The sequence below is a fragment of the Gastrolobium bilobum genome, unplaced genomic scaffold (genome assembly GCF_033153095.1).
Source record: "Gastrolobium bilobum isolate Gb01-03AN ecotype WA unplaced genomic scaffold, APGP_CSIRO_Gbil_v1 utg6679, whole genome shotgun sequence".
NCBI lineage: Eukaryota > Viridiplantae > Streptophyta > Magnoliopsida > Fabales > Fabaceae > Gastrolobium > Gastrolobium bilobum.
In genome coordinates this window covers 311,358-371,424 of record NW_026897753.1, presented here as the reverse complement: position 1 = coordinate 371,424, position 60,067 = coordinate 311,358, and the positions used below count along the sequence as shown (strand labels likewise).

At 31.6% G+C, this 60,067-nt stretch overlaps 7 protein-coding genes across 7 annotated transcripts in view; 5 read left to right on the top strand and 2 right to left on the bottom strand.

Annotated features, from left to right (window-relative positions):
- Positions 1 to 9,719: 9,719 nt before the first annotated feature.
- LOC133309913 (expansin-A4-like) lies at positions 9,720 to 11,418 on the top strand. The gene is made up of 3 exons (XM_061510778.1): positions 9,720 to 9,939; positions 10,506 to 10,818; positions 11,076 to 11,418. Exons 1-3 carry the CDS (start codon positions 9,720 to 9,722, stop codon positions 11,386 to 11,388), a joined length of 846 nt encoding a protein of 281 aa, XP_061366762.1. The 3' UTR covers positions 11,389 to 11,418.
- A 3,154-nt stretch (positions 11,419 to 14,572) lies between these two features.
- LOC133309912 (uncharacterized) lies at positions 14,573 to 16,979 on the bottom strand. Its single transcript, XM_061510777.1, has 4 exons — positions 16,809 to 16,979; positions 16,139 to 16,261; positions 15,309 to 15,359; positions 14,573 to 15,234 (listed from the first exon to the last, which is right to left on the bottom strand). Exons 1-4 carry the CDS (start codon positions 16,977 to 16,979, stop codon positions 15,094 to 15,096), a joined length of 486 nt encoding a protein of 161 aa, XP_061366761.1. The 3' UTR covers positions 14,573 to 15,093.
- A 7,265-nt stretch (positions 16,980 to 24,244) lies between these two features.
- On the top strand, positions 24,245 to 28,784 carry LOC133309911 (uncharacterized). The gene is made up of 8 exons (XM_061510776.1): positions 24,245 to 24,279; positions 24,425 to 24,510; positions 24,686 to 24,809; positions 25,007 to 25,201; positions 25,325 to 25,623; positions 27,107 to 27,259; positions 27,827 to 28,136; positions 28,400 to 28,784. The coding sequence occupies exons 1-8, from the start codon at positions 24,245 to 24,247 to the stop codon at positions 28,710 to 28,712; spliced, it is 1,515 nt and encodes a 504-aa protein (XP_061366760.1). The 3' UTR covers positions 28,713 to 28,784.
- A 2,861-nt stretch (positions 28,785 to 31,645) lies between these two features.
- Positions 31,646 to 34,905, bottom strand: LOC133309910 (uncharacterized). The gene is made up of 3 exons (XM_061510775.1): positions 34,893 to 34,905; positions 34,730 to 34,785; positions 31,646 to 32,335 (listed from the first exon to the last, which is right to left on the bottom strand). Exons 1-3 carry the CDS (start codon positions 34,903 to 34,905, stop codon positions 31,646 to 31,648), a joined length of 759 nt encoding a protein of 252 aa, XP_061366759.1.
- On the top strand, positions 34,904 to 36,577 carry LOC133309909 (expansin-A4-like). Its single transcript, XM_061510774.1, has 3 exons — positions 34,904 to 35,126; positions 35,692 to 36,004; positions 36,265 to 36,577. Exons 1-3 carry the CDS (start codon positions 34,904 to 34,906, stop codon positions 36,575 to 36,577), a joined length of 849 nt encoding a protein of 282 aa, XP_061366758.1.
- Positions 36,578 to 38,691: 2,114 nt separating this feature from the next.
- On the top strand, positions 38,692 to 39,820 carry LOC133309908 (expansin-A16-like). The gene is made up of 2 exons (XM_061510773.1): positions 38,692 to 38,914; positions 39,480 to 39,820. Exons 1-2 carry the CDS (start codon positions 38,692 to 38,694, stop codon positions 39,818 to 39,820), a joined length of 564 nt encoding a protein of 187 aa, XP_061366757.1.
- Positions 39,821 to 58,828: 19,008 nt separating this feature from the next.
- LOC133309920 (protein ABSCISIC ACID-INSENSITIVE 5-like) overlaps positions 58,829 to 60,067 on the top strand; it is a 2,112-nt gene continuing 873 nt past the window's right edge. The window contains exon 1 of the mRNA XM_061510787.1: positions 58,829 to 59,845. Coding sequence (XP_061366771.1) covers positions 58,829 to 59,845 — 1,017 coding nt within the window. The remainder of the gene's footprint in view (positions 59,846 to 60,067) is intronic.

Below are 60,067 nucleotides of genomic sequence, written 5' to 3'. Positions count from 1 at the left end.
AAAATTATTATTTATAAATATATATTGTTTTATTAAAAAATAAAGGTCAAGTCTAAATTCTTAAAGGTTATGATTCTGATTTTTAAAGATATATTTTAATAAGCTAAAATCTGTATAATTTTTAAAATAAATCAGATCAAGTCAGGGAAAAAGTAGGTAAGGCTCTAGGTCCTTGTCTGATGTATTTACACACTAAAAATTAATTTAATTATAAAACTTCTAAAGGCCATAACTTTTGACTCGAGTATCCAAATCATGTAATTCTTTTTTTGATTCCACATAAATTTTGAGATCTACGCAATGGCATCTCATTTGATATATTTTATTTCTCACCAACATAATTTAAATTTAGATCAGGCAATCTTTCTTCCTTAGATATTTAAAATATTTATTTAATTATTTCCTTTATTAACACATATTTTTCAAATTGCTTTTTGAGTTTAAATCACAAATCAAATCTTTATTTTGTTTTCCTTATTAATAATAATTATTAATTTTAATTTAAATCACAAGCCAAATTTTTTTATAATAAAAAAAAATAAATTATTTTGTTAATTTAAATCACACATCAAATCTTGATTTATTTTTTGTATTAAATCGCAAACGCAGAACTCAGAGGCTTCTGAGTTTAAATATGTGACACGTGTCAACATGTGTCAAATCCTAACACATCACCAATCACTTCTAAATTGAGTTTCAATCAAGAGCCAATCACGCCTACTTTAGGTAATTTTATTTTTGAAAAACATTCATAAGCCATCACAAATCAAATCTTTATTTAATCACAAATGTAGAATATCATTTATTTAATTATTTCCTTTATTTCCTTCTTCCTTAGAAATGTAGAATATTTATTTAATTATTTCCTTTATTTCTACAGATTTTTCAAATTGCTTTTTTAGTTTAAATCATAAATCAAATTTTTATTTTTTTTTCCTTATTAATAATAATTGTTACTTTTAATTTAAATCACAAACCAATTTTTTTTTATAATAAAAATAAAAAAATTTATTTTTTTAATTTAAATTACCCATCAAATCTTGATGTATTTTTTGTATTAAATCACAAACGCAGAATTCAGAGACTTACGAGTTTAAAAATGTGAAACGTGTCAACACGTGTCAAAACCCTACACATCACCAATGACGTCTAATTTGGGTTTCAATCAAGAGGCAATCACGCCTAATTTAGGTAATTTTATTTTTGAAAAAAATTCATAAGCCATCACAAATCAAATCTTTATTTAATCTCAAATGTAGAATATCCTTTATTTAATTATTTCCTTTATTTCCTTCTTCCTTAGAAATGTTGAATATTTATTTAATTATTTCCTTTATTTCTACAGATTTTAAAAAAGTGACACGTGTCAGATTCAGAAAGGATTTAACCCATTCCAATATCATAACTTTGAGGAAAACTCAATTTATAGCTTGGATCAGTACAATGTTGAACTTGCTTTAGTTCATTCTTCGGATGCACGTAGGCAAACCTTCTCAAATTGTAGTGACCAATCTACCCCTAGTATAGTAGGATTCAACTCTATTGCTGTTTTAAAGTCAGAAACAGATACAATTGGCTTTTGCACACGCCTACCAATAGGTAGCCCATACAAACCAGATTGAATTGGACCACTAAATTTATTTCCCGATTTTGAAGCAGCTAAATCCAAACAGGGTTTAATCAATCTTTTGAGGTAAACATCAAGCGCATTATTTAACAAGTTGGTTGCATCCGCTGATATCATCAATCCTTCCATTTCCAATATCTGCTCCAACCTTTTTGTTAAAGAAGGTGCATCAGGCAGTTGACCAATGCTTTTACAGGTATCAGTAACGGTATCGGATGGTAATCCTTTACATGAAAGTTTTCGTGCTCTTTTATTGTAGGTGGGAATTGCCAAAGGCGCACGAACAGGACTCCTTCTATATATATTCAGGCTTTCAGAATCTTCCCCATCTTCCAGAGATAGAGGGCGCTTGCTACCTACAGAATGTAGATCAACAGTGTTTTGCTGCTCATGAATTTTAGGGGCCGAATCCTCAAACCCAATGTTGTTGTTCTTCCCTTGAGGACCAAGAGGGATAGGACGGTCCCTGAATCTGCGGGGACGCAAGTTTGGAGTCCTACCTCTCCGAGGAGATTGAAGAAAATCCTTGCACAGAAGCTGAAGATTGTTACACCCATTGGGCGTTTTGACATTCAAAGAACCTTCCACTGTGCTATTTCTTGGCAGGGCTGTCTTGGAGAGAGACGCTTTTTTCAAGATTGACTTGATAAAATGATTATGAAGCGGAACATTGTCTCTACCAATAGTTGCTATGCAGAGCCTATCAAATTTATTATTAATTAGTTAATAATTTTAATCCAATAAATTATAACCGTTGATGGACGGAAATTAACGGTTAAGATCTAAAAGGATACAAGTTTATATCCTTTAAAAGGATAGATGTTATTCCCGTTATTATTACCCAATAATGTTACTGTCAATATTACTACAATATCTTAATCGTTGATTTTTGCCGATCAATGATTATTTTTTTCGCAATCAAATTCATTAATTAAATATTAATTCGCAATAAATGATAATCGTTGATTGGCAAAAATCAACGATTAAGATATGATAATAATATTATTAGGTTGTTACAATATACTATCCCATAATTAAATACATAAATATTAATACAATTGTTTGATTATTGTAGCAGTTTTGTTTTCATTTTAAATAAATAGCTGAAAAAAAATAAGATTTTAAATGATCTAATTGTGAAAAAAAAATTAACCGTTCATAAATGATAATGAGTTTTTGAACGAGTCTGTAAAATAATTCCTCATCTAGGCATGTGAATTATTTTATTTGTTTTTTTTATAAAGATCGTTGTAAAATAAATTATACTAATACTATTAGTGAGAGTGTTGTGTATAGAATCTTATCGCGGCAAGTATAGGCATATCAAAATAATTACCTCAAAAGAAGTAGGGGTGTCAAAACGGGCCGACACGAAACGAATTCGATACGACACAAATTTGACACGACACGAATTTTTATTCGTGTCAGAATCTTACACACTGACACGACACAATTTTTTTGCGAGTTGACATGACACGACACGAATAACACGCAAAATAAGGGTCAAAATAGTAAATGACAAAAAATATTAAAAAAATGGATCGATATTAAAAAAAATTAAAAAAAAATAATAAAAAATTAAAAATAAAATAATTTTAAAAAAATACGGGTCGACACGAACACGAATACATAAACACGAACACGACACGAATTTTTTACGTGTTATTTTTTCCAACACGAACACGACACGAATTTTTTTGCGGGTCAACTCGAACACGAATTTTCGTGTCGTATCGCGGGTCGACCCGCTTGTCAAAACCTATATTGACACCCCTATTTTAAGGATATTTAAAATTATATTAATTCAATCAAAAGCAAAAAAGGAAAAAAAAAATTAAGTGCAAAATTGAAAAATTAATTGAATTGTATTATATTTTTATTGTAAAATTATTTTAAAAATTTATGCATGAGCGCGCACATATATATTAGTCATTTGTAATTTTATATTGTAGTATTTTATTTATAAATTTATTGTTTTATTAAAAAATAAAGGTCAAGTCTAAATTCTTAAAGGTTATGATTCTGATTTTTAAAGATATATTTTAATAAGCTCAAATCTGTATAATTTTTAAAATAAATCAGATCAAGTCAGGGCAAAAGTAGGTAAGGCTCTAGGTCCTTGTCTGATGTATTTACACACTTATTTATCACAATGTAAATCAAATAAGAAGCTTAAATTTCCATCTTTTCCACCCATAGACATTGCAATGAATATTTCCTCACCTCTATCTTCACTGTGGTCGTAAATCCAGGCAAAAAAATTAAAATAATATTTTTTAATTAAATAATTATGTATTTATTGCAGTTTTGAGAAAAATTACGGATCTATTGCACACTGTAACGTCCCATTGAGGCTTCTCACCGTAAGGGGAAGACGCCCAAATGAGGCGTCTCTCATGAGGTGTTGACACCTGTCACTTTTTTTTTCCAAAAAAAAAAATTAATTTAATTATAAAACTTCTAAAGGCCATAACTTTTGACTCGAGTATCCAAATCATGTAATTCTTTTTTTGATTCCACATAAATTTTGAGATCTACGCAATGGCATCTCATTTGATATATTTTATTTCTCACCAACATAATTTAAATTTAGATCAGGCAATCTTTCTTCCTTAGATATTTAAAATATTTATTTAATTATTTCCTTTATTAACACATATTTTTCAAATTTCTTTTTGAGTTTAAATCACAAATCAAATCTTTATTTTGTTTTCCTTATTAATAATAATTATTAATTTTAATTTAAATCACAAGCCAAATTTTTTTATAATAAAAAAAAATAAATTATTTTGTTAATTTAAATCACACATCAAATCTTGATTTATTTTTTGTATTAAATCGCAAACGCAGAACTCAGAGGCTTCTGAGTTTAAATATGTGACACGTGTCAACACGTGTCAAATCCTAACACATCACCAATCACTTCTAAATTGAGTTTCAATCAAGAGCCAATCACGCCTACTTTAGGTAATTTTATTTTTGAAAAACATTCATAAGCCATCACAAATCAAATCTTTATTTAATCACAAATGTAGAATATCATTTATTTAATTATTTCCTTTATTTCCTTCTTCCTTAGAAATGTAGAATATTTATTTAATTATTTCCTTTATTTCTACAGATTTTTCAAATTGCTTTTTTAGTTTAAATCATAAATCAAATTTTTATTTTGTTTTCCTTATTAATAATAATTGTTACTTTTAATTTAAATCACAAACCAATTTTTTTTTATAATAAAAATAAAAAAATTTATTTTTTTAATTTAAATTACCCATCAAATCTTGATGTATTTTTTGTATTAAATCACAAACGCAGAACTCAGAGACTTACGAGTTTAAAAATGTGAAACGTGTCAACACGTGTCAAAACCCTACACATCACCAATGACGTCTAATTTGGGTTTCAATCAAGAGGCAATCACGCCTAATTTAGGTAATTTTATTTTTGAAAAAAATTCATAAGCCATCACAAATCAAATCTTTATTTAATCTCAAATGTAGAATATCCTTTATTTAATTATTTCCTTTATTTCCTTCTTCCTTAGAAATGTTGAATATTTATTTAATTATTTCCTTTATTTCTACAGATTTTAAAAAAGTGACACGTGTCAGATTCAGAAAGGATTTAACCCATTCCAATATCATAACTTTGAGGAAAACTCAATTTATAGCTTGGATCAGTACAATGTTACTTGCTTTAGTTCATTCTTCGGATGCACGTAGGCAAACCTTCTCAAATTGTAGTGACCAATCTACCCCTAGTATAGTAGGATTCAACTCTATTGCTGTTTTAAAGTCAGAAACAGATACAATTGGCTTTTGCACACGCCTACCAATAGGTAGCCCATACAAACCAGATTGGATTGGACCACTAAATTTATTTCCCGATTTTGAAGCAGCTAAATCCAAACAGGGTTTAATCAATCTTTTGAGGTAAACATCAAGCGCATTATTTAACAAGTTGGTTGCATCCGCTGATATCATCAATCCTTCCATTTCCAATATCTGCTCCAACCTTTTTGTTAAAGAAGGTGCATCAGGCAGTTGACCAATGCTTTTACAGGTATCAGTAACGGTATCGGATGGTAATCCTTTACATGAAAGTTTTCGTGCTCTTTTATTGTAGGTGGGAATTGCCAAAGGCGCACGAACAGGACTCCTTCTATATATATTCAGGCTTTCAGAATCCTCATCAACCTCCTCCCCATCTTCCAGAGATAGAGGGCGCTTGCTACCTACAGAATGTAGATCAACAGTGTTTTGCTGCTCATGAATTTTAGGGGCCGAATCCTCAAACCCAATGTTGTTGTTCTTCCCTTGAGGACCAAGAGGGATAGGACGGTCCCTGAATCTGCGGCGACGCAAGTTTGGAGTCCTACCTCTCCGAGGAGATTGAAGAAAATCCTTGCACAGAAGCTGAAGATTGTTACACCCATTGGGCGTTTTGACATTCAAAGAACCTTCCACTGTGCTATTTCTTGGCAGGGCTGTCTTGGAGAGAGACGCTTTTTTCAAGATTGACCTGATAAAATGATTATGAAGCGGAACATTGTCTCTACCAATAGTTGCTATGCAGAGCCTATCAAATTCAGATTTACTAATTTTGAGACTGAGAAATTTCGTGAGAAGACTAAAGTATTTGCATGATTTCACGCTACCAAGCCTCTTTTCAATCTGTAACTTTTGCTCTAACGTGTTCACAGGAGGAAAATACCGCACGCCCGGCATCCTGCTTCCCCAAGTTATCACTGTAATCAGAATCAAAACATCATTAGGTTAAAAAAAGATACGACCCCTCATATAGAAAAAAATTCATAATTTAATTAGGAAAACAAAACCCAATTGCAATGTTTGTTCAGAAACCGTTAAATTCCAGCCAAAAAAAACAAACAAACATGACAACTGATATAAAGTAAAAACGCTACTGAATTGTGAAGAACAAATCAGCCAAAACACAGATATTAATAACGGTTAAGCTACTTCAAATCGATAATTGAAGTAACAGAGGACGAAATTCAGTGCACCAAATTGATCAAAGAAACGGAAACTCACAACAGGAAATTCACGCAATGAAGCAAAAAATAAAAATAAAAACTTTTTGGAATTTGAAGTAAAAGAAGAGAATGCAAAACCTAATAATATGAATTGGGGCTTGGGGTTGTTATTATTGGATCACTGCAGTACAAGGTTTGCTTCGGAAGTTTGAACAGAAGAAAGATCAGGGCTTGTTACCAAGGTTAGAGGTGCCAATCATAACAATTAACAAATAGCTTTTAGCCACGCACAGTGATTGACCCCTAACTCGCACATATTATGATTGCTTGGTAAGGGAAATATTTATTCTATTTTTTATTGGGCCATTAATGGGCCAAATTTATTATTAATTAGTTAATCATTTTAATCCAATAAATTATAACCGTTGATGGACGGAAATTAACGGTTAAGATCTAAAAGGATACAAGTTTATATCCTTTAAAAGGATAGATGTTATTCCCGTTATTATTACCCAATAATGTTACTGTCAATATTACTACAATATCTTAATCGTTGATTTTTGCCGATCAATGATTATTATTTTCGCAATCAAATTCATTAATTAAATATTAATTCGCAATAAATGATAATCGTTGATTGGCAAAATCAACGATTAAGATATGATAATAATATTATTAGGTTGTTACAATATACTATCCCATAATTAAATACATAAATATTAATACAATTGTTTGATTATTGTAGCAGTGTTGTTTTCATTTTAAATAAATAGCTGAAAAAAAATAAGATTTTAAATGATCTAATTGTGAAAAAAAAATTAACCGTTCATAAATGATAATGAGTTTTTGAACGAGTCTGTAAAATAATTCCTCATCTAGGCATGTGAATTATTTTATTTGTTTTTTTTATAAAGATCGTAGTAAAATAAATTATACTAATACTATTAGTGAGAGTGTTGTGTATAGAATCTTATCGGGGCAAGTATAGGCATATCAAAATAATTACCTCAAAAGAAGTAGGGGTGTCAAAACGGGTCGACACGAAACGAATTCGATACGACACAAATTTGACACGACACGAATACATCAACACTAACACGACAGGAATTTTTATTCGTGTCAAAATCTTACACACTGACACGACACAAATTTTTTGCGAGTTGACACGACACGACACGAATAACACGCAAAATAAGGGTCAAAATAGTAAATGACAAAAAATATTAAAAAAATGGATCGATATTAAAAAAAATTAAAAAATAATAATAAAAAATTAAAAATAAAATAATTTTAAAAAAATACGGGTCGACACGAACACGAATACATAAACACGAACACGACACGAATTTTTTACGTGTTATTTTTTCTAACACGAACACGACACGAATTTTTTTGCGGGTCAACCCGAACACAAATTTTCGTGTCGTATCGCGGGTCGACCCGCGTGTCAAAACCTATATTGACTCCCCTACCCCTAAACACAAGGATTGCAAGAAAAACTATTTACCTTTTCTAAATTTTATTTAACCAAAAATTTCAAATAATAATTGGATTCTCCAAACCTTAAATAAATAAATAAAATAAATTCAAAAATAATGAAAAGTAATCATGCGCAGCTAAATGATATAATGTACAATCAAGAGAGAATCAAAGAAATAACAAAAATATAAAATAACAAACATTGATTAAAATTTCCTGAACTATGAAATAAGCCCAAAATGACACGCGCACGCACTGACGCACACACTGACGCACACACGAATATTTCTAAACCAATCTTAAATGCATCAAAAAGAAATTGATGTTTCATTAGATGAAAATTGGTTATTCGAGGTCCTCTAAATTTATTAAATTTTAAATTTTTTAAAAAAAATCAAGAATTAAATTGTTATGATCCACAATAAAATTTATATTTTTAAATTTGTGGTACTTCTGAAAGATAGCATCACACAAATAGTTGTCATCTAACAACATAGTAGTTATTATTTGACTAAATGAGCTTAATACATTTTCCAGAATATTAATGGAGGATTTAATGATATTAATTATTATATACTAATTTTTAAGATCTTTGTTTTCAAAAATTTGAATTCTTTGGGAGAAAAGTCAATCTGGTCATTGATAATTTAATGTGTTAATTATTATTTGATTGAACGAATTTAATGTTGATTGTAAAAATAACGTAATTGTATTATTTTTAAATTTTAGTTATTATTCATGATTTTAATTAATATTTAGAAATAAAAGTAAAAGAGAAATTAAAATTTGGAATAGATGATAAGATGAACCATAACATCCTGGAGTCTTGTTGGGAAAATTACACACTCTGGTTATATTGCCTACTCTAGAATGTTGCGACATAATATCCTAATCTTGCTAGTGGAGCCAGCAAAAATGAAGAGGGGTTGATGGATAAAAAAATTTCACGAAATAGTAATTGAATTATTTTTTTCACAAAGTGGATCACATCAAACTTTTAGTCTTTATATATTTCATTCATATTTCTTTATGCACTACTTTGTATATGTCATGTAAGGTTAACAATATACAAAACCTACTACTATCTTACATGAAAAGAAACAAATTAAATAATGGTGCTCATAAGGAAAGAAATAAATGAAAATAATGATGATTAGTTGATTACTGATTTGAAGAGGTGATTGAGGTGTTATTTTGCAAATGTCATCCAATTATACTATAAATATACATTCTTTCACTGCTATCTTAATGTGAACGAAACAAACTAAAATATCTGTGATTACAAAGACACGATTTTTGAAGGAATATATACATCTTCAATAGTAACGGAATAATATAATTACTCATTTACTAGAGAAGGAAAAAGTGGAAGTTCAGGATAAATGGAGAATAAATGCAATTAAATAGGTTTTTTTTCCGCTTCTGTAATTTGAATGAATAATTCACAGAATCGTTAGTATTAATGGAATACTGGAAATATTTTCCATTTGGAGAGGTGATTGCTGTGTCATTTCCAAAAACATTAGACAAAGTAAGAACCTTGGACCTTATATATATATTCGCCAACACCAAGCTACAACATAATCTAGAAGAATACTTCTAATCAAACCTGCAATTCCTATGGCATTTCCTTTGGGAATTCTTTTGTTCTTTCTTATTGCATTGCCAATTTCTGATGTGCATGCAGACATTATCTCCCCGTGGAGATATGAAGCATATAACAATTTTGAAGGAGGTCACAGAGTGGGCGTTACCCGCAAGCATCATCGCCCCAAGTTTAGCCCTAGCCAATGGAAGGAGGCTCATGCTACCTTCTATGAAGGAAACTCCGGAACATTTGGTATGATCAATTTTGAATGCTGATCAATGTATAGTTTTCATTTAATCCATTACATATACTACAAACTTTTTCATCATAATAAAATAGGGGTTTATACCTCTCATGTCACTTCATTCAAAAAACATCTACCGCTCTCACATCGATTCTTGTGCCCAGCTTTTTTTCTTTTTCTTTTTCAAAAAAATAAATGAGACCCCAGCAACTGTTTCTATTGCATAAGATGGTTGTTCTCCTTTGAAAGGAGAAGTTGTTTTTCCAATAAAATATGTTCGTTTCTTATTATTTTTAGGGAAAAGTGTTTATATTTGCTACATTATATAAAGTTATCTCCAGCGACCCTAACACGAGACGTCGTTTTGGGATTTGGATAAAGAGTAATTAGTGTATTTTAGAAATTGTACTTTTCTTTTATATCATGAATTTTATAAAATTATTCAATATTTAAGTCCTAAAATAGCGTTGTTTTAGGGTTGAATGATTATTTTATGTAATTCGAGAAACGTTAATTTTTTTTTATGCATACATGTGTCTTTTACTTACGAAGAAAAAGAATAACTTGATTGCAGGAGGAGCTTGTGGGTATCAAGATGTGGTTAAAGAAGGTTATGGGCTTGACACAACAGCATTGAGCACAGCTTTGTTCAACAACGGCCGGACATGTGGGGCATGTTTTCAGATCAAATGTGTAAACTCTCAATGGTGTAAAGGCCAATCCTCTATTTATGTCACAGCCACCGACCTTTGCCCTCCAAATTATAGTATACCAAGTGACAATGGAGGATGGTGCAACCCACCACGCAAGCACTTTGACTTAGCCATCCCTGCATATCTCAAATTTGCAGAATACAGGGGTGGCATTGTGCCAGTCATATATCGCAGGTTACATATACATGATCTATTTTCATAGGAGAATGATTCGTTTACAAATTTTTTTTTACAAACTATATTAAGTATGACCTGTCATACACTTTTGATTTTAATTAAAGTATGACCGGTCAGACATAATGTAGTTTGTAAAAGTTTATAAATATAACATTTTCCATTTTCATATATATATATATATATTGAAATTAATTTGCATGGTATATATTTGAAATTAATAATGTTTTTTTGTTACAATATATATGTATATGCAGGGTACCATGCAAGAGGGAGGGAGGTATTAGGTTCACCATGAATGGGAATCCTTATTTCAATCTAATAAAAGTGTGGAATGTTGGAGGAGCTGGGGAAATAGTAAGAGTGCAAGTGATGAAGGATGATGGCAAGTTCAAATGGACAGATTTGAGGCGAAATTGGGGTCAGAATTGGGATACAGATGTTAGGTTAGTGGGAGAGAGATTGAGCTTCAGGGTGACAGCAAGTGATGGAAGGTCCAGTGTCTCAAGGCGTGTCGCCCCTAAGTATTGGCAGTTTGGTCAGACCTATGAAGGCAAAAACTTCCCATAAATGCTTCTCTGCAACACCTACATTTGGTGTTTTTCGATTTGTCTCTAGGCATTATGTTGATAATAATATAAATCATCACTTGTCTCGTATGATATCCCTTCAAATAAAATTATTTTTATTTTATTTCTCTAAGTGTTATTGTTTTTTATTTTATCCCTCGGTTCATCCATTATTCGATTAGTTTGATTCAAGTAGTTTAATCCAAGTCTGTTGTAAGAGCAACATAGTTATAATTGAGATTTTACCTAAAAAGGAAAGGAAATAATAAATCGTAAAACATAAAATCATAAAGTCAAAAAAACATAAAACGTAAAAGCGTTAAAAATATTGATCAAAATGTAAAAAGAAAAGAAAAAAGATAAGGTTATATTTACAAATTATTTCGTTTATAATATCTTAACCGTTGATTTTTGTCAATCAACGGTTACTATTTTCGCAAATCAAATTCATTAATTAATTATTATTAAATCAATATTAATATTCACAATTAATTAAAAATCAATATAATAATTGTAAGAGGTTGTAAACGAAAATAGGTTGTGAATTCTTTAAAAAAAAATTGTAAAAATATAAGAATGTATTCATAATTCGAGATCACATGATTTACTATTTTCGCAAATCAAACTCATTAATTAATTACTAATTCGCAATAAATGATAATTGTTGATTGACGGAAATCAACGATTAAGATATGATTATAAGAAATTGTAAACGAAAATTGGTTGTAATTCCTCTAAAAAAATGGTAAAAACATAAAAATGTAGTGATAATTCGAGATCACATGAATAGAAAAATTTGGGGGGAAACGTTTATCCTTTTAAAGGATATAACTTTTAGATATAACTTTGAGCCATCTTAAATCCTAATCATTGATTTCCATCAATCAATAATTATAATTTATTGTGAATTACTAATTAATTAATAAGTATGACCCAATAAATTATAACCATTATTGACAGAAATCAATGATTATAATCTAAAATGACACAAGGTTATATCTTTTAAAAGTACAAATATTTTTTCTCTCGATAAATTCGAACAACCCACAATCCCTTTGTTCGTTCTTTTTTTTTTTTGGAAATTATCCCTTTATTCGTTGATCCACGAGGTGATTGTCGAGTGTTATTTTTTAATTTGAATCAATCTTCTTGTCATAATGCTGCTCGATCATTTTAATAATATCTATCAATTAATGTAATAAATGCAAATAGGAGTTTTTCCTTTTATTTTATCATAAGAACTTAATTAAAGGAAACTATTCGCTTTCTATTTCTTGCATATTAAATTATTTTTAATGTCATATATATAAGTTTCTAATTTAATGGAAAAATATTTATATATTTTGATAGCTTGTTTTACTTTTCACTATTTCAAATTTTCTGTCAATCACACTAAATAATAAATTCAGTATAATCAAACTTATGAATGCGCCCTCTCATATTAGCCTAATACATAAGATTTCTAACTTAAACACCAATTTGTTCCACTAAGAAAAAAGCTTATAATAAACATTTTTAAGTATAAATAAAATTAATTAAAAACATATTTTTATTTTATGATAAACACAATTATATTCTTAGAGAATATAATAAAGAAACAATATTTAAAATTTAAATAATTATAACTTGGGTCAACTTTTTTTTTTTTTTGCTTTAAAAAATCCTTTAAACCAAAGTCTTTGTTTAGTTTTCACCACTTTCACCAAAAAAAGTGTTAAGCTATATAAAACTATCGTTTGAAAAATAAGTTTTAGATTAAATTTTTGCATTTCAATAAATAAAATTATTTCTTGATTTAAGATTTATAAAAAAAATATTGAGATCCCATGTAAGATCAGTGAAAACCATCAATTTTAGAATTATATATCATCTTATTCCCAAAAAAGAATTATAGATCATCTACCAAAGCAGTAACTAGTATGGGTGACAGGCTTGACCAGCTGTATCAATTCTTATTTGTAAAATTTTTAAAAACATACATATTATTTTCTTTAAAAAATGATTATACTTCATAATATATTAATAAATTTAATTCTTTTAAATTAGATTTTGAATTATTATTCTCAAACAAAAATAATTTCTTTCAACATAAGTATGTTAAATTTTATTTTATTTTTGAATTCTAACAAAATATAATTAAATCAGTCCCGGATATTTTGAATTAAACTGTGGACTGAAAATTCGTTTTTGAAAATATAAAATAAATTAATTCAACCATGTTTTTACTACAGGTTTTATTTTTCTCATTTTACAGGAAAAACATTATTGATTCCTACAAAGAGAAAATTTGGGAGAAAAACAAATATAAAGAGAGAGAAAACAATGTCAATAGGCCCCACATCAAATCTTCTAGAGAGAAGGAACCAACAGTGTTTTTCCTATAAAATGGAAAAAATGAAACATTTTTACTATTAACGGTGATAAGATATGGTTGTAAGATGTTGTAAAAAAAAGATTGTAAGTATAACCTTCCTCGTATAAAATATAATAGCAAACGTATTTTTTCACCAAAAAACAATTTAAATTTATTCTTAAAATTTAAGAATTACATAAGTCTATTTATTTTGTTTATTTGTAACAATATCTAGTTATATAAATTGAGTAAAATATTTTTTTTTAAATGGTCATTTAATTTTTTGTAACAAAATAATTATTAACTCATAAAACTGATACGTAGGAGTATATTAATTATTTCTCAAAGAAATTAATCATGTGATGTTACATATAGATAATTAGGGATATATTATTCTCTATCAATCTTCAACTTAGCTCATAATTTCAATTAATATTTACCATTTCTCTCTCTTATTACAATTCTGATTTAACAGTATTAGAAATTGATAGGCATACAAAAAAGATAAATAATATAACCTATCTCGGATAATTAATAGTAATACTAATCACTTTTGAAGCTAATTTACTATACAAATATAAAATATAGATATGGCAGATACAGAAGATCCTCAGCTTTAAATTAAAGAGAAAAAAAACGAAACGAAATTGGACTGATGTCTTGGAGAATATTCATTCTCAAAAGGACAAAAACAATTATCCTGAAACATTTTTGGTAGAACAAAATCTGATAGTGGTCTCATTAGTCATTCAATGAGCACTTCCTATACACATTCTTCATTTCAGTCAGCCAAGCTAGTATATAATTTAACAAATTTCATTCATCAGGGGGAAAAAAAAAATTAGAAGATGGAAACTTGAAACATGAGCATCGGATTACATAACTAGCAAAGGGAACTAAAAGCAAAGGAAAATTTTACTCACAACAGAGGGTAACCAAATTCTGAGAAGAAAGTCGTATTAAATTTATGTAAAATTACTAATGTTTACACATATAGTGACCATATAAAGTAACGCCCTTTTCTGAGCCAACCACATCAGTAATAGTATACTGTGAAAACCTTGCTCTTCAAACGAAGATGTCAACTTTTGACACGAAGATGGGTCGCAGATTGAAACAGCAATCTTCTGGTAAAAGGAATCACATTGACAAGGTCATAATCCTTTTTCTGGCAACCCAACCTCTACTCATCATTTTTCTTATCGTTAAAACGTATATGACTACTTTGATCTGAATCTGCAATGCTTCATCGATCACATATAATTCCAGTCGAGGTCAATTTCTCCGCAGTGATTGAAATACCCAGATCATTAACATAATCCAGCGCATAACCATGTCTAAACATACACGACACTATGTTTTCTTCTTCTTCTTCCGCTTCACTTCTCCAATATCCGACCTTTCTTGTAAACGTTTTGATTGTTGAGCACGTATCTCTAGGAGTTTTGCTCTTGCATCACGAAAAAGTGCATCTGATCTTGAAGCCATCATTTGCTGAAAAGATCAATTCAAAATTGAATCAGCATTTCTATCAAGGGTAAGAGATAGGCAGATTGTTTTATACAAACCTGAATATGATCCATGGCTGCAAGATTAAAACCAAGGATATCTTTCCATCCCTGACACAAAGTTCAGACACCAAGTTGTCAATGACACACTCAAGTTCATCAGTTATTTGTACCGAAAATAGTAGAATAACAGAAATATTTAATTTAGAAATCCTTTTGAGTAGGACTTCTGCTTTACTGTGAAAAATCATTGATTGTACAGAAGTAGCAGCTAGATGATAGCGATATAATAAATTAAATCTAAAATATTATTATCCGAGGACTTACAGGTTCAAATTCATAATAAAAAAAAATTATTTATATTAGGATTGTCACCCATAATCACCAGATATCTTATTCTTACGGAACTGCGTTAACATGCCTAATTTGGAATGACAGCATGCTGTTTGAATACTCTCAAAGTTAGATGCCTACTGGCAATCAAACGTCTACATTATTAAGCATTTCATGCATCTCAAACATGAGAATCAGGGATAATTAAAAAATCATCAAAAGAGTACTTTATGTCAGAAATTTTTTTTAAGGTAAAAGTACTTTTTGTCATTTAATTTTAGCTTGTGTTCCATCTTCACACAAGGTTTATTTGTTCCAATTTTATCCTACATTTCAGTCCAGCATCCTTCACAACATAATATTCTCTGTAAGACTAATATAATTATTATAAAATATTTTGTTACCATAGATTAGTGGTTCTTTTAGGCAGGCTATTTAGGTAGCTCTATACATTAGAATGAACCCATATATAATAATTAAGGTTTAATAATCAATACCAAATATAACGAAGCTTAAATTTTATTTAGAAATACACAAAAAAACCCTAGCACAGTTACCTTCACCCGTTCATAAAAAATGTCACTGAAAACAGTTAAGATAGGTCTGGCAGCTGGAGTGGAGAGCAGCTGATTGTAATGTGTCTGCAACAGCAATGTACCAATCCTGCAAACAAGCTCAACCTGCAATTGGAAGATATCAAGAAAACAGAAATGCTCGTAAATCACTCATTAAATCTCAACTAGAAAGGGTGGGGGGATGGACACAATCTTTATACGCAGTCTTACTATTACTATTGCATATTTGCAAAAATACTGTTTCCGAATTTGAACCTGTAACCTTTTGGTCACAAAGGAACAACTTCACCACTACTCCAGGCAAAGCATAAATGCTCATAACTTGCAAAAATTAATATTTAAGGCTGAAAGTAAATTTTTATACATCTGTGATTGTTATTTTGATTATTATTATGGCTGATATAAAGAGATCTTATTTGTCTAATCCACTACATAGGAAAGGAAGAACATGCAGATACATGTGAAAAAGAAGAGAAATAATGAGGAAAAGAAGCATAAAAGAGATTAACAAATACAACTTCTTTGGTACATAAACAAATACATACATACAATTATTTTTATGAAAGAAGAAATGTTATTAGAAAGAATGAAGGATAATAAAGAGAAAGAGGATAAATTTCTTCAGACCAAGAGCAAAAAGAAGAAAAGAGACAAACAACAATATTTTGGTGCAGAGGCCCTGCCGCACGTGCCAAACTCCGATCTTCTCGAGGGCCGGAGACAGAAAGTCCTTGCCGGAGCTGTCGTATGCAATGTTCGATTCCACCGACGCTATCACTCCGAACGACGACGCCGGTTCGTATCGGAGGTAGGCCTTCACCATGGTTGCTGTGACTAAGAGGTTTAAGGGCACACGGGGTTTATGGAGCTTTTTCCTTCTTTTCTCCTTTTTCTTTTTCTTTTTCTTTTTTGATTGTCATGGAGCTTCCTAAACATTGGACCTGGTTTCGGCCCAAAAGAAGTTGGGTTTTATGGTATTCATGTAATTTTGGGTAAAACAAATGACTTCAAATAATTAATAAGGGGGAAGAGAATGAAATTCAAACATAAATAAGGAACTCATCATTGGATTGGTTAAACAAATGACTTCAAATAATTAATATGGACTAATTAGAAGTTCGGGACAAATTTAAATTTATGATTAAAGTTTTAAACCTCCAACAATAATAATATTTTGGAAAGAATCAAATATATACTCAGCTCTCGTACATCAACCCAACTACCATTTGACACTTCTCTTTTTAAAACTAGTTCTCTTTTCTTTCTTATTTCTCCCATCCTTTCATTATCTACTAAACCTTAGCTTGTGTTGGTTTTTTATTTATTTATTTAATATAAAGTTAAGTTAGTGTTATTAAACTCATATCAGCCATTCACTCGGTAAATAAATCAATGATTCAATTAGTGAATCACTTTTAATTATTATTATTTTTAAAATACACTTGATTTAAATATAATATTAAAATATATAATAAATATAATAATAAGCACCAACCATTTTTGTATGTTTTCTTTATCAGGACACGTGTTGGAATTCTTCTTCAATTTTCAATCCCGTTTTAAAAAACGATGACTTATACTTTCATTATAAAAAATCAACGGCCCTTTCCATTGAAATCATGGATCCTTATTTAATGCTTTGGGATAACATCAATATTGAAGGAGTATATTTTGACATAGTATTTGTTTTGTGTGTTCTTGTCCCTATCAGGGATTTCTCCCACGGAGAACCAACCAAACTAGCATAAATGTGAGTTGCACCACGCACGGGTAGGGGCGGGAGATGATGTCAATTCAAAGAGATTATGAGTGATGGGCATAAGACAAATGGGGAAATTAACGCCTGAATACTATTTTTAAAAATAGCTTTTTGATTTTCAGTATAAAAAAATAAACTCATTTTATAAAGGGAGGTTATACTTATTATCTTTTTTTCTTACTACCAAATCTTAACCGTTGATTTCTGTCAATCTAACGGTTATAATTTATTGGGTCACACTTATTAATTAATTATTAAATTTCAATAAATTATAAAGGTTTATTTTGTAAAAAAAAAAATTAAAAATTGTAAGTGTTATTTTGTTTTTAGAATTAAACTTGGAGAACATATTTCAGTTATTTTTATTTTGTGTTTTGTTTTTTAATTTTCAAAATAAAAAATAAAAAAATATTTATTTCTATGACTATTCTATAAAATAGTTTTTAAAAAAAAATCAGAACACAATCAAACAAACCCTTAGCCAAACATTGAACAAAATACAAACGAACAAATGAAACATCTCCAAACTTTTTTTGGGGGAAAAAAGATATGAACAAAATAGCAAGTGGGTGGGGGAAGAAAACTTAGCTACACGGTTGGGAGTTGGTCACTGGGACCTCGTAACTGAAGGGACCATCTTGATATGTAGAGGTAAGGACATTAAAATTAATGTCAGAGTGTGAAACATAATTGAATTTCTTTTAAGGTGTGGATGGCAATCTTTTCGGAATTATTTTTTTTTATTTTCGGGAATAGAAATAGATAGAAAACTCGTTTGATAAAATCAGTTTATTTTTTGTTTTATATGTGAACTGGTTTAATTTTTGTGCTGGAGAACAGAAAAAAGAATAAAAAAATTTCTATTTTTTGTTTCCGAGTACAAAATAAAAAACACTTGTCTCTCTCAATCACTCTCCACCACTACCATCGCCACCATCATTGCAGTCACTTCCGTCGCCACCACCACCACCATGCCGCCACTACCACTACCACCACCACTACTCCACCACTATCACCACCACGATGCCACCACAATTACCGCCACCATCACCACTACTGTCACCAACCACCACAGCCACCAACGATTGTCGCTGTAGCCATTGCCATCATCATCACCACCACCATTACCACCACCGCCACACCATCACCATCGCCACTACCGCCACCACACCACCATGTCACTGCCACGCCATCACCTTTGTCACCACAATCGCCACTACCACCAACACACCACCATGCCACCGCTACCACCACTACCATCACCACATCACCGTCACCACCACTACCACCACCACCGTCACTAACCACCACTACTATCACAGCAGCCACTACTGTCACCACCATAACCACTACTACAATCACCACGCCACCGCCACCAACCACAACCAGAATCATCACAGCCACTGTCGTCACCACCACCACTATGTCGTTGTCATGCCACCACCATCGCCACCACTACCACCATCAACACGCCATCGTCACCATTATTGTCGCCGCCACCACCGCCACCACCACACCTTATGAAAAGGAAAGTGATGGTCTGAAAATTTTATGCTTAATGAAAATTATTTTTTATTATATTATTTGTTGTGCTATCAAAAGCATTTCTCATTCTCAGAATAAAAATAGAAAACGTTATCAAACACATTTTTTTTTCTCAAAAAAGCTGTTTCAAGGCATAGAAATATAAAGGAATTGTTTCTTTTTAGAAATAGTGCCAGGAAACAGAATGATTGTCATGCACACCCTTAGCAAATGAATAAACTCGGCCTCTCCATCTTATGATCGGTTTGACATCGTTTATTTTAATTAAGTAATGACTATTGATTATTATCTATAATCAAACCGGAGTGGATATCTCATATGATATTTAATATAAGGGTAATATAAATATCATGTAACAGGAACCCAAAACTATTTTCCTGCACAAACAATGCAAACGTGGGGTCCACCATTTTTCTTTTCTCTTTTTTTCTATCATTTTCTCTCTCTTCACTTTTGTTTCTGTAGGAAAATTAGCTAGGGTCATGTGACATAATACTTCTATAACCCTTAATATAAGAGCTTTATTAATCTCATGCAATAGAAGAAAAATTCTCTCACGTTATAAAGATAATCATGTGTGGGACTCACCCACTTATAAAAAATAATACAAAAATTGATGTATTACTTTCTTATAACATAAGAGTATATCTTCCCTTAATAAAATCATGTAAAGTACCTCTTTGATGTTAAATCATATGTAGTTCTACCTTTTTTTCAATCAAAGCTTAAATTTTTTAACAATTATATTTATTAATTCAAAATTGTGTTTCTTAAAACTATTTTTTATTTATTTATTGTTTAAAATTTTAAATACATACAACAATTCTAAGATTTTTTTTAAGTTTGTAGTACCAAGCATATAAAATAATTGAAAAAAATTTGTTTAACCTAATCTATCATTCAACCAACTCTCTTCAAAGTTTAAGTGTACAATGCATGTGGCTATTTTTTTATTTTTTTTATTACCTTGTATTTTTTTATTAAAAGAATGAAGCAACAAAGGATCAAACTCTATAGCATTTGATTAAAAGTTCTAATATCCTATTACGTAATTAACTCTCCAAATAACTTAATCTGTTGAGAGAATGCATATGAATGATTTTATTTTATTTCTTAAAATAATATACTAGAGAAAGACAAATTTGAAAAGATCTAGTGCAATATTAAAAGAATTAACAAATATTTTATAAGCTATATAATTATGAAAAAGACCTTAGCCACATCACTCATGTATATTAAATGTAATTTTGACATTATATTAATATTTTATATTTAGATAAAATTTAAATTAAATTAAATAATAGTTAATAAAAATAATTTAAATTATAATATATATATATATATATATTAATAAGGAAAACCTAAAAAGTATTTTTAAGAAAAATATAAAAATTATTTTAATAATATTTAAAAAAAAGTAAAAAATGATTTTTTTTTTAATGTGAAATTAAATCATTTCAAATAACATGTATTTTAATTTAATGTATCGGAGTCAATAATTTTATTAAAATGAGTTTTGAAAGTGAAAAAAAAAACAAGACGTCAATAGCATTTAGAAAGAATATACGTCTAAATGCATTATTTTATATTATTTCTCAATATTCTCTTCTAATGCCTAGTTAATAATAATCTCAACTTGCTTTAGTAAACCATTACTTGTTTTGACCTTATCACAGGACACTTTCAAACTGATCATGATAATTGATCGCTAGCCTAATTTAATACCTTAATTACATTTGCCTTTGCTTCTTCTTTTTTGATATGTGTGAAAATTGAACACATAATCTAATATAAATTACCAAAACTGTCGTCACTAAACCACTCCCATGGCTTCATTTGTCTTTGCTCCTCCACTACATATTATGTGACCTTCATCATGTTTTTTCTGTCCTTAGTTATGAGATCAGTTTAATTACCCTTTAGTAGTCATTCTAGTATTAGTAATGTTCAAGTTTGGACTAACAAGTACATGTAGATTTTTTTGTAACAAAGTAGGAATTCTGACCTGTGCTTCAGGGCATTTTTCGTCACAGCAAAGTGTCAAGGATTTGTCATCCACAGAGAAAAAAAGGTAATCATCCTTACAATAACAAAATTTTGCAACTCATTTGTGTACAAAGTGAAAACATGGTCAGCATTTTTTTTCGGACACTTTTTTCCTAATCCTCCTATCAAACATGGTCATATTTTTCCTATCCTATTTTTCTGGCCAATTTTTTTTTACCCCTTTACGAAACAGCCCCTAAATGGCTGCTTTTTCTCACTCTCTGAACCTTTTATAAAAGTTTGCAGTTACTGTATAGCTATTGAGACGTCATGATCACTCTACCGATAGCTATCTAGTTGGAGTTTCAAATGCCAATAGTCCAATGCTACGAAAACTTGATGCTAATTGATCGTGATCATTGTCATCCACTTGAGAAATTCACACGACAGACTACAATTGTATAATTAACTAGATTATTATTAGATTGATCACGTAGCTTATCAAGATTAGAGCTAGAAAGGCTCTGTTTTAAAGTGTTTTGGTTTTTTTGTTTTGAAAACTATTTTATAAAATAATTTTTAAGAGTTGAATTTCAGAGCTAGAAAAGAAAAAATTCTGTTAGGTAAATTAATTTTGAAAAGAACTTTAAAAATTATAAAACAAAAAAACTTGTTTGTTATATGTATTTTAAGAATATGTTTTTAATGTAAAAAAGCAAAAAATCTATTTAATTGATATACTCAAACAAATTGCGATAAACGAATGTTGAAACCTGATATATGAGAGTGATTTATTATTTATAATTGTGCCATTAATGAAAACAACTTGTTCTCCGTCTTTTCATTATTTTAAGAATAAAAACTCAAAACAAAAACAAAAACAAAAACATCTATGAGGTGTTCTGTAATTTCAGTTCTAAAAGTTAAAAAAAAATACTATTTTGAGAATAAGTTTCAGAAAATAACATTTATCAAACACGTTACTTTTATACTTTTTTTTTTAAATTTTAAAAACTGTTTTCTAAAACAGATATCAAACAGGCCCTAAGTAAACTCTTCGCGGACATCCAATTAAAGAAGTTCCCATCGTGGCAAAGTGACTCGTAACTAGCAATAAATAATATTAGATTAACAATAGAGATAATCCTCCATATGTATTTTGGTTCGATCGAGAATAAGTGTGTAAATCCAAAGCGACCCTAGTTCAAAAAAGCCAATGGTTTGTATTATCTGGCTAGTGGTATTTACAAGAGAATCGTATACGGAACCAAGTGACAAGTACCATGGAGGCATAAATAGAGATGGCCACCATACTTTTCCTTTTCATGTCCTTTTCTTTATTTCCCAACACACCACAAACGTTTAAAATATGATTTAAAGAAAGAAAAAACATGTGTTATTTTAAATGACATAAGTTATGTTATTTCATAAACACAAAAAAGTGAGACTCACTTCTTCTTCTTTTTGTGTTTTTTTTTTTCAGTGGGACTCACTTTTTTGTATCTATGAATTGACACTATTTTTTATTTTTTTACTTTATGCTTATTTAATTCAAGTGGGGGCAGTAGGGTTCGAATTCGTGACCTTATAGTCACTAAAGCTCTGATACCATGTAAATAATCAATTCAACCCAAAACTTTAAGGTATTGAGTGATGGCCTTTTAATGATTTATATTATTATCTAATAGTGTTGGAGTTAAATATCAAAGAAGAAGAGAAGGAGAACAAGGTAAAGCCATCGTAAATGAAGCAAAGCAGGAAAGGAGCCACGTCAGATATACTAGCCATGTCAGCCCATCACTTACAGCTGATCCCACGTGAACATGCTTATGATAGTTAGAAAGTTAAAGCTGTTGAAATATCTGTTAGTTTGTTATAGCTTAGACACTTAACATTAACTTGTATATATGTATGTAATAGTAACTGAGATTAATACAGGATTCATTTTTCCCTTCTCAAGAATATGGAGTTCAGTATTCTCCCTTTCTTTCACTCCCTTGTGTGTTTGTAAGTTGGTATCAGAGATTCGTCTCTGGTATCCATTCCTCCACTACAACTCTTGCTTTTTCTTCATCTGAAAATTTCTCTTCCTTACGTCAACAATGGCGGATACTATTCCATAATATCTTACCAATCCTGGTCATCCTTTCTTTTCACATCCAAACAAGAATCCATCAATTGTTCTCGTTACACCTTCACTCAACGGAAGGAACTACCATACCTGGACTCAGGTAATGAGTATGGCGTTACTGTCCAAGAACAAGCTTGGATTTGTTGACGACACCATCCAATGTTGTTAAAACGTAGAGTCTATGTAGAAACGGTAAGGGTGAGCAAAAACGTAAAGTCGCAAAACATAAGAGTTTACCAACGTACCAAATATAAAAATATATGTCCAACATATATAAAACCAAAACATACAAACATGTTTATTTTATAAGAATGTCAATTTTAATCTTAGTTTTAATTTATAGATAATGATTTTAATGTAGTAATTATATGAGTTATTAAATTTAAGTAGATCAATGACTAAGAATATATATAAATTTTTTTATTATTACGTGTTTTATATATATATATATATATTATTTTTGAACTATGCAAAACAAAATATTATATATATTTTTATATTATTCATGGATTTATTAATTACTTAAAGCATTGATTTACTGAGATAATAATATACAAGCATCAGAGTGTGGCAGTGACGGAGAGTTTATATCACTTCACTCACAATCTTCTTCTTTGTTCCTTTTTATAAACACTATAGTTACTTTCTTTGTGAGAATATTTGGCAAATGTTGCAGAGAGGGCGGATTTGCAGTAAATTCAGGTTCTTTCTTCCTCTATTTGGTCACGTCTTCTACATCTTTCTGCTTGTCTTCAGCTCTTCTCTCTCTCTCTCTGACCCTTCTTCTCTTGCATTTTGGTTTGGGTTGGAGTAACAACCAACAATGACGAAGGTGTTGGCAATGAAGCTCTGCTTTTTCTTTATCGCCTTTGCTTCTGTCTCTCCCCTCCTCGTTAGATCTAACTCTTTCTTTTTTAGAGCTGAGTCAACTCGGTAAACTCGCTAAGTCAACCGTGTTTACCGAGTTGACACGGCTTTTCAACCGTTTCGACCCAGATCCCTTTTCTTCTTCCGTTTTGACACATTTTTTGCCAACAAAAAGTAAAAATGTCTGTTTTTATGTTTCGACACTACGTTTTTAACAACTATGACATCATCGTTCCACCAGCCATTGATGATCCTCTCTTCGCAGTATGGCAAAGCTGCAACACTATAGTTCTTGTGTGGATTCACAGAACCATCAGCAGCTCGATTGAGAAGTCCATTCTTTGGATGGATCGTGCGCGTCAGATGTTTGGATCAACCTCAAAAATCATTTCAGTCAGTTTGATATCTTCAGGCTTTTTGATATTCAAGAAGACATGAACAAGCTTCAATAGGGAGAGATGAACATCATTGATTACTTCACTGAGTTGAAAACTCTATGGGATGAATTCGAGAATCTTCGTCCCCTGCCTATATGTCGTTGCAATGTTACATGTAATTGCAGTCTTCTCGAAGTGATAAGTAGTCATCGAGATCAAGATCAAACCGTCAAGTTCTTAAAAGGGCTAAATGAGCAATATGCCCACGTTAGGTCTCAGATCATGATGTTGGACCTTTTGCATCATGTCACTAGAGCCTTCTCTTTGGTGGCTCAACAAGAAAGACAATTCCAACTTAGCTCACTGGGTGAATTATCTTTGTTATCACGTACTTTTCCTAACATGCCAAACAATGGCAAAAAGAACTTTGCAGACAAAGGAAAATAACGTTCCAATTCTGGTGGTCAAAGGCGTGGATCTAAAATATCTACCCACTATGGCAGAAACAACCACATGGTTGACACTTGCTACCAACTACATGGGTTTCCCCCTGGATACATGGCTAGTATGAAGCCACGAGGTGCTGTTAATCTTGTTCAGCAAGAAAGTGAATTTTCTGTTGATGATGAGATGAAACTTGGAGTTTCTTTGTCACAAGATCAATATCAGAAATTGCTTACTCTTCTGCAAAACACTCAATTGCAATTAGAGACTAAAGATAAGTCACTTTACTCTTCCAATCTTGCTGCTGCTTCTGCATTGAACTCTGTTTCACCAACAACAACTTTCCATGATTGTTCAGGTAATCCTCATATCCGTTGGATCTTGGACACATGAGCCATGGGTCATATATGTTCAATGAAATCTATTATTAGCTCAATGCAAAAGATTTATCCCATCTCCATCATGATACCAAATGGAACTTGAGTTACAACATCCATTTGTAGCACGGTTTCTTTACCTAATTCTCTAAAGTTACTAGATTTTTTTCATGTTCCAAAATTCAAAGTTAATCTGGTTTCTATTTCCAAATTGGTTGATACTACTCCTTGTGTACTTAATTAGAGAATATAATAAAGAAACAATATTTAAAATTTAAATATTATAACTTGGGTCAACTTTTTTTTTTTTTTTTGCTTTAAAAAATCCTTTAAACCAAAGTCTTTGTTTAGTTTTCACCACTTTCACCAAAAAAAAGTGTTAAGCTATATAAAACTATCGTTTGAAAAATAAGTTTTAGATTAAATTTTTGCATTTCAATAAATAAAATTATTTCTTGATTTAAGATTTATAAAAAAATTATTGAGATCCCATGTAAGATCAGTGAAAACCATCAATTTTAGAATTATATATCATCTTATTCCCAAAAAAGAATTATAGATCATCTACCAAAGCAGTAACTAGTATGGGTGACAGGCTTGACCAGCTGTATCAATTCTTGTTGGGAAAATTACACACTCTGGTTATATTGCCTACTCTAGAATGTTGCGACATGATATCCTAATCTTGCTAGTGGAGCCAGCAAAAATGAAGAGGGGTTGATGGATAAAAAATTTTCACGAAATAGTAATTGAATAATTTTTTCACAAAGTGGATCACATCAAACTTTTAGTCTTTATATATTTCATTCATATTTCTTTATGCACTACTTTGTATATGTCATGTAAGGTTAACAATATACAAAACCTACTACTATCTTACATGAAAAGAAACAAATTAAATAATGGTGCTTATAAGGAAAGAAATAAATGAAAATAATATGATTAGTTGATTACTGATTTGAAGAGGTGATTGAGGTGTTATTTTGCAAATGTCATCCAATTAGACTATAAATATACATTCTTGCACTGCTATCTTAATGTGAACAAAACAAACTAAAATATCTGTGATTACAAAGACACGATTTTTGAAGGAATATATATATCTTCAATAGTAACAGAATAATATAATTACTCATTTACTAGAGAAGGAAAAAGTGGAAGTTCAGGATAAATGCAATTAAATAGGTTTTTTTCCGCTTCTGTAATTTGAATGAATAATTCACAGAATCGTTAGTATTAATGGAATACTGGAAATATTTTCCATTTGGAGAGGTGATTGCTGTGTCATTTCCAAAAACATTAGACAAAGTAAGAACCTTGGACCTTATATATATATTCGCCAACACCAAGCTACAACATAATCTAGAAGAATACTTCTAATCAAACCTGCAATTCCCATGGCATTTCCTTTGGGAATTCTTTTGTTCTTTCTTATTGCATTGCCAATTTCTGATGTGCATGCAGACATTATCTCCCCGTGGAGATATGAAGCTTATAACAATTTTGAAGGAGGTCACAGAGTGGGCGTTACCCGCAAGCATCATCGCCCCAAGTTTAGCCCTAGCCAATGGAAGGAGGCTCATGCTACCTTCTATGAAGGAAACTCCGGAACATTTGGTATGATCAATTTTGAATGCTGATCAATGTATAGTTTTCATTTAATCCATTACATATACTACAAACTTTTTCATCATAATAAAATAGGGGTTTATACCTCTCATGTCACTACATTCAAAAAACATCTACCGCTCTCACATCGATTCTTGTGCCCAGCTTTTTTTTCTTTTTCTTTTTCAAAAAAATAAATGAGACCCCAGCAACTGTTTCTATTGCATAAGATGGTTGTTCTCCTTTGAAAGGAGAAGTTGTTTTTCCAATAAAATATGTTCGTTTCTTATTATTTTTAGGGAAAAGTGTTTATATTTGCTACATTATATAAAGTTATCTCCAGCGACCCTAACACGAGACGTCGTTTTGGGATTTGGATAAAGAGTAATTAGTGTATTTCAGAAATTGTACTTTTCTTTTATATCATGAATTTTATAAAATTATTCAATATTTAAGTCCTAAAATAGCGTTGTTTTATGGTTGAATGATTATTTTATGTAATTCGAGAAACGTTAATTTTTTTTTATGCATACATGTGTCTTTTACTTACGAAGAAAAAGAATAACTTGATTGCAGGAGGAGCTTGTGGGTATCAAGATGTGGTTAAAGGTTATGGGCTTGACACAACAGCATTGAGCACAGCTTTGTTCAACAACGGCCGGACATGTGGGGCATGTTTTCAGATCAAATGTGTAAACTCTCAATGGTGTAAAGGCCAATCCTCTATTTATGTCACAGCCACCGACCTTTGCCCTCCAAATTATAGTATACCAAGTGACAATGGAGGATGGTGCAACCCACCACGCAAGCACTTTGACTTAGCCATCCCTGCATATCTCAAATTTGCAGAATACAGGGGTGGCATTGTGCCAGTCATATATCGCAGGTTACATATACATGATCTATTTTCATAGGAGAATGATTCGTTTACAAATTTTTTTTTACAAACTATATTAAGTATGACCTGTCATACACTTTTGATTTTAATTAAAGTATGACCGGTCAGACATAATGTAGTTTGTAAAAGTTTGTAAATATAACATTTTCCATTTTCATATATATATATATATATATATATTGAAATTAATTTGCATGGTATATATTTGAAATTAATAATGTTTTTTTGTTACAATATATATGTATATGCAGGGTACCATGCAAGAGGGAGGGAGGTATTAGGTTCACCATGAATGGGAATCCTTATTTCAATCTAATAAAAGTGTGGAATGTTGGAGGAGCTGGGGAAATAGTAAGAGTGCAAGTGATGAAGGATGATGGCAAGTTCAAATGGACAGATTTGAGGCGAAATTGGGGTCAGAATTGGGATACAGATGTTAGGTTAGTGGGAGAGAGATTGAGCTTCAGGGTGACAGCAAGTGATGGAAGGTCCAGTGTCTCAAGGCGTGTCGCCCCTAAGTATTGGCAGTTTGGTCAGACCTATGAAGGCAAAAACTTCCCATAAATGCTTCTCTGCAACACCTACATTTGGTGTTTTTCGATTTGTCTCTAGGCATTATGTTGATAATAATATAAATCATCACTTGTCTCATATGATATCCCTTCAAATAAAATTATTTTTATTTTATTTCTCTAAGTGTTATTGTTTTTTATTTTATCCCTCGGTTCATCGATTATTCGATTAGTTTGATTCAAGTAGTTTAATCCAAGTCTGTTGTAAGAGCAACATAGTTATAATTGAGATTTTACCTAAAAAGGAAAGGAAATAATAAATCGTAAAACATAAAATCATAAAGTCAAAAAAACATAAAACGTAAAAGCGTTAAAAATATTGATCAAAATGTAAAAAGAAAAGAAAAAAGATAAGGTTATATTTACAACTTATTTCGTTTATAATATCTTACAATCGTATCTTAACCGTTGATTTTTGTCAATCAACGGTTACTATTTTCGCAAATCAAATTCATTAATTAATTATTAATTCACAATAATTACCACCCCTAAATAGGGGTGTCAAAACGGGTCGACACGAAACTAATTCGACACGACACGAATTTGACACGACACGAATACATCAACATTAACACGACACGAATTTTTATTCGTGTCAAAATCTTACTCACTGACACGACACGACACGAATAACACGCAAAATAAGGGTCAAAATAGTAAATGACAAAAAATATTAAAAAAATGGATCGATATTAAAAAAAATTAAAAAATAATAATAAAAAATTAAAAATAAAATAATTTAAAAAAATACGGGTCGACACGAACACGAATACATAAACACGAACACGACACGAATTTTTTACGTGTTATTTTTTCCAACACGAACACGACACGAATTTTTTTGCGGGTCAACCCGAACACGAATTTTCGTGTCGTATCGCGGGTCGACCCGCGTGTCAAAACCTATATTGACACCCCTAAAAAGAAGGTTTATATTTTTTAAAATAAAAGTTTACTAAATACTGTTATATTGGACGGGATATTTCAAATATAATTTTTTTTAAGGATATTTAAAATTATATTAATTCAATCAAAAGCAAAAAAGGAAAAAAAAAATTAAGTGCAAAATTGAAAAATTAATTGAATTGTATTATATTTTTATTGTAAAATTATTTTAAAAATTTATGCATGAGCGCGCACATATATATTAGTCATTTGTAATTTTATATTGTAGTATTTTATTTATAAATTTATTGTTTTATTAAAAAATAAAGGTCAAGTCTAAATTCTTAAAGGTTATGATTCTGATTTTTAAAGATATATTTTAATAAGCTCAAATCTGTATAATTTTTAAAATAAATCAGATCAAGTCAGGGCAAAAGTAGGTAAGGCTCTAGGTCCTTGTCTGATGTATTTACACACTTATTTATCACAATGTAAATCCAATAAGAAGCTTAAATTTCCATCTTTTCCACCCATAGACATTGCAATGAATATTTCCTCACCTCTATCTTCACTGTGGTCGTAAATCCAGGCAAAAAAATTAAAATAATATTTTTTAATTAAATAATTATGTATTTATTGCAGTTTTGAGAAAAATTACGGATCTATTGCACACTGTAACGTCCCATTGAGGCTTCTCACCGTAAGGGGAAGACGCCCAAATGAGGCGTCTCTCATGAGGTGTTGACACCTGTCACTTTTTTTTTCCAAAAAAAAAAATTAATTTAATTATAAAACTTCTAAAGGCCATAACTTTTGACTCGAGTATCCAAATCATGTAATTCTTTTTTTGATTCCACATAAATTTTGAGATCTACGCAATGGCATCTCATTTGATATATTTTATTTCTCACCAACATAATTTAAATTTAGATCAGGCAATCTTTCTTCCTTAGATATTTAAAATATTTATTTAATTATTTCCTTTATTAACACATATTTTTCAAATTTCTTTTTGAGTTTAAATCACAAATCAAATCTTTATTTTGTTTTCCTTATTAATAATAATTATTAATTTTAATTTAAATCACAAGCCAAATTTTTTTATAATAAAAAAAAATAAATTATTTTGTTAATTTAAATCACACATCAAATCTTGATTTATTTTTTGTATTAAATCGCAAACGCAGAACTCAGAGGCTTCTGAGTTTAAATATGTGACACGTGTCAACACGTGTCAAATCCTAACACATCACCAATCACTTCTAAATTGAGTTTCAATCAAGAGCCAATCACGCCTACTTTAGGTAATTTTATTTTTGAAAAACATTCATAAGCCATCACAAATCAAATCTTTATTTAATCACAAATGTAGAATATCATTTATTTAATTATTTCCTTTATTTCCTTCTTCCTTAGAAATGTAGAATATTTATTTAATTATTTCCTTTATTTCTACAGATTTTTCAAATTGCTTTTTTAGTTTAAATCATAAATCAAATTTTTATTTTGTTTTCCTTATTAATAATAATTGTTACTTTTAATTTAAATCACAAACCAATTTTTTTTTATAATAAAAATAAAAAAATTTATTTTTTTAATTTAAATTACCCATCAAATCTTGATGTATTTTTTGTATTAAATCACAAACGCAGAACTCAGAGACTTACGAGTTTAAAAATGTGAAACGTGTCAACACGTGTCAAAACCCTACACATCACCAATGACGTCTAATTTGGGTTTCAATCAAGAGGCAATCACGCCTAATTTAGGTAATTTTATTTTTGAAAAAAATTCATAAGCCATCACAAATCAAATCTTTATTTAATCTCAAATGTAGAATATCCTTTATTTAATTATTTCCTTTATTTCCTTCTTCCTTAGAAATGTTGAATATTTATTTAATTATTTCCTTTATTTCTACAGATTTTAAAAAAGTGACACGTGTCAGATTCAGAAAGGATTTAACCCATTCCAATATCATAACTTTGAGGAAAACTCAATTTATAGCTTGGATCAGTACAATGTTGAACTTGCTTTAGTTCATTCTTCGGATGCACGTAGGCAAACCTTCTCAAATTGTAGTGACCAATCTACCCCTAGTATAGTAGGATTCAACTCTATTGCTGTTTTAAAGTCAGAAACAGATACAATTGGCTTTTGCACACGCCTACCAATAGGTAGCCCATACAAACCAGATTGGATTGGACCACTAAATTTATTTCCCGATTTTGAAGCAGCTAAATCCAAACAGGGTTTAATCAATCTTTTGAGGTAAACATCAAGCGCATTATTTAACAAGTTGGTTGCATCCGCTGATATCATCAATCCTTCCATTTCCAATATCTGCTCCAACCTTTTTGTTAAAGAAGGTGCATCAGGCAGTTGACCAATGCTTTTACAGGTATCAGTAACGGTATCGGATGGTAATCCTTTACATGAAAGTTTTCGTGCTCTTTTATTGTAGGTGGGAATTGCCAAAGGCGCACGAACAGGACTCCTTCTATATATATTCAGGCTTTCAGAATCCTCATCAACCTCCTCCCCATCTTCCAGAGATAGAGGGCGCTTGCTACCTACAGAATGTAGATCAACAGTGTTTTGCTGCTCATGAATTTTAGGGGCCGAATCCTCAAACCCAATGTTGTTGTTCTTCCCTTGAGGACCAAGAGGGATAGGACGGTCCCTGAATCTGCGGCGACGCAAGTTTGGAGTCCTCCCGAGGAGATGAATCTGCGGGGACGCAAGTTTGTGCTAGTCCTACCTCTCCGAGGAGATTGAAGAAAATCCTTGCACAGAAGCTGAAGATTGTTACACCCATTGGGCGTTTTGACATTCAAAGAACCTTCCACTGTGCTATTTCTTGGCAGGGCTGTCTTGGAGAGAGACGCTTTTTTCAAGATTGACTTGATAAAATGATTATGAAGCGGAACATTGTCTCTACCAATAGTTGCTATGCAGAGCCTATCAAATTTATTATTAATTAGTTAATAATTTTAATCCAATAAATTATAACCGTTGATGGACGGAAATTAACGGTTAAGATCTAAAAGGATACAAGTTTATATCCTTTAAAAGGATAGATGTTATTCCCGTTATTATTACCCAATAATGTTACTGTCAATATTACTACAATATCTTAATCGTTGATTTTTGCCGATCAATGTATTATTTTCGCAATCAAATTCATTAATTAAATATTAATTCGCAATAAATGATAATCGTTGATTGGCAAAAATCAACGATTAAGATATGATAATAATATTATTAGGTTGTTACAATATACTATCCCATAATTAAATACATAAATATTAATACAATTGTTTGATTATTGTAGCAGTGTTGTTTTCATTTTAAATAAATAGCTGAAAAAAAATAAGATTTTAAATGATCTAATTGTGAAAAAAAAATTAACCGTTCATAAATGATAATGAGTTTTTGAACGAGTCTGTAAAATAATTCCTCATCTAGGCATGTGAATTATTTTATTTGTTTTTTTTATAAAGATCGTTGTAAAATAAATTATACTAATACTATTAGTGAGAGTGTTGTGTATAGAATCTTATCGGGGCAAGTATAGGCATATCAAAATAATTACCTCAAAAGAAGTAGGGGTGTCAAAACGGGTCGACACGAAACGAATTCGATACGACACAAATTTGACACGACACGAATTTTTATTCGTGTCAAAATCTTACACACTGACACGACACAATTTTTTTGCGAGTTGACATGACACGACACAACAAAATAATAATTGGATTCTCCAAACCATAAATAAATAAATAAAATAAAATCAAAAATAATGAAAAGTAATCATGCGCAGCTAAAGGATATAATGTACAATCAAGAGAGAATCAAAGAAATAACAAAAATATAAAATAACAAACATTGATTAAAATTTCCTGAACTATGAAATAAGCCCAAAAAGCCCAAAATGACACCCGCACGCACTGACGCACACAAGAATATTTCTAAACCAATCTTAAATGCATCAACAAGAAATTGATGTTTCATTAGATGAAAATTGGTTATTCGAGGTCCTCTAAATTTATTAAATTTTAATTTTAAAAAAAAATCAAGAATTAAATTGTTATGATCCACAATAAAATTTATATTTTTAAATTTGTGGTACTTCTGAAAGATAGCATCACACAAATAAATGTCATCTAACAACATAGTAGTTATTATTTGACTAAATGAGCTTAATACGTTTTCTAGAATATTAATGGAGGATTTAATGATATTAATTATTATATATTAATTTTTAAGATCTTTGTTTTCAAAAATTTGAATTCTTTGGGAGAAAAGTCAATCTGGTCATTGATAATTTAATGTGTTAATTATTATTTGATTGAACGAATTTAATGTTGATTGTAAAAATAACGTAATTGTATTATTTTTAAATTTAATTATTATTCATGATTTTAATTAATATTTAGAAATAAATGTAAAAGAGAAAGTAAAATTTGGAATAGATGATAAGATGAACCATAACATCCTGGAGTCTTGTTGGGAAAACTACACTCTCTGGTTATATTGCCTACTCTAGAATGTTGCGACATGATATCCTAATCTTGCTAGTGGAGCCAGCAAAAATGAAGAGGGGTTGATGGATAAAAAAATTTCACGAAATAGTAATTGAATAATTTTTTCACAAAGTGGATCACATCAAACTTTTATTCTTTATATATTTCATTCATATTTCTTTATGCACTACTTTGTATATGTCATGTAAGGTTAACAATATACAAAACCTACTACTATCTTACATGAAAAGAAACAAATTAAATAATGGTGCTTATAAGGAAAGAAATAAATGAAAATAATGATGATTAGTTGATTACTGATTTGAAGAGGTGATTGAGGTGTTATTTTGCAAATGCCATCCAATTAGACTATAAATATACATTCTTTCACTGCTATCTTAATGTGAACGAAACAAACTAAAATATCTGTGATTACAAAGACACGATTTTTGAAGGAATATATATATCTTCAATAGTAACGGAATAATATAATTACTCATTTACTAGAGAAGGAAAAAGTGGAAGTTCAGGATAAATGGAGAATAAATGCAATTAAATAGGTTTTTTTCCGCTTCTGTAATTTGAATGAATAATTCACAGAATCGTTAGTATTAATGGAATACTGGATATATTTTCCATTTGGAGAGGTGATTGCTGTGTCATTTCCAAAAACATTAGACAAAGTAAGAACCTTGGACCTTATATATATATTCGCCAACACCAAGCTACAACATAATCTAGAAGAATACTTCTAATCAAACCTGCAATTCCCATGGCATTTCCTTTGGAAATTCTTTTGTTCTTTCTTATTGCATTGCCAATTTCTGATGTGCATGCAGACATCATTATCTCCCCATGGAGATATGAAGCGTATAACAATTTTGAAGGGGGTCACAGAGTGGGCGTTACCCGCAAGCATCATCGCCCCAAGTTTAGCCCTAGCCAATGGAAGGAGGCTCATGCTACCTTCTATGAAGGAAACTCCGGAACATTTGGTATGATCAATTTTGAATGTTGATCAATGTATAGTTTTCATTTAATCCATTACATATACTACAAACTTTTTCATCATAATAAAATAGGGGTTTATACCTCTCATGTCACTTCATTCAAAAAACATCTACCGCTCTCACATCGATTCTTGTGCCCAGCTTTTTTTCTTTTTCTTTTTCAAAAAAATAAATGAGACCCCAGCAACTGTTTCTATTGCATAAGATGGTTGTTCTCCTTTGAAAGGAGAAGTTATTTTTCCAATAAAATATGTTCGTTTCTTATTATTTTTAGGGAAAAGTGTTTATATTTGCTACATTGTATAAAGTTATCTCCAGCGACCCTAACACGAGACGTCGTTTTGGGATTTGGATAAAGAGTAATTAGTGTATTTCAGAAATTGTACTTTTCTTTTATATCATGAATTTTATAAAATTATTCAATATTTAAGTCCTAAAATAGTGTTGTTCTAGGGTTGAATGATTATTTTATGTAATTGGAGAAACGTTAATTTTTTTTTTATGCATACATGTCTTTTACTTACGAAGAAAAAGAATAACTTGATTGCAGGAGGAGCTTGTGGGTATCAAGATGTGGTTAAAGAAGGTTATGGGCTTGACACAACAGCATTGAGCACAGCTTTGTTCAACAATGGCCGGACATGTGGGGCATGTTTCCAGATCAAATGTGTAAACTCTCAATGGTGTAAAGGCCAATCCTCTATTTATGTCACAGCCACCGACCTTTGCCCTCCAAATTATAGTATACCAAGTGACAATGGAGGATGGTGCAACCCACCACGCAAGCACTTTGACTTAGCCATCCCTGCATATCTCAAATTTGCAGAATACAGGGGTGGCATTGTGCCAGTCATATATCGCAGGTTACATATACATGATCTATTTTCATAGGAGAATGATTCGTTTACAAATTTTTTTTTTACAAATTAAATTAAGTATGACCTGTCATACACTTTTGATTTTAATTAAAGTATGACCGGTCAGACATAATGTAGTTTGTAAAAGTTTGTAAATATAACATTTTCCATTTTCATATATATATATATATATATTGAAATTAATTTGCATGGTATATATTTGAAATTAATAATGTTTTTTTGTTACAATATATATGTATATGCAGGGTACCATGCAAGAAGGAGGGAGGTATTAGGTTCACCATGAATGGGAATCCTTATTTCAATCTAGTAAAAGTGTGGAATGTTGGAGGAGCTGGGGAAATAGTAAGAGTGCAAGTGATGAAGGATGATGGCAAGTTCAAATGGACAGATTTGAGGCGAAATTGGGGTCAGAATTGGGATACAGATGTTAGGTTAGTGGGAGAGAGATTGAGCTTCAGGGTGACAGCAAGTGATGGAAGGTCCAGTGTCTCAAGGCGTGTCGCCCCTAAGTATTGGCAGTTTGGTCAGACCTATGAAGGCAAAAACTTCCCATAAATGCTTCTCTGCAACACCTACATTTGGTGTTTTTCGATTTGTCTCTGGGCATTATGTTGATAATAATATAAATCATCACTTGTCTCATATGATATCCCTTCAAATAAAATTATTTTTATTTTATTTCTCTAAGTGTTATTGTTTTTTATTTTATGCCTTGGTTCATCGATTATTCGATTAGTTTGATTCAAGTAGTTTAATCCAAGTCTGTTGTAAGAGCAACATAGTTATAATTGAGATTTTACCTAAAAAGGAAAGGAAATAATAAATCGTAAAACATAAAATCATAAAGTCAAAAAAACATAAAACGTAAAAGCGTTAAAAATATTGATCAAAATGTAAAAAGAAAAGAAAAAAGATAAGGTTATATTTACCATTTATTCCGTTTATAATATCTTACAATCATATCTTAACCGTTGATTTTTGTCAATCAACGGTTACTATTTTCGCAAATCAGATTCATTAATTAATTATTAATTCACAATAATTACCACCCCTAAACGCAAGGATTGCAAGAAAAACTATTTACCTTTTCTAAATTTTATTTAACCATAAAATTCAAATAATAATTGGATTCTCCAAACCATAAATAAATAAATAAAATAAAATCAAAAATAATGAAAAGTAATCATGCGCAGCTAAAGGATATAATGTACAATCAAGAGAGAATCAAAGAAATAACAAAAATATAAAATAACAAACATTGATTAAAATTTCCGGAACTATGAAATAATCCCAAAAAGCCCAAAATGACACCCGCACGCACTGACGCACACAAGAATATTTCTAAACCAATCTTAAATGCATCAACAAGAAATTGATGTTTCATTAGATGAAAATTGGTTATTCGAGGTCCTCTAAATTTATTAAATTTTAATTTTAAAAAAAAATCAAGAATTAAATTGTTATGATCCACAATAAAATTTATATTTTTAAATTTGCGGTACTTCTGAAAGATAGCATCACACAAATAAATGTCATCTAACAACATAGTAGTTATTATTTGACTAAATGAGCTTAATACGTTTTCCAGAATATTAATGGAGGATTTAATGATATTAATTATTATATATTAATTTTTAAGATCTTTGTTTTCAAAAATTTGAATTCTTTGGGAGAAAAGTCAATCTGGTCATTGATAATTTAATGTGTTAATTATTATTTGATTGAACGAATTTAATGTTGATTGTAAAAATAACGTAATTGTATTATTTTTAAATTTTAATTATTATTCATGATTTTAATTAATATTTAGAAATAAAAGTAAAAGAGAACGTAAAATTTGGAATAGATGATAAGATGAACCATAACATCCTGGAGTCTTGTTGGGAAAACTACACTCTCTGGTTATATTGCCTACTCTAGAATGTTGCGACATGATATCCTAATCTTGCTAGTGGAGCCAGCAAAAATGAAGAGGGGTTGATGGATAAAAAAATTTCACGAAATAGTAATTGAATAATTTTTTCACAAAGTGGATCACATCAAACTTTTATTCTTTATATATTTCATTCATATTTCTTTATGCACTACTTTGTATATGTCATGTAAGGTTAACAATATACAAAACCTACTACTATCTTACATGAAAAGAAACAAATTAAATAATGGTGCTTATAAGGAAAGAAATAAATGAAAATAATGATGATTAGTTGATTACTGATTTGAAGAGGTGATTGAGGTGTTATTTTGCAAATGCCATCCAATTAGACTATAAATATACATTCTTTCACTGCTATCTTAATGTGAACGAAACAAACTAAAATATCTGTGATTACAAAGACACGATTTTTGAAGGAATATATATATCTTCAATAGTAACGGAATAATATAATTACTCATTTACTAGAGAAGGAAAAAGTGGAAGTTCAGGATAAATGGAGAATAAATGCAATTAAATAGGTTTTTTTCCGCTTCTGTAATTTGAATGAATAATTCACAGAATCGTTAGTATTAATGGAATACTGGATATATTTTCCATTTGGAGAGGTGATTGCTGTGTCATTTCCAAAAACATTAGACAAAGTAAGAACCTTGGACCTTATATATATATTCGCCAACACCAAGCTACAACATAATCTAGAAGAATACTTCTAATCAAACCTGCAATTCCCATGGCATTTCCTTTGGAAATTCTTTTGTTCTTTCTTATTGCATTGCCAATTTCTGATGTGCATGCAGACATCATTATCTCCCCATGGAGATATGAAGCGTATAACAATTTTGAAGGGGGTCACAGAGTGGGCGTTACCCGCAAGCATCATCGCCCCAAGTTTAGCCCTAGCCAATGGAAGGAGGCTCATGCTACCTTCTATGAAGGAAACTCCGGAACATTTGGTATGATCAATTTTGAATGTTGATCAATGTATAGTTTTCATTTAATCCATTACATATACTACAAACTTTTTCATCATAATAAAATAGGGGTTTATACCTCTCATGTCACTTCATTCAAAAAACATCTACCGCTCTCACATCGATTCTTGTGCCCAGCTTTTTTTCTTTTTCTTTTTCAAAAAAATAAATGAGACCCCAGCAACTGTTTCTATTGCATAAGATGGTTGTTCTCCTTTGAAAGGAGAAGTTATTTTTCCAATAAAATATGTTCGTTTCTTATTATTTTTAGGGAAAAGTGTTTATATTTGCTACATTGTATAAAGTTATCTCCAGCGACCCTAACACGAGACGTCGTTTTGGGATTTGGATAAAGAGTAATTAGTGTATTTCAGAAATTGTACTTTTCTTTTATATCATGAATTTTATAAAATTATTCAATATTTAAGTCCTAAAATAGTGTTGTTCTAGGGTTGAATGATTATTTTATGTAATTGGAGAAACGTTAATTTTTTTTTTATGCATACATGTCTTTTACTTACGAAGAAAAAGAATAACTTGATTGCAGGAGGAGCTTGTGGGTATCAAGATGTGGTTAAAGAAGGTTATGGGCTTGACACAACAGCATTGAGCACAGCTTTGTTCAACAATGGCCGGACATGTGGGGCATGTTTCCAGATCAAATGTGTAAACTCTCAATGGTGTAAAGGCCAATCCTCTATTTATGTCACAGCCACCGACCTTTGCCCTCCAAATTATAGTATACCAAGTGACAATGGAGGATGGTGCAACCCACCACGCAAGCACTTTGACTTAGCCATCCCTTCATATCTCAAATTTGCAGAATACAGGGGTGGCATTGTGCCAGTCATATATCGCAGGTTACATATACATGATCTATTTTCATAGGAGAATGATATATATACGTTTATTTGGAACATTTTTTGAGAGAAAAAAGTGTTTGATAACATGTTTTATTTTTACTCCGAGAATGAGAATTGTGTTTGATAACACAACAAATAATATAATAAAAAATAATTCTTATTAAGTATAAATTTTTTTCGGTCACTTCTCTTTCAATATGGTGTGGTGGTGGTAATGGTGGCGATGGTGATGGTGGCGGTAGCGCGGTGATGGTGACGGCAGTAATGGTGGCAATGGTGCTGGTGGTAAGCTGCGACGGTGGTGGTGGAGGTGGTGACAATAGTAACTGCAGCGATGGTAGTGATGGTAGTTGGTGACGGTGATGATGATGGTGGTGGCTAGGGGTGCTAAACGAACCAGGGGCCTTTGGCTTGGCTTGTGAAGGCCTGAGCTTACATGTCTAAAATTGGTTGTTGGCATCAGGCTTGAACTTGTATAAAAGCTCGTTTAATAAAAAAAGCTTAGGCTCCAATTCAAAAGCTTGGCCTTAGAGCCTCTCAGGCTGACGTAGTATATTATTTTTTATTTTTTATACTACTTGTAATAGCCCTCTCTTTCTCCTTAATTCATTTCACCTCATTTTATTGATTAAACAAACTTTTTGAATGATTTTGTTCTATATTATGCTGTTTGGATATACACTGAATTTATGAATATTTATGGAATTATTGTTGATTGTATATTCTGTTTAGATAAATTTTTGTTGTATTATATTTTTTTAAACAGGCTAAACCAAGCTTTTATTTTTTGTAAATAAGTCAGGCCACGGACTGATAATTATATTTATAACAGGTAATAAGCTTGGTCAGGCTAACACATTAATTTAAGCATAAGCTTAACCTTTTAAGACCAAAGCACAGCTCGACCCGTTAACACCCCTAGTGATGGCGGTGACATGGTGATGGTAGTGGTGGTAGTGGCGACATGGTGGTGTGATGACGGTGGTGGTGATGACATGGTGGTAAGGCTGACGGCAGTGGCTGCGGCGATGATGGTGATAGCGGTGGTAGTGGTGGTTGGTGATGATGGCGATGGTGGTGGCGTCATGGTAAATGCGTTGGCGGTGGCGGTGGCGTGGTGATGGTAGTGGTGGTGGTGGTGGCAGTAGTGGCTGCAATGATGGTAGTGGTTGGTGGCGGTGGCATGGTGATTATAGTAGTGGTGACGATAGTGGCTGCAGCGATGATAGTGGTGGTTGGTGACGGTGATGGTGATGGTAGCGATGGCAGTAGTGGTGACGGTGATGTGATGATGGTAATGGCGACATGGTAGTGAGGTGATGGTGGTGGTGATTGTGGCGATGGCGGTAGTGGTGACGTGTCAGTGGCATGGTAGTGGTGGTGATGATGACATGGTGGTGAGGGTGATGGTGATGGTTGTGGCTGCGGCGGTGGTGGTGGTGGTTGGTGGCGGTGTGGTGGTAATGGCGATGGTGGTGGCAGTAATGTGGTAATGGTGGTGACATGGTGGTGATAGTAGTGGTGGAGAGTAATTGAGAGACAAGTATTTGTCATTTTGTGCCCGAGAACAAAAAAAATTTATTCTTTTTTTTGTTTCCCAGCACAAAAATTAAATCCGTTCATCCCGGGAACAAAAAAAAATCGATTTTACCAAACGAGTTTTCTATCCATTTCTGTTCTTGGGAACAGAAATTAAAAAAAAAAACTTGATTTCAGGAAGATTGTCATGCACACCCTTGACGTCCAGCAAATAAATTCGAGTAATCATAATCATATAAAGGTGGGTAAAAGCATTAAATGCGGATAATCATAATTAATCAACAGTATAAGATTTATTGCTGGACGTCCAGTAGTCGAAGAAATAATTTTACCATATATATATATATATATATATATATATATATATATATATATATATATATATTCAGAATTGTATTTGTCTGACTTATTTCGTGTACACTAATTTACTTTCTTAAAAAATTGCATTAAGTTTAAATATATAAGAAAATATGAATTCTTAAATAATTCTTAAAAAACAACAATTTGGAAGGAGTTAAATTAGTTAACTTCTGCTTACCAAAAAAAAAAAATTAGTTAAGTTCTAGGACATAATAGTTATAACCTCTTTTTTCTTATAACAATTTTTATAGTTGTTAGATCAAAATTAAATCATCGGTCACAAAATGATATTGAATGAGAATTGTTAATTTGATTTTAATTCAATAATAATAAAAATGGTTATAAGAGATTATAACGGAAAAGAGATTGTCAGTATTAATCTCCTTTTAAGTTCTATATATATTTATCCTTGATCATGGTAAAAAAGTATGCCAGAAAACAATTATCGTAATAAAAATTACAGGCGTAGTCAAGATTTTAGATTCAACTTCTTTAGAATGAAGAAAAAAGAAATCCCAAAAAACGTTATATCAAGTGGCATTAAGTTCCTCTAGGAACCACAAATAATCGCGAGGACACAAAATTAGCCATTTTTTTTAACTGTGCAAGGAAATCTCAAACAAAAATTATCTAGTAGGACTACTTTTTATTTTATAAATTAAAGAACGTTTTAGAAGAGTAGTTTGGACCTAAAACTACTGATATAGTTACCACTTAAATTTTAGTTTTGATTGTTATATTTTTAATAGGTTAATAATGAAAATGATTGTTGTTGAAAATAAAAAGAAGAGAGTGTAATATATAACATTCCAATAACTTAATACTACATAGGTTATTGCGAAACCTCATAAAAATTGCATACTTTACTTTATAAAAAATAAAGTAAAAAAAAAAATAGTTGCACACGTTAATATTTTTTAATTTTTACCTATATGTTAACGTGCAATTTGTATTCTAAATGAAACTATTCTCAAATTTAAATAAAGAAATAAATTAGATGGTTTACTATCTAAACACTTGGCGCATCATTTACATAATTTTTAAGAATGTGGTTTGTTTAATAAACATGTGGGTTTTATCTTTCTCGTTTTTTCCTTTTATAAGTTTATTAGTTTACAATAATTTTAAACTATTTTAAATTCCAATCAATCAATAATATATACCTTTATAGATTATTAGTCAACTCCATGTAAGTATTACGTGAGAATCCAATAAATTCCACTTCATAACTTTTAAAAAAATAAGAAATGAGAGAAAAATTAACGAAGTGATAATATTTTAAACATTTTGATAAAAAAAGTAATTTAGTCAAAGATAATTATATTTATTTAGGATTAAATTTCCATTGACGTTATTTTTTTTACAATTTCATTTTTCAAGTAACATTACTAATTATTTTATAGTTACCAATAAATTAAAAAAAAAAAAGTGGAGGAATGATAAGACATTGATTGACATTAGGTTATTGCCAGTTGTCGTAATATAATAGCGGATCAGATGCCTTGGTAATAAGGGTGCGACACGAATTCATTTTGCAATTATTATCCTGACTTCTGTACCTATGTTTTCGTTATGGCAATGGATTTTGTCGCAGCAATGCTATCATATATACCCGTCACTGTCAAGTCATTCAACTGCTACTACACTTTGATTATCTCCCATGGAAAACTAAATTTTATTAGAATTTGGAGCAATTCTCATTGGAAATTTATGCTATATGCTTCAACTCATTAAATATTGTTACATTATTAGAATCCTTTTAGCTATGTCCGGTTTATAAATTTAGCCAATACCAATTTTATTATTCCATTTTCAACACTATTAATTAACAACAGAAGTTCTGCATACATAAAATGAATTGTCTTGGCTGAACAATAAGAAGTTAGAAATAATACGGCTAAGATAATGAAGGTTGTCATATTGGATATCTATATATATATATTGTTTGTTATATTCCTTTTCTCATGTCTGTATATGACATAATGCCAGGTTTTGATGGGAACTCTTCACCTTTTATTATTGATCCGCAGTTATAAGTTTTCAGCTTGAGGTAGGATAGTTGAACCTTAACGATGTTGTAACTGTATTGTGTTACATGAATTTATATTGGGGTTTTGCAGGAAAGTCTCAAAAGACTTGAGCTCTGCATTGTAACTTTTGACACAGTTGTTTATGCAGAAGGCAATCTTGATCCAAATCCAATAGAACAGTAAAGAGAGAATGTTTTCTTTGGAGTACAAATTCTACACGGGTGAGCGTGTTCTTTGGAGTTCACGGCTAATATATATATATATATATATATATAACTTATTCAGCTTACTACTAGGTTACTAGTTATTCTGTAGACACAGAGAGAATGTGTACTTGGCAATTTGGCTAGAACCTTGGTTCCAAACGAGTGTTTCTCGTGACATAAGTTCTAGCTAGTGTGCCTAACCCAACTGGTTGATCGATCCCTGGTGAGAGCTTTGGTATTTAAAAGAGAGAGAGGGAGAGAATGAGTACTTTCTCTTTTATCTTTTGGCATTTTACATCTATTTGTTTTCCTTAACATGCTACTATGCTAGTATAGAGAGGTGTGAGATATAGTTGTTAATCAAGTTAGAGATATAGAAACCTTTCTTGAAAATTCACATAATAGCTTTTGAGTATTTGAAATTGTTGGTCTTTAACGTGGTTGTCAAATCATTATTCTTTTAATGTATTTCGTACTCAGAAAATTTTGTAGAGTTGACAAGCTAGCAGGTGCAGTGCTGTTAGTGCCAGTTTCCAACTAGTGATGGTCTGGTTTCCCTGCAAACATTGAAGAATAATCGACTCTTGGTGTTACTCGTTTTATCTCATGGATAAGTTGCTTGTGGCTGTGGGATGCTCAAAGATGGCCTCAAATTCTAATGCAATTGCTCACTCTATTGATAATCTTTCCCATCAAGATAAGTATATGATGTCAAAGATATCTGATAGAAAGAGCTGTATGGTACATATACGTTTTTTTTTTTTTTTTTGGTGAAATACATATACGTTTTTCATTGCTGAATGTATGTGAATTTTCATATACAAATTGATTTTGAAAAATATGTTGTCAATTCTTTATTAGTGACCATTAGGATATATATAAGGACTTCCTTATTAAAAGATTTGTATTATTATATTTATGGCATAATTTTATATAAATTCAATTTAATTGATTGAAGTAATGATTTGTTTACCTAATATCTTAACTTACCTAATATCTTAACTAAGTCAATGACCAATCCCAATTTAATAACATTGCATAATAATTTGATTGTCGTAATCTCTTTTTAACTAAATCTGAATAGAAGTACGTGGCGTCATTTTTTTTTAATCTTTAACTAAGTATTTTCTTGCAAGTAACAATCCTTTCTTCTTCTTTTTTTTTCTGTAGGAACATGAACGTGAACACTTTTTGGGTCTTCCCCTATATATCTCTCACGGCATATTTGGTGTACAGTATAGCTATATAGGATAATGTTTGATAGTATAAGATATAATAGTATAAGACTTAATTGTATAAGATCTGATTAAATTTTTAATATTACTCAACGTTTGGCATGATATTGTATATATAAGATAATGTATTGTATAAGATAATATCATTCAGTGTTTGAAAACCTATGATGCACTGACACTTCAAAAAACTTGACGTGTCACGTTCGACACTTCCTGACATTCTAACATGCGTTGTAGAGACTCTACAAAGGGTTAAAAAGTTGCGTTGCGTTTTTAGTTACAACTATTAGATTCGTTTGATTACAAATACTATTTTATTGAGTTTAATATAAATATTTGTGATATCTTATGTTTCTTTGCAAAATTGATGGGTGTTATAAGTTTAGTTTCATTTTTTTGTTAAATTATTGAATATTAAATATAATATACACTACATAAATTAAAAATATTATTTAATATCAAAATGTGTCCTAACGTGTCGAAATCTAATATTTTTTAGAATGAACGTGTCAAAGTATCGTGTCCTGTCCTGTGTCCGTTTCAATGTCAGTGCAACATAGTTGGTAACGCACTGTATAATACTAGATATGATAAAAATAAATATTTTTAACAAAAACATCATTTAATAAAGAATTTATAAACTTATTCCAAATATGTCATATGATATTAACTTTTATAAAAATCTATTGATCAATGTGTCCAAAGAAATATTAATTTTTATAAAAATATAAATCTCCAATATTTAAAAAAATAATATATTAAAAAATAATTTTTATTTTAATATATTAATATTGAAATAATATATTAATTTTTGAGAATCGCACTGGTAGCAATATTAATACATCAATCTCTTATCAGGCCTAATCTCACCTCCTTAAGCTTCATTAAGTTATACATCATTAAGAAATTCTGCTGTATAAGTTTATCCATACGATGGTCACATCAAACAACTAAAAATGTCATAATATGTATAATATAAACTTATACTATCAGATATTATATATGAGTCTTAAGTTGTTTGTTAAGACCGAGTTAATGCCATCGGCGAGCTTTTTTTTCCCCTTAAATTATTCTGCAATCTTCTATAGTTTCTGTTATTCATTTATTTTTGGATATAGTCTCTGTTATTTTTTTATTTTTTTTGGTAATTACTTTCTGTTATTTTTTTTTATTTTTTTTGGTAATTAGTTTCTGTTATTTTTTAAACAAGCTTTTATAGCTCCAAAATTTGTAATTAAATTGCTAAATTTGTAATTGGGTCTTTATCAGCGCACTGACAACGTTGAGATTAATCATTGCTAAGTTAAATAAATTATATAAATCTATTAATGAAAAATACAATATTATATGTTTGTATAAGCTATTTGAATTTTCAAATAAAAATCTATAGTTTAAGAATAGTTAAGAGAGTTTCAATGCTATTATTAATAACTAATAATTTTAAAAAATTAGACTCAATTAAAAAAAATTCAAATTGTAAAGATTTATTTGAAAAATTGACAATACCGTAAGAATTTAAAAAATAAGTTAACCTATTTTTTTCATAGACATGAACAAAGTCCCATATTGGTGTGAACGGAAAATCGATTCTGAGTAGGATGGTTAATTATGTGTGTATATACTCTAACTTTATCGTCTTTGAAAGTATTATACAAGCTTGTAAATATAATGTTAGAATGATCTGTCATCGCGCTTATGGAGTACGTAGTTTTTTCTAAGGAGGCGTTTGGTTGAGGAGAAATTTTTTGAATACTAGGGAAATGTAATTGATAGGGAAATGGTTGGAAAGTGAGTTTGGTAGGAAAATGTAAAAAAAGTTGTTTGGTTGGAAAAAAAAATTACTAGGAAAATTGAGAGAAATTCTCGAAAGTTGAAGATAAAATATTGATGGGAAAACTTAATCAAATTACAAAATTATCCTTTTAAAAATAACCATGTAGGACCAATTGTAAGGGGTAATTGTGTCACTTTATAAATCACTTTATTAACTTCTCCGATTTTTCACACAAATACCACCTTCAAACTTGCTTTCTGGAACAGTGGTATTTTGCTTTTTAACATGCAAATTCAAAAGCTGGGCAACTGATACTGATGGGTAAATTTAATAAGATTAGCGAACCAAAGGTGGACAACTTATTATGTAGGAATCACTTTGATGAGAAACAAACCAAAACTCTTGAAATAAACACCCCTAAGTATTTTACTCCAATTACAATCACAATTACATGTTAAAAGGCTTCTATTCGCTTTTTATACTAATTGAAAGATACAACTAAATTTTTAAAAATAAAACAGAACCCTATGTAATCAATGACAGATCTCAATGATAATTGATAATAGAAAATCGGATCAAAGGTAAAACCCATTTTACAGCCCATGAGACCCAGTAAAGAAAGCTTAAGCAGTAAGAAAATGTGTTTATTTCATATACACATCATCGTGTAGGCATACAAGTGGGATAATTGTAGCTTTGAACACTTAAAGCCTTCTCAACAGCAAATAATTGAAGGATAGACCGGAGAATTTTTAAATTGGACCGGGTGCATTTTTATTGGGTGTTCCATTTTCTCACAATAGAAATTTCTTATGATATTTTTATCCATATCATTTTGTTTATTTATTTCTATGTCCTGATTTTTTTCTACTTTTGGAAAAGGTTCACCTACACCTGGACCACTGTAACTTTTCTCGATAGACCGATGATTCCGATTAAACCTAAGAAGCATAGTCCATAAGCAAACATCCAGCAAATGAAATAGGCTACAGAAGTTACTTAAACCCATCAATGAGATGGAATGTCTCCATATTAAGGCAGAATAAGCATGTTATGCATGTCATCACTATATAAAGAAGGTTTAATGCCCAGGTATGATACTTATATATTATAATTTAAGTTCATTGATCAAATATTGACTTGAGTATCGGATTATCATGCAAGTACTTCTCCCATCTATCCCAGCCAAGCAAAAATACAAAGTACGAGTTCACCCATCCAAAGGAGTATCCTGCATCAAGTCTCATCCCGAAAGAGATTGCTAAATGCGAATTGGTTGGATTAATTGTAAATTTACTTTCCTCCGTTGAGATCAAAGATACTTATATAATTAGAAAGTACAAGTATCATTTTGGGTTGATGAGTTTGTTCATCAAAACTTTAAACCATATAGGCATTAATAAGGTCAATAGTATCTTGATTAGTGTTCGTAAGTTTACTCAACTAAAGAATGACCAATCGAATTATGTTACTGCATGCTATCGATGTTGATACTTCTCATACAACGTTGCAACTTGTGTGCCTAGAGATATATGTCCAATATATGGTACTCTTTAGGCTAGCGTCAACAACATAAAGACTTTGATGGAGACCGCATAAGTGAGTTGAATATTAGAGAACTTGTAGACTTGGCCTTTAACGCTACAGCTAATACGAGTTATAAGGAAGGAGATAAGAGATTTTAATGTTTTGAGTTTTTTATAATGTGATAGAAATTTATAAATGTTATGGATATTATTAATTTCGAAAATATTATGACATTGTTTAATTAGTATGAGGTAAAAAAATAATTATTATTTTGAAATAAATTGTTATATTTAATAATTGCATAAAATATTTTAAAAAATTAATTATTATCCGTAGTCAAAGTAAAACCATAAATAGACTAACAAATTAAAAAAACTTTGCACCTTCTGTCCTTTTTTGAATAAATATCTTTTTCGATCATCAGCAAATTTTACAATGCCCGTTTTAGTCCCTAGCAAATAAAAAAACTATTCGTGGTCCCTAAGAAATTCAAAGTGGACCTATTTTAGTCCTTTTGAGAGACTAATACGAATCTTTTTTGAATTTGTGAGGGACCACGATTTCAACTAAATAGGTCCATTTTGAATTTCTTAGGGACCACGAATGGCCTTTTTATTTTTTAGGGACTAAAGCGGGTATCGTAAAATTTGTTGAGGACCAAAAATGATATTTACTTTTTTTTTTCAGAGTAAAACCTTCTGTCCAATTTTAACAACACAGTAAAATAATGACGAGTACAGGTACGTTATGGGTCCTCTTAGAGTCTTGAGAGTGGGAGAGCCGCAGAAAAAGAAAATGGGAAACAGATTGAACAGAAAAATTTCTGCAGCATCAGCACGTGCTCATACCAGGAAGTCAAAGAAAAGCTCTTCAATTCATCTCTCTTCAGCTTCAGGTACCTCTTTCGTCTTTCCTTTTGATTTCGGCATAGTTTATGTTAAATAACAAGAGAGAAGAGAGGAACATTTGAAATAATACTATGTGTATTGACTGATGAAGGCTGTACAATATATAAACAGACTAATGAGTTAAGTCCAAACCTAATGTAATCTGACCAAATACAAAATAAGGAAACCTTAATTACAAAATAAGGAAACCCTAATTACAATATATTTCTAACACTCCCCATCAAGCTGGAGCGTATAGGTCATATGCACCAAGCTTGTTACATATAAACTCTATTCGAGGGCCCCTCAAAGATTTTGTAAACACATCTGCTAATTGTTCATTAGAGGGTACAAAGCTAGTTTTAATTTCACCAGCAAGAACCTTTTCTCGAACAAAGTGGCAATCTATTTCTATATGCTTGGTTCTTTCATGAAACACTGGATTTGATGAAATGTGTAGAGCTGCTTGGTTATCACAAATGAAAGTTGCCTGTCCAGTGTCTCCAAACTTAAGTTCTCTGAGAAGCTGTTTAAGCCAAATGAGCTCACAAGTAGTAGTCGCCATGTAGCGGTATTCTGCTTCAGCACTTGATTTAGCAACTACGCTTTGTTTCTTACTTTTCCAAGAAATCAAGTTTCCTCCAACAAAGACACAATACCCAGAAGTAGATCTCCTATCAGTTGGACAACTAGCCCAATCAGCATCACAGTACCCAACCACTTTATCATGACCTTTATCTTCATATTCAAGGCCTTTCCCTGGAGATGCCTTGATATACTTAAGAATACGAATGACTGCATTCCAATGTTCTTGACATGGAGAATTGAGAAATTGACTGACAACACTAACTGCAAAGGAAATATCAGGCCGAGTGACTGTGAGGTAGTTCAATTTTCCGACCAATCTTCTATACTGCTCAGGATCTGAAAAGGGCTCCTCCTGATTTGGTAAAAGCTTGATACTTGGATCCATAAGAGTATCAACAGACTTTGAATTTAACAGAGCAGTTTCTTCAAGAATATCCAGAGCATATTTCCTCTGAGATATCACAACACCAGCTTTAGATTGGGCCACCTCGATTCCTAAGAAGTATCGAAGTTTCCCAAGATCCTTAGTCTGAAAATGATGACATAAGTGTTGTTTCAATCGAGTGATCCCATGCTGATCACTGTCGGTGATGACAATATCATCCACATATACCACCAGATAAATAGATCCAGAAGCAGAATGATGATAAAAGAGAGAATGATCAGCTGCACTCCGAGTTATGCCAAATTGTTGAACAACACTGCTAAATTTACCAAACCAAGCTCTTGGAGATTGTTTGAGGCCATAGAGAGACTTACGAAGACGACAAACAAGACCTGACTCCCCCTGAGCAACAAATCTAGGAGGTTTCTCCATATAAATTTCTTCCTCAAGATCACCATAAAGAAAAGCATTCTTGATATCCAGTTGGTAGAGATGTCAATGGCTAATAGTAGCCATGGCAATAAAAAGGCGAACAGTAGACATTTTCGCCACAGGAGAAAAAGTATCAATAAAATTCAAGCCAAAGACCTGAGTGAAGCCCTTCGCCACCAAGCGAGCTTTAAGATGATCCACTTGACCATCAGGTCCAACCTTAACAGCATAAATCCATCTGTAACCAACCACAGATTTTCCAGAAGGAAGAGGCACCAGGTCCCATGTGCCATTATGATGAAGAGCACTCATTTCATCAATCATAGCTTGTCTCCATCCCGAATGTGAAAGTGCATCATCTGTGGTCTTAGGAATAGATACAGAAGACAAAGAGGAAAGGCAAGAAAAATATGATGGAGAAAGATGATGATAACTAATATTGACTGTATACCTGGCCGGAGGGCGAGTATCACGAGTACCCTTACGAAGAGCAATGGGTAGGTCATTATCCGAAGGTGGGACCAAAGCCGTGGGAGGAGATGCAGTTGAATGTGAGTCCACAGATACATCTGACGAACTATGCTCGATCTCATCAGCAGAAGAGGTGATAGAAGGAGAGTCAGAAACATGGACGGGTAAAGACGGAAGGTAAAGAAGGTCACCTGGGAAGGACGACTGTACAGAATCAGTATCCACAGGAGTAGTAGAGGATCCAAAAAAGGGAACTGATTCAAAAAAGGAGACATTCGCCGAGATAAAGTATCGACGTAAAGTGGGAGAGTAGCAACGGTAACCCTTCTGAGACCGAGGATAACCCAAAAAAACACATTTATGAGACTCTGGAGCTAATTTATCCAAACCTGGACCAAGATGATGAACAAAACACGTAGAACCAAACACATGTGGAGTTAAAGGATATAAAGCTTGATGAGGAAATAAAATAGAGTGAGGTACCTTATGATTGAGAACAGATGATGGCATGCGATTAATGAGATAGCATGCAGTAAGTAAAGCATCACCCCAGAATGTGTATGGAACATTACCATCAACTAACAAGGCACGAGTGGTTTCAACCAGATGGCGATTCTTGCGCTCGGCTACACCATTTTGTTGAGGCGTATGAGGGCAAGATGTTTGATAAAGAATGCCATGAGATGAAAAGAATTATTGAAATTGATGAGATAAGTACTCACATGCATTATCACTACGTAAAGTACGAATAGGAATACCAAATTGAGTTTTTATTTCATTATAAAATAACTGAAAAATAGAAAACAACTCAGACCGCTTTTTCATTAAAAATAACCAAGTACATCTAGAATAATCATCAATAAAAGTAACAAAGTACTTAAAACCCAAAGTAGAAGAATGACGACTTGGTCCCCAAACATCAGAGTGGACCACAGAAAATGGAGAAACAGCTTGACGACTAAGACGACTCGGAAACGTACTACGAGTATGTTTTCCAAACTGACAAGACTCACAATTTAAAGTAGAAAGAGATGATAAATGGAGAACCATCTTCTGAAGCTTTGCAAGACTAGGATGGCCCAGACGAACATGGATAGTAAGAGGAGAATCCACAGTGGAGCAGGCTGAAGAAGAGAGAACTAGTTGATAGAGGCCCTGAGACTCACATCCTTTGGTAGTCTCCTTCTCCGAACTCCAATCCTGAAAGATGACAGAGGTTTTAGTAAAAGAAACAACACAGTCAATGGATTTGGTAAACCGACTAACAAAAAGTAAGTTAAAAGGAGAATCAGGAACATATAGAACATGATCCAGAGATAAATTAGGTAAAAGAAGAACCGTGTCAATCCCCCTTGATTGGACCAGAGACCCATTGGCCATAGTAATAGTGGGAAAAGAACCAGTAGTACAAAGGGAAGTGAATAAGGACTTATTACCAGAAATGTGATCAGAAGCCGTAGAATCTAGAGTCCAAGGGCCAATAGAGTGCAAGTCACAAATGCTTTTGCCTGACTACAAATAGCTTCACAAGTAACAGCAGGTCGAAAAATATGCTTGATAGACGGATGAAGAGTAGCTTTAATGAGACTACACAACTGAGCATCAAGCATCTTCCACCGTGTGCGCTCCTTTTCCGCCACAGATTCAGCCTTAGTGGTGAGATGGGATGTATAATTCTGCCCATCCAACCAAAGTCGCAGATCGGAAGACCAAGTGTCATAGTTGAACCCATCCAATTTATCCACACTCAACGGAGCAAGGATATAATTGGAAAAAATAGTAGACTCCGACTTTTGTCTAGCCGGAGTCCCAGAACCAGGAACATTGGAGACAGAAGGGTCCATAATCAAAAAGAAATCAGAAAGAACAGATCACAGAACTAACCGGTAGAAGAGGGATCTGTGCGTCAACGCAAAAAGATGTCGAAACAGAAAAACAAGACTGGATCCAGAATCGTCTCAGCAAGACGAAAAAATCGCAACCAGCCGCGGCCGGAACGGAGGCTCCACACGCCTCCACGCGCCGCCTGTTGGAGGAGGGTACTGAAACTTGCACGCGCGCGTGAGAGCGCGTGGGTGGTCTTCTGAGGGAGCGGCCGGTGCCGGTGTGATCGCGTTGTCAAGACGATCACGGCGGTAGGCTGCGTGCCTGAAAATTCCACCAGACGGTGGTGGTTGACGGTACAGAAGCGTGAAGCGGAAGAAAATCGTTCAGAAACTGACAACGAGACAGTTCCGGAATTTTTTTTGTAAAATACGATAAACAGTGGGTTCACCGGAAAAAAATAATTTCAAACGTTCCTTAGGCTCTTGATACCATGCTAAATAACAAGAGAGAAGAGAGGAACATTTGAAATAATACTATGTGTATTGACTGATGAAGGCTGTACAATATATAAACAGACTAATGGGCTAAGCCCAAACCTAATGTAATCTGACCTAATACAAAATAAGGAAACCCTAATTACAATATATTTCTAAAATCAACTTGTAACTTATGAGTCATTTTCTGTTGCATCTCTGTTTTTTGATGAATGAGCACATGCATAGTAAATTTATTTTTTATTTTTTTGGGAAATCATGTACATTGTACTTTTGAATTGCTAAATTAACTCTGTTAAACTAACTGACTCGATTTGGAATATGAGCAGACTATCCTATGGTGAATTTCTTTTTTTAATAAGATGAATGTAATGGTCATGATTGATAATTTGGTATAATCTGCCTATAAGCACTGAAATCAAATTAGGGGTGTGCAAAATAATCAAAAAACTGAACCAAACCATGAATCGAACCGAATTACCATTAAAATAATTAGTTTTTAAAAAGCAGTTCATGAACCGAACCAATTTTTAAAGAACCAATTCATGAACCGAACCAGTTTTTAAAGAACCAGTTCATGAACCGAATCAGTTTTTAGAACCAGTTTAAGAACCGAATCATTTTGAACCGAACCGTTTCCGAACCGAACCTTTTTCAAACCAAACCAAATTGATTTTTATAACTTTATTTCTTAATTTTTTAATTTTTTTCTTTTCAAAATAGGATCGACCCGAACCGGTTCTGAACCGAACCGAACCATTTCCAATCGAATCGAACCGAACCAGTTTTGAACCGAATCGAACCGAACCATTTAAATCAATTCGGTTCGATTTTTCAAAAAATTCGGTTCAGTTTGACCCATACATATCCCTGTTGATGAGTGTGGTGGAGGATTGCTTATCTAGGTAAGGTTTGATTTTGCTCTACACTCTATAGTCTGCAGCTTTGGGTGACTCAATTAAAAATTGATTGACTTTGAGCTATTAGTTTGCAAATTAATTAATTTAAATCATATTATTAAAATATTAAACACTACTATTTAATGACTAATTATTATGACAACTATATAAATAAAATTAATTGCACATGCTAGTAAAAAAAACTAGTGTATTCTAAATATTATGTCAAATATCTAAAATAGTTAAAAAAATTAAATAATTTTAATTAATTATAGGCGTTTGCTTTGGAGCTTAAAATAGTTATTAAATGCTTTGGAAATAATTAAAATAAATGATTAAAAAAACTTCAGTGCTTTGGAGCTTAAAAAAACTAAATGATTAAAATAAATAAAATGAAAATCATGTTAACTTGCCTTAGAGTTTTTTTTCTTTGAAAGAGCTTCAATGCTTCACTTTGCTACAAACAACCGTATGCTCTGCAAATGAAAAAAAAAAAACAAAAGAGAACAGAATGCTTCAAATGGAAAAAGAGAATGAAATAGATCTGAAATTTTAGCTATACCAATGAAAGTGAGAAACACGAAGGAAAAAAATATGATAATGTGAGGCTCGGACGGTTGGGGTTGGACCACTTAGCATATCGTCTGAGTTCGGGGGGGGGGGGGCGACACTCAAATAATGAGTGCCGTGGGATGGGATGGGCGGCACTTAAGAAATAAAAAAAAATTATAATTAGTGTAGTTGGGGGTGTGGGATGACACTGTATGTGAAAAAATATATATATATATATCACAAGAGTGCCGTGGGGATGTGGGGTGTCATTTAGAGTCGCCGGTTCCCCTACGGCATCAAAGGATTTCAAACAATAATATCTCCCAACCAGATACTAAATTAATACATTTAAGCAGAAAAAACTCCAAACTGGTGAAAGAGTCATAGTAACACACTACCACAGAATGAAAGATGTTGATTTGAGTTACTAAGTTGGGCTTCGAACCCAAGTTGTTTCAACTTCACCATTGCTACAGACTAAGGAATTTCAAATTTAGACGTTAGCAGCTTAGAGTAAGCCCAAACTCTTTTTGATTTGGAAGCATGTTTAAAAGAAATTCTTATGTCCTCGTAGTAATAAATACAATTTACTGAAAGTTTAACATGTCCTATAGTTATATATATTGTTAAATTAATTTAAATTCAAGTTATTACTGCTTATTTTTTGTAACTTTTTAGGATATATTTATTAATAATTTTACTTTTAAAACTTAAAATTAACATGCTATAATAAATCGGTATAGTAATATGAAAGAAAAATAATAAACACATAATTTTTTCCGTCTAATAAATATATTTTAATGTAATTATAAATAAAAATCAATTTTTTTTGTACTCTTTTTATTATTATATTGATAATATTATATGTTAATTTATCGATATATCATTATAAAATGTATGAAGATAATAAATATTTTTCTTTTCAAGTTTACTGCTCACAAGACTTATTAAACTGCGGGTAATACTGTAAAGAAATAAGATATTATAGTAATATTTTTTTCTCAACTTTATATAGGTTGATAGAATTTAGGGATGATACATAGTTATTAACCAAATTAACATACATAAATTCAAAGGTAATTAGATATTTTATAATGATGCAAATTTTTTTAAGTTATTATCTTTTATTTTTTATTTATATACTCGTATTTATTACATTTTTTATATTATTATGTGCATCGCACATTATGCTAGTCTTTAAAAGAACACATTTTATTTACCAAATTTTTATTTTAACAATTAAAGATAAATAATTCTTTAAAAATTTAAAAATTATAATATAAATATAAATATATATGTTGTCGTGGGATCAGATGTACCTAGAAATTACAACTCAGTTTATCCAAAAAAGAAATTACAGCTCACAAGGTGGCGACGTGCGTTTACACTTTTTTTTAAAGTATTCTCCACCGGTTCATTTCTCGAACTATTTTACACTTCTTTAAGAGTTGAAAAAATCATATCTTTTTTCACATCATTTTCTATATTTTTCTTTAAAACAGTGTATATTTTAATATATTATTTTGTTTTATTGCAAAAATAATAATAAAAATACCTTATTTACACATTGATTTTATAAATTTAATATAAAAATAAAAAAAAAATTAATTCTAGTTTTCTTAAATAAGAAAATCTATAAATCTATAAAAAAATAATGTACAAGAATCATTTCTCACATAAGTAGTGTATAAAAATAGTCCGTATCTAATATTTATTGAATTTAAAAATATAGGGATGAATAGGTGTTGAGCTCAAAATATACCTGCACCCAAACGAGGTTGTGCAAGCGACATCTGTCCAATACGTGGCGTCTGAATTTTACACTGTCGATTGTGGTATTTGACAATTATTATTCTTCTTATTATTATTTAATGCCTTGTTTCGTGGGGTACCCTTCCCACTAGCCGGAATGTGGTCACTAAATATGCAGGGCATTGTTCCTTATAAGTAGCAGCTCTTTCCGAGTTTGTGTTTGTTTTAAATTGGAACACACAACTTGTAACTGTGGTCACTTCTGAGACTCAAAAGAAAACATCTTTCTCCTAATTCCCTCATCCTCAGTATCATAAATACTAAGCTCTAAAACTTATGTCACTGCTACAAAGGGAACTTGATCAATAGCTAGCAGCCTAGCATTTGAACTTGAATTTCCAGGTACCTATTTCTCTATATATTTTGTTCCATCGATCCTGAGGCTAATATATATATATGTTGGATTTTTGTACTTCAGAGAATGCCTTCTTTTTTTGTTATGATTAGAAATGTTATTTTGTTATAAATTAGTTTATGCTATCCTATTCTTCTTTTAGTCATTTTTTAAAGTTGTTTTGTGTATCTATGTGAATTCTGGCCACCAGGTGGTTCCCAAAGGAGGAATGATTCTTTTCGTTTGACGTCAAGCATCAAACTTTCTTCTACCCACCAAATATTTTTCAGTAAGAAACGTTACTTGTTCTTTTAACGGATTATATATATAGATGTCTTCATCCCAAAGTTTTAAAATTCATTTTTTTCAAGGCACGTAAATAGAAAAATATTTTATTCTCTATCGATCGGCTCAAGTTGTGCTAAAAGTTAGATGTAGGAAACTTAAAAACTGAAAATGACAATTTAAATTTTTATGTTTATAAAAGTACTTCGCGACACCTAAACCTAATTATTATGTTCATCGTTACCAAGACAAAAATCTATATTTCTACCTCTTTATTTTGGCACAATATTAGTTGTTGTAATTTTAAATTGGTTCCCCTTGTTTATTATTTTACTATATAATATACATAGCTTTTGTAGAACCAGTAGTTGCTTCAATCATTATAGAGACATATGGTGGGTGCAGTTTGATCCAACTTTCAGTGCTGGTGCTGACAACGTATATCTTGATCTAGTTTTTTTGATAATATTAAATAATGTAAAAAATATTAGAATAGCATTTTGTTGCACCTACACGAAGGAAAAGTGAATTGATTCTGACGGAGATCCACCAACCCTCATGAAAATATCACAATTATTTATACAAATTAAAAACTATTTCTGTTGTTTCAAAGGAAAATATTAGTTTTAAACACAAACAACTGATATAGGAAGCAGCTATAAAATATAATATCATCCTCACAAAATAATCTACTATGTGCTGCCTTGTCTTGAAGTAGTCCACTCTTTCACGCATTGACAAGTTATATTCGTCAAGGTTCTTAATTAATTTCCTATCATGAACAAGACAAGTAACAAAACGCTTACATTGATTTAATTACCTTAATTAGCCTATATTTATTTTCCATTAACAGATAATTTTTTGTTTTATTTAGTCTAATTATCTTACATTTGTAATCTGTTTATTGCTTGTCTCAAAAATAGTGAATCTAGCTTTCTTTAATTTTAACCCTAAAAAAAAAAGTGTCTGTAATTTTAAATAACAAAGTTATCTTATTTTAAGAGAGATACAGACACAAAAAATTTGAATTTTAAATTAAAAAAAATCACTCACTTTCTCTCTCATGATTTTCGTTTTTTTGTGTCTATCTCTCTCCTAAAATGACATAACTTATATCATTTAAAATGACAAACACCAAACCCTAAAAAATATATTAACAAAAAGTATATTGTGCTATTTTATTATTTAAAAATAAATTATATAAGAATGATGTAGATTTTTCGAGGTGCAAATATGATATTACTTTAATCTTTTTTTGGCTTTTACTCTTCGGAGTTTTGAGAAATAGCATGGATCTTTATTTCAGCTAATTAACAATGGCCAAATCCATAGCAGTGATGAACACAAACAGCACAAGATTGTTCGTTGCGTTTTGATGCAACATCAGAAGAAGAAAATGGTGATGCGGGAGGCTGAGATGGATTTCCAAGGCGAGTTGGAATCGCAGTTACAGAACGAAGAAGAACTGAACAAGAATCATTCTTTCTCGTCGCTTGGAAGACAGTCATCAATATACTCACTCACCCTCGACGAGTTCCAACACAGTCTATGTGAGAGTGGCAAGAACTTCGGTTCCATGAACATGGACGAGTTCCTCAGCAGCATTTGGAACGCACAAGAGAACCAAACCATAAACTCTTCAAACACCAACAACTTGTCTTTAACCCAAACTTCCACAGAGAAAGGGATAAGGAAACAACCAAGCCTCCCTCGCCAAGGTTCACTATCCATTCCTGCACCTCTCTGTAGTAAAACAGTGGAAGAAGTTTGGTCTGAGATACACAAAGAACAACAACAGCATCAGAGTAACAATAACACCAACACCAACAACAACAACGTTGTTCAGAATACTGAGTTTGCAACCACACCTCGCCAACCCACTTTTGGGGAAATGACTTTGGAGGATTTCTTGGTTAAAGCAGGTGTAGTTCGGGAACAATGTGCTATGCAAACTGCACCAGCTTCTCAGCAGCATTACGGGGTGTATAGCACAAGTAACAACTCTACAATGGCTTCTTCTTTTGTTGGTGGACACGTTATTGGAGAAGGGAATGTGGTTGCACCGCCTTACCAAGCGGTGGCTCAGGGAGGTGGTGCAGTTGGGGATATTTCCGGTAAGAGGGATGGTTCTTCGGGGTATGCTCAGCCGTCAGGGGTTTGCTTTGGAGGGAGGGTGGTGAATGGAGGGGGAGGGGGAGGAGGTGTGTATGGGGTGGCACAGACTATAGGAATGGCTTCACCTGATCATGGGATTGGTAATGAGAACTCTGGTGGCCAATTTGGGGTTGAGATGGATGGTTTAAGAGGAAGAAAGAGGATGGTGGATGGTCCTGTGGAAAAGGTGGTGGAGAGAAGGCAGAGGAGGATGATCAAGAACAGAGAATCAGCAGCCAGATCTAGAGCCAGAAAACAGGTGCCTTATTTTATCAATGCAATGGCTAGGTCCTAAATGCCTTAATTTATAGGCAAATGTCATCTACTGTCGCCTGTAGAAATTTTTTTTTTGTAGTAACACATAGAAAATCAGGATACGCATGCTGATCCTGGTTTATTTTATTTTATTTTTAAATGTCAGGATCCGCACGTGGATTCTAGTGTAAATTTTATTGCTGTAAAATTTCTCCTGCAACAACGG

What these genes read in the sequence shown, in the direction of transcription:
- LOC133309909 (XM_061510774.1), top strand. Translation starts at nt 34,904, where the DNA reads ATGGCATTTCCTTTGGAAATTCTTTTGTTCTTTCTTATTGCATTGCCA. An exon ending in AGGAAACTCCGGAACATTTG is followed by an intron (nt 35,127 to 35,691) that starts GTATGATCAATT and finishes ACTTGATTGCAG; the next exon opens with GAGGAGCTTGTGGGTATCAA. An exon ending in GTGCCAGTCATATATCGCAG is followed by an intron (nt 36,005 to 36,264) that starts GTTACATATACA and finishes ATGTATATGCAG; the next exon opens with GGTACCATGCAAGAAGGAGG.
- LOC133309913 (XM_061510778.1), top strand. Translation starts at nt 9,720, where the DNA reads ATGGCATTTCCTTTGGGAATTCTTTTGTTCTTTCTTATTGCATTGCCA. An exon ending in AGGAAACTCCGGAACATTTG is followed by an intron (nt 9,940 to 10,505) that starts GTATGATCAATT and finishes ACTTGATTGCAG; the next exon opens with GAGGAGCTTGTGGGTATCAA. An exon ending in GTGCCAGTCATATATCGCAG is followed by an intron (nt 10,819 to 11,075) that starts GTTACATATACA and finishes ATGTATATGCAG; the next exon opens with GGTACCATGCAAGAGGGAGG.
- LOC133309910 (XM_061510775.1), bottom strand. An exon ending in CCATTAATACTAACGATTCT is followed by an intron (nt 32,336 to 34,729) that starts GTGAATTATTCA and finishes GCGTCCCCGCAG; the next exon opens with ATTCATCTCCTCGGGAGGAC.
- LOC133309911 (XM_061510776.1), top strand. Translation starts at nt 24,245, where the DNA reads ATGTTGCAGAGAGGGCGGATTTGCAGTAAATTCAG. An exon ending in AACTTTCCATGATTGTTCAG is followed by an intron (nt 25,624 to 27,106) that starts GTAATCCTCATA and finishes ATGTGCATGCAG; the next exon opens with ACATTATCTCCCCGTGGAGA. An exon ending in AGGAAACTCCGGAACATTTG is followed by an intron (nt 27,260 to 27,826) that starts GTATGATCAATT and finishes ACTTGATTGCAG; the next exon opens with GAGGAGCTTGTGGGTATCAA.
- LOC133309912 (XM_061510777.1), bottom strand. Translation starts at nt 16,979, where the DNA reads ATGGTGAAGGCCTACCTCCGATACGAACCGGCGTCGTCGTTCGGAGTG. An exon ending in GCACCAAAATATTGTTGTTT is followed by an intron (nt 16,262 to 16,808) that starts GTCTCTTTTCTT and finishes TTCCAATTGCAG; the next exon opens with GTTGAGCTTGTTTGCAGGAT. An exon ending in CAGCCATGGATCATATTCAG is followed by an intron (nt 15,235 to 15,308) that starts GTTTGTATAAAA and finishes TGATCTTTTCAG; the next exon opens with CAAATGATGGCTTCAAGATC.
- LOC133309908 (XM_061510773.1), top strand. Translation starts at nt 38,692, where the DNA reads ATGGCATTTCCTTTGGAAATTCTTTTGTTCTTTCTTATTGCATTGCCA. An exon ending in AGGAAACTCCGGAACATTTG is followed by an intron (nt 38,915 to 39,479) that starts GTATGATCAATT and finishes ACTTGATTGCAG; the next exon opens with GAGGAGCTTGTGGGTATCAA.